At 32.4% G+C, this 62,381-nt stretch overlaps 2 protein-coding genes and 1 pseudogene across 7 annotated transcripts; 2 read left to right on the forward strand and 1 right to left on the reverse strand.

Moving 5' to 3' along the window:
* Positions 1–60: 60 nt before the first annotated feature.
* LOC114720868 (probable aldo-keto reductase 2) lies at positions 61–3,308 on the reverse strand. Its single transcript, XM_028906591.1, has 5 exons — positions 3,105–3,308; positions 2,808–3,008; positions 1,585–1,757; positions 1,357–1,459; positions 61–636 (listed from the first exon to the last, which is right to left on the reverse strand). The coding sequence occupies exons 1-5, from the start codon at positions 3,306–3,308 to the stop codon at positions 295–297; spliced, it is 1,023 nt and encodes a 340-aa protein (XP_028762424.1). The 3' UTR covers positions 61–294.
* A 7,157-nt stretch (positions 3,309–10,465) lies between these two features.
* On the forward strand, positions 10,466–44,152 carry LOC114720869 (probable aldo-keto reductase 2; annotated as a pseudogene).
* Positions 44,153–47,673: 3,521 nt separating this feature from the next.
* Positions 47,674–53,221, forward strand: LOC114720861 (protein TRIGALACTOSYLDIACYLGLYCEROL 1, chloroplastic-like). 6 transcript variants are annotated; one of them, XM_028906580.1, is made up of 5 exons: positions 47,674–48,080; positions 51,045–51,119; positions 51,570–51,616; positions 51,882–51,982; positions 52,078–53,221. In XM_028906580.1, the coding sequence occupies exons 4-5, from the start codon at positions 51,936–51,938 to the stop codon at positions 53,096–53,098; spliced, it is 1,068 nt and encodes a 355-aa protein (XP_028762413.1). In that variant the 5' UTR covers positions 47,674–48,080; positions 51,045–51,119; positions 51,570–51,616; positions 51,882–51,935; the 3' UTR covers positions 53,099–53,221. The 6 variants fall into 6 exon arrangements, with proteins under 6 accessions (XP_028762413.1, XP_028762417.1, XP_028762414.1 ...); XM_028906584.1 differs by lacking the exon at positions 51,570–51,616 and having other exon boundaries at positions 51,045–51,161; XM_028906581.1 differs by lacking the exon at positions 51,570–51,616.
* The last annotated feature ends 9,160 nt before the right edge of the window (positions 53,222–62,381 follow it).

The raw sequence follows: 62,381 nt of genomic DNA on the forward strand, positions 1-62,381 counted from the left end.
AAATATTAACTTCACAATCAAAGTAACTTCCTCAAATTAAAACCAAAGTTTTAAGGGTGCTTTTTATTAAAATATTAATACTTTAATATGTTAAATTCAAAACATCATAGATTTACATGAATGCATACATAGATGCTTATAAATTACCCACCAATAAAATTCATACACTGACAATGAGATCAAAACCACACCATCATTGGGCATGGGCCAAATTCTCATTAAATCGGCCAACTTCTATTCCCAAATCTTTAGTTTATTCCTATGATACATAATAGATGGTACAAGGAACATAATTCATTTTGCAGCTAGCCAAGAAGAAAGTTGGGGAGTGTCAGAGTGCTGCCATGGAGCTGATCCAACAGCAGCTCTATCTCCTTTAATGGCATCAGCAGCAACAAAAGACTCAAGCTCTGCCAATTCTTGTGGAGTGAGTTTAATTGACAAAGCCCCAATATTTTGATTGAAGTTCTCAATTTTAGTAGTTCCAGGAATAGGGCACACATCGTTTCCCTGATGATGAAGCCAGGCCAATGCTAACTGGGAATTACTGCATCCCTTTCTTTTAGCCATTTCACTGACCCTCTCAAATACAATATTATTGTGCTCCAGGTTTCCAGGTTGGAATCTAGGGAGACGCTGCAATGAAGTCAAAATATATGCATAAAAGAAAATTGGATTACAATCCGACACAGAAGTGAATATATATGGTGAACTTAGAAAGAGATCGAGAGAGAACAGATTATGAGCATAAAGATGCAAGTTTCATGCATTTCATATCCCCAAAATGTTTGAATACAGAATTCAATAAAATTACATCTAGATTTCAATCAATCAATAATGGACATTGCTAATTATGGGCAAAATATGATATTTAACTAGTCAGAGGTGCATACGTTTATCGTTGTTCTTCAAGATTATTTTGCCAACTCAAAGATTTCTTTATAGCAACAATCCTCTGGGAGAATGATTTTGCCATATCACAAGTCAAAAGTAATCCAAACGTGAGAAGTAGAATGATTTTGGCATGTTAAAAAGGAGAAGAATCTGAGGGTAGTCAGGAGGAGAGGGGAAAACCACTACATAAAGTTTATTGAATTGATGATACACACACGCACACATTTAATTTAGATAATCAACTAATTTCGCGATGGCATTCATTTATCATTCAGTCACTGTAATTGTAAGTTTCTACGTAAAAATCAGGGTCAGAAATAGCTAACTCTATGGTTGACTCTCACATTCAGAGACCTTGAAATTTCAGACAATGATTGATTAAAAAATGAAGGAATTACCGGTAGAAGCTAGGCTAGTTTATTATAACAAATGCAACTATATTGCATAAGAATAAACACAAACCTTTCGAAAATCATTTTCTGAAAAGCTTTCAACCACCTTCGCTCCTGATGTAAAGAATCCTCGCCCAAGAGGACTGTATGCTACAATTCCAATGCCTAGCTCCCTAAGAACATCATATATGCAAAATTAGAGGTCACAAAATTATATGATAACTGATAATCAAAAGCTCCAATAGAGAGGAAAATATGAATATTATAAAATAGAATTGTCGTCCGTTTCAAATTTCACCTGCAAGTTGGAACTATATCTTCCTCCACATCTCTTGCCCATAAGGACCACTCCAATTGCACAGCTGTTATAGGATGAACAGAATGTGCTCTTCTAATTGTTGAAGCTGAGGCCTCAGACAAACCAATATATTTAACTTTTCCCTCCTCAACAAGTTTCTTGAGTTCCCCAATCTTAGAGTAAACAATGCAGAAATAAGTTAATAATTTTAGATCATACAGATAAGCAAAGATATGCTGTCAAGGAGAAAACAAAAACTTTCAAAACTATTGACAAATTCTCAAAACTGTCGACAATCGGTGTTCTACATTGACAACATGATAACTTCATAAAACATAAAGGACTACATTGATAAAATAAAACTTGAGGGACTCCTGACCTTAAATTAAAAAAAAAAAAAAAAAAAAAAGCCTTGAGGGACCAAATCGATAACTAAGCCACACATGAATAGCCAAAAGTTCCATTGCCCCATTCTGCAAATAACAAATTTCTAGCACCATGATGCCAAAGTAAACATACTTCTAGGACCAAATATCACGCCTTCATATTCAGAACTCAGGTAAGGTGAAGAGAGATTAGTAGTTATAAGCACATAGCTAAATATCAAAGTGACATTTCAAAGAAACCATTAAGACCCTGTTTTCTTACACTTACGGCATTAAATTGGTTTTCCACCTGAAGTCACCAAAAATCTAAACATTAAAAATTATCAAACTGCATCACATCTTTCAGCCGAAACAACTGCTGAATAGTCAAAATATCCAAAACATGAGTGAAAAACAGAGGTGAGTAATTGTGAGAAAAGTGTTCAAGAAGGTGGAAGCCTTGTAAGAAAAGTAATATCACAATAAAACAGAGGTGAGTAATTGTGAGAAAAGTGTTCAAGAAGGTGGAAGCCTTGTAAGAAAAGTAATATCACAATATCATTCTTCATAACTAACAAATTATCGAAAGCTAGAACCAAGAACCATTATTGTAAAGCTTCCACAATCCCAAACAATGCTTAACAATTTGGTCCAAATCAGTATATGAAAGCTGCAATGATAAAAAAGTTTAATTTTAACACACACTATTTAAATCAAATGTCTATGTTAATCCGACAATTCCCCAGGAACAAAGCAACAAGTTCAAATTGTAAGTAAAATGCTTAGATAACACAAACCGGACGGGAAAACTGTAAGTTACCCAGAGAAAAGAATATCAAAAGCAAAAAAAGGACGGACCGTGACTTCAATAGGCACACGATTATCAACACGATGCTGGTAATAGAGGTCAACGCAACTGACGTCCAGTCTCTTCAAGCTGGCCTCACAAGCCGCTCTAACGTATGCAGGATCGCCATGGATATCAAGCTTGCCATTGGCAAAGGTGAGTCCGAATTTGGAGGCCAATTCAACTTTCTCCCTCACGTCTCCCTTCAACGCCTGTCCGAAGAAATCCCCACACAGTTCGTCATAGAATCAGACCGAGCAAACACGAAGAAGCAACAGAATGAACTGTGAAGTTGGTATCGATCATACCTTTCCGAGAAAAATTTCATTAGCGTTACGGAAGTAAAAATCGGAGGTGTCGAGAAATGTGACACCGCTTTGGATGGCGTGGCGGATCAGAGCGACCATGTCGGGCTCGGGCTTGCCGGGAGCAGAGAGATCCCTGCACCCAAGTCCCTGGGCCGAAACCTCCAAGCCTTGTGACCCGAGCTTCATCCGACCCACTTTCGCCATCTCAGGACAGGGATGAGCTTCTTGTGTGCTTAAGTTACCCTGTGCCACTGACCTAGAAGCACCGGATTGGGAGGGAGGCAGTTATAGTGTATTATTCATTCGTTTTTGTCTTTTTTGTCTTTTTGGTTACACCAAGGGCTAAGCCCAAAATAAAGTTGCCAAACCAAGGGGAAGTTAATCCCCTACACGCTCTATCCTCTATCCACTATTGTCCTTAAGTGCAGCGGGCAGCCATACAAAATTGTAGACCTTGATAGCCCATATTTGGCTAAGGCATCAGTTAATTGATTCCTCTCACCTGGGACGTAGTGAAACTGTAACTCCCAAGGTTTTCTCAGGAGATTTTGAATTTGCAGAAAAACCAAGCTGCCATTTACTTCGTTTCTACTGCCTTCCAACAGCTCAATCAATGGGAGATTATCTGATTCTAGAATCATCCTATTGAATCCCAATTCTCAAGCAAATGAGAGACCCTTAAACACTGCCCACTCTTCAGCTTCATAGGCACCACAGACTCCTAGATGATGAGTAAACCCAGCTATCCAACAACCAGTGCTGTCTCTTAATACTCCTCCATATCCAGCTCTCATGTTTACAGATGTCATAGCACCATCTCCATTCAAATTGACCCATCCCGAGCTTGGTGGTTGCCACAACAAAGAATGATGGGGATTCTGCCTTGTGTTTGTAGAATTAAATTCTTTCACCTGCACATAATGTTTTTGTGAGTGCAGAATCATATTCACCAGTTCCGTAGGTTCTTGGGAATCACTATTGAAAGTCACACTGTTGCGCCATAACCATAACCTCCAGATGGTAATTCCCCACATAAGGTCCCAACTATCATCAGAGTATCTGCCCATATCCTTCTTCAGATTCAGAGCAAACCAATCCCTTCTATCAGCTGCAAAAAATTGAGGATGATACCAAATCCAACCAAACTTTTCCAGCATAAGAACAGTACCGTAAAATATGCATACCATCTTCTATCTCACAGTTACAATGCAAACATAAAGGCGAAGTGTTAGCCCAAGAACTCCTCCAAGCATTAGTAAGAAGTCTATTGTTAAAGGCTATCCACATAAACACTCTAACCCATTCCACCCTTCTCCACTCCCAAAAATCTTTAAATTGTCTTGGAATCTTCTATTTCTTTTCTGATTCCCATCACTCTCTTTCTTCTTGTTATACTCTTTTCAGGCACATGTGGAAGATTTGGTTGGGAAAGAGGCGATGAAGGAGTATGATGCAGCAAGAACAATTTTAGCCCAGCTTGCTTATGATTCAGAGAAAAGCCTTAAGGAAAGAGGAAGTGATAGTGCAAAACATACGAAGAAAACAACAAATAAGAAAACCCGTAAACAAAAGAGAAAAACAAAGGATTCGAAGGTAGGGTCATGAATGTCGGAATTTGTCCACTACTGTGCATAATGATGACCACGATTCCATTCCTTTTTCTACTATTACTGATGACTTGGAACACGTAGAAGAGGAAGAAGGGGGGAAAACTTGAAACTTTGGAGTCACAAGGACAGTTAGACGATGAAGACAAACAACTTGAAGAAGCTTTGGAGTTACAACGACGATTAGAAGAGGAAGCTAGACTTGAAGTTCAAGCAGAAGAAGACATGAAACAACTTCAAGAAGCTCTGGAGTTACAACAACGATTTGTAGAGGAAGCTAGACTTAAAAATTCTGTCAGAAGTGTTCGCAGCAGCACCTGCAAAATAAATAGTTAATCCGAGTCCTAAAGACACTGTCTTTAAAAGTTATTCTACAACCACCGGTAGATAAGGATGTGACACTCCTTGGGATTAAACGGATCATTCCTGTAAAACAGGATGAGCAGAACAGCAGAAGATAGTAGTAAACTCAGCAGGTAAGAGAACACACAAGAAAGGGAAGAGAGGAGCTTGAAAACTCTAGAGCTGTATGTAAAACCTAAGACTGAAACACCCTTTTATAGGCCTCATATTTTAAACGTTGGCAGCCTCCTTTTCACATTAAACCGCTAGTTTTATAAATTGAATGCATGCCATCAATTTTATGGACGTTGCAATATTATGGATATTGGAAGTAAATGGAGAATCCGTTCACTATTTCCAAAACATTATTTAATATATGATCGGTTAGTACATTGAAGATATTTGAATGGACCATACTGAGTTCAAATTGCTTCAACACGTTTAAATGTCTTGAAACCCGTTTGGCACTTTAAGTGCAATAAAAACCTACCGTTTTTATTTAGAACCTTCCACCGTTTGATATTTGAACTTTTCAACACATTAAAATAATAAATACCCATTAAGAATTTTCAAATACTCAATCTTTAAGACATTGAAAATCCATTTATGACATTAAAACTCTTTAATATTTGATTTTCCTATTCCTAATAATAATAGGAAAATCTGTCCATGATTAATGCTCAATTTATTTTCATCTTCCCACATTCCCAATTAATATAGGATGGCACACCCAAAAAATATTACAACAAGAAGAAGAGGAAAAACAACTTGAAGAAGCTTTGGAGTCACAACGATGATTAGAAGAGGAAGCGCCTAGACTTAAATTTCAGCAAGAGGAAGAACAATTGAAGAAGCTTCGAAGTTACGATTAGAAGATGATCAACAAAAAACAGAAAGTGCTTGCTGATCAACAAAAAGAATCCTCTTTGGAGAAGCTGGACGACAATGTTCTTGACCCCGGGCAGAAGGCTGTGCTTCAATGGTCTCTCGATCTGTATAGATATGAAAGTGATCCCAAACTCGCGGCCCACTTTGTACTGGTAGCTAATTAAAAGGTTCAATGACTCAGTGGAATCACGTCCTTCAAGACTCGGATCGAAGCTGTAGAATGAATAGGTTCTTCTGTAAATGAATTCACTCTTCCTTCTTTGTTTTTCTTCTTAGATCCATGGTCACACAGGTAGTTTTGCCTTTTCTACTACGACGTCGGCTTTCATGTAGCGAGAACGCAAGGCTGATTTGTGAGGGAAAAAAAATGAGCTTTTTAGAATTATTAAAGAAATAATCTATTCCGCCGAAAGAAAATTAAAATAATTAAAATATGATCCATATATCATAACTAAAGGCTAAAGGTAGTAATTTTAGTTTTGTGGAGATTTACGATTTGGAATTAAAAGACTTACGTGGCTTTCGTTTTATCCACGAGTTTCGATAATTAGTTTGCGTGACATTGTTGTTACTGTTAGATTTTGAGGGTTGGCAAAAGAAAAAAGGATTTTGAGGAATGGATGGGTCTTTTTAAGAGGAGAGGAAAAAAATAAAATGGGAGCAGAAAACATTTTTATTAAAACCAAACCAAACTAATAACAACTAATGACTAGTGCCATAACTGGTCAAAGAATTTTATAAAACTTATCGATTCAATATATATATATGTATTTATAGATATTAAATTTTTTAGTTGTAAGTAAAAAATGAGATTATTTTAAAATAATTTTTATATTATAATATTTTATAAAAGTTATTCTTGTCCATAATTATCAATAATTTGTCATTATTAATTTGTTGTTTACATATTATTCATCTAAATTTGCACTTTTTTCAATCAGCTGCGGTTTTCTCCTCTTGTTTTTTTTTTTTTTTTCCTTTTCCCGAATTGAATGCTTCTTTTGAATTTCAATATCTTATGAACGGTGACGAGGAAGTACTTCGTTGGCTCATTGTACAATGATTCTTGTCAAGAGAAATATTGTCATTTATGAAGAGAAGCTTACTCTCCTCAGCGATGTTATGAATGAGACTTGATAGTTCGACTTTTTTTCCTCAAAACTTACTAGTTTGACTTTTTTCTCAAAACTGGCTATTTTGACTATCTTCTCAAAACTTACTTTTGACAGTGCATCTTTTTAAGAATTCTGGTCTCTTTTTCTTATTAATTTCGAGTCAGTGCAGAATTTCAATAATACTACCTCTTATCTTTAATATAAGACCTCGTTTGACTTTTAATTTGATCCTAATTATAAGATCCCAATCTATTTTGTCTCTCATATTTATGTATTTTTTTTCAAGATAGTCTTTCTAATAATGATAGTTCTAGTCAATACACTTAATTAATAAGGATATTTTAGGAATGACAACACTTATTTATTACAAATAACTAACTTAACTTATTTCCTTAATCTCCTCAAACTAGTCAACTAAGTCTTATAATTAGGACCGGAGGTAGTACTTCTTTGGTTTTTAATACAAGACATATTTAATTAATTTGATTAAATTAAAAAAAGTTAGGTAAGTTAGTTAATTATAAGAAATATTATATGTTTTTTGCTAAAATACCGTGATCATCTTTCTTAATATCTTTTCCTCACTCATAATTAGTTGTGGTTAATGAAGTATCTATAAAGATAATTTAAAAAAATTTGATAAAAATAAAAAATAAGTCTTATATTTAGAACCAAAGTTAACTCAATAATTATGTACTATATTAAAAATCAGAACAGTACACGGGCAATTATTTTGGTCCAGTTGAAGTGTGGTTCTCAAAGATACTGTCATGGCGTAATTTGTTAGAATGAAACACCAAATTCAACAGTTGTTGTGGCAAAAGAAAATGGCCGTTCCCTCATACTTTTACTTGCAGTGTTTATGATCAGCTCTTCTTTAAATGCATTGTTCTTCATTTTCCACGGCTAATAATGAGCTGGATATCGATCATTTGCATTCAAAAACAATTCATTCCATCTAGAATCTCAATTATTATTCAAGATACTCCTCCAGTCCTTAATATAGGACCTAATTCTTAAGTTGGTTTTGGTCCTAAATATAAGACTCATTTATCATATTTATCAATTTTCTCTAAATTACCCCTAGAGATACTCCCTCAATCATAATCAAATAGAAGAGGGAGATGAGGTATTAAAAAAGATGATTATGGTGTTTTAGGAAAAATGTGTTAATTTTTTTATAATTAACTAACTTACCTAACTTCCTTAATCTAATCAAATTAGTTAAATGGGTCTTACATTAAGGACCGAAGGAGTATTTGTTATTGGTTTAGAGATTGTTTTCCTCGATTTCAGAATCTTCACTTTAGTGTTTTGTTCAAATATTTTTTTTTCGTTTACTTATGTTGTGCTCAAAATTCTTGTTTCTTTAATATATCATTTTGTCGCTTTATTAAATAAATGAATTTAAATGCTGCGCAGCACGTTTATTTAGAAAATTTGAAATCCAACAACCTAGAAATGCAGATTAGTTGTGCATCAGTCCCTTTCACTTGAAAGTAAATAAATTCAATATCTCTTCCAATGTTTTAGAAGCCCAATCAAACATTCAAGAAGGTCATTAAGTTTCGGTTTTCATGGTTTGACCGCAGATAGATGACAATCCAATAATGGATATAATAATTAAATAAAATTTTAACAAAAATAGTTAAGGTTAAGTTACAAATTTATCTTGAAATTTCTTTTAATTAAAAGGCCCGGTACTAAAAGCCTAAGGTTATAGGCAGGATCAGACCCACAATCTCACTTACAAAGGAGTGTCAATACTACTAGGTTACAAGGCCTTTGGCAAACTAGTGGCATTGGTACTATTAAAAATATTAATGTTTAATGTTATTATTTTAACTGTTAATACTAGTTTTTAAATGATAAAAGGTAAGATTGTTATGATTTTAAATTTTTAAAATAAATCTGCATCCCAAAAAACTTATCGACGCTCAATACTTTTAAGTGAAAACTTTTGAGATAAATTTGGATCTTAATCCAAATAGTTATATGCATGCATGTCTATAAACACACATGACATAAATCTATAATAAATTTAATTATGAAAATAATAACATCACGGTGTATATGAAATTTTCAATGAAATAACGCACTACAAAATTGTGCAAAAATATATTTGCTTATTCTTGAAAGGTTTAGTTTTTTTATTTTCTTTTTAGGGTCTTGTTTAAAATTTTTCTGCATTTTTCTCATGAGGTCCGAAGGTTTTCTTAAAATTATTTTGGTTCTCGATCTAATTTTAAGATTCGGCTTAATAGCAATTCTTTATTGATCCAATCTGACTCAACTATGAAAATGGTTTTTAAATCTATAAATCATTTCGTTAGCAAGTTTGATGGATGGTTGGTAGAAATGGAAAAAGATCAGATGATGCCAGGTTTTGGCCAAATGGGCCTAAGACTGCAATGGGAGTTTAAAGCCTGAGCTTAGGCCTAAGTTTGCATACAGGTTCCCCGCCCCTCTTTTAGGCTTAAGCTTGAGCCTTTGAAAGGCTTAGCAGGTTTAAAGCCTTTTTAATGATCTACTTACAATGTAAGCTTTTAAAAAAATCTCATATTTTAAACTTTAAAGGCTGTAAATAGGCTTTGAACCTATTGAAACTTACAAAAAAGCCTACATATTTTAATATATATTACTAAAATGAATTCTAAAAGTCTAATCACTCCAAGCCTGTAGGCTTTCAAGCCAAACTTTAAATTTAAAAGACTAATCTATTTACCTTAAAAGGCCTCTAAATAGGCTTTAAGTCTGGCCTATTTTCTAAACAAACCAGACCATATCAAGTCCCAATCAAGTTAGGTTGTGGGTCTGGCCTAACCTATTTTCATCTCAATGGTTGGACAATATGATCCTTTTAATTATTGATACTAGGTGCATGAGTGAATAAAGATAGCAACATTAAGAATTGGGAAAATTGCAGCCTTCTAAATTGGAGTTTCTTTACGTAAACATATAAAAAGAATTGAGTTTCTGACTTTCAGTTTTTCATTCAAACTGGTTTTAATAGATAGCACATACTACCTCCGGTCCTTAATATAAGACTTCATTTGACTTTTATTTTAGTTCTAATTATAAGACCCTAATCCACTTTGTCTCTCATATTTATAGATTTTTTTTCCTAAGATAGTCCTTCTAATAATAGTAATTCTACCCAATACACTTGATTAGTAAGGATATTTTAGGAAAGAAAACACCTATGTATTACAAATAACTAATTTAACTTATTTTCTTAATCTCTTCAAATTAATCAACTAGTTTTTATAATTAGAATTTTAATATTAGTACTTCCCCTATCAAATATTTAACACTGGTACTTCTCCTATTTTAAGGACCGGAGTTCCAATAGTTCAGGGTCACAAATCACACCAGTAAAAGCGGTAGAAGCTCATCCCTGTTCTGAGATATGGCGAAAGTGCGTCGAATCAAGCTCGGGTCACAAGGCTTCGATGTCTCGGCCTAGGGACTCGGGTGCAGGGACCTGTTTGCTCCGGGCAAACCCGAACCCGACATCATCTTTCTGGTCCACCATGGCCTCGAAAGCGATGTCACATTTCTCGACAACTCCGATTCTTGTGGCAATAACGCAAATGAAATTCTTCTCGGAAAGGTATGTGTGATTGATACGAACTTCTCAGTTCATTTGTTGCTTCTTCGCCTTTGTTCTCTCTAATTCTATGACGAACTGTGTGTGGATTTCTTCGGACGGACGTTGAAGGGAGATGTGAGGGAGAAAATCGAATTGGCCTCCAAATTCGGACTCATCTTTTCGGATGGCAAGGCTGATATCTGTGGTGATCCTGCGTACGTGAGAGCGGCTTGTGAGGCGAGCTTGAAGAGACTGGATGTTGGTCGCATTGATCTCTATTACCAGCATCGTGTTGATAATCGTGTGCCTATTGAAGTCACGGTCCGTCCTTTTCTTTGTCATCTTTCATATAATGATTTTGACCAAATTGTTGAGCATTCTGTGAGATTGCAGGAGCTTCAGAACAATGATTCTTGGTTCTGGCTTTCGAATGATTTATTGGTTATATAGAAGTATTGTTGACTCTCCGACTGTCTGTTGTTTTAATCTTGAGTGTAAATTTGATTAAACTTATGAGTTTACTCAAGTTTATCATTTTATGTTTCTAATTTATAAAATCATATCAACTTATGCTAAATTTTTGAATTCGGTTATTTTTATATATGAATTTTATAGAATTTTTTTTGTTTAATACGGTAAATTTTGAAAGTTAATGAATTTTATTTTAATTATTTGGATTCAAAATATATTTAAATAAAATTATTGTCAATTTTATATATTCTAGTTACTTAATTATATACTTTTAATGCCAATTTATTAATAGAAGTAAATTCTTACTAGTTTATGATTCCAGTTTACGATATTAAACTCGTGAGCTTGATAACTTTGTATGGAGTGCTAGAGATTCTGATATCATCTTTTTTCAGAAGACTTCCACCTTCTTGAACTGAAAAGATAGGAAGCATTATTTTAGTTGCATTGCATAAATTTTCCCATGAAAAATTGGTCAGAATTGGGAACATCTCTTTTACAATATGTAGCCTCAGTTCTTCTCTCGTGTTTGGGATATTTTAAATCTTTCTTCACGTAACTGAGTTCTGAAGGTGAGGAGGTGATATTTAATTTGGTTCAAGAAGTTTGTTTTTTGGGTGACATGGTACCAGAAGTTCTTTGTTTGCAAGAATTTAAGATGAATTTCTGAAGGGGAATAAAAGACCACTCAAGTTGTTAGACATATGCTGCATGATCTTATGGTTGTATCTTAGGGGTTGTTTTTTGAAAACAATTTTTTATTTTTAAAAACAACGAAGCAAAAAAACTTGTTTGATAATTTATTTTTACTTGATTGTTTGAAAAAACACAAAAATAGTAACATGTTTTTAAAAAACTAAAACAACTTTTACACGTTTTCTTGTTTTTATTTTTTGTTTTGAAAAATTAGAGAAATCTTCTTCTCTTCTCACTTACTACTCGCTACCTATCGCTACTCGTAACACCACATGTCAAAGAGTCATTTTTTATATATATTTTTCAAATGTGATTTTTTAAAAATTATTTTCCAAACAATTTTTTTTGTTTTTTGTTTCCAAAACTTGTTCTAAAAAACAATTTTATAAAAATTGTTTTGAGAATAAGAAAACAAAAAACAAAAAAAAAACAAGCCTTTAATCTTGATGGGAATGGAGTACTACCTTCGGTTGTAAATATAAGAGTTAGTTTATGATCTTAAATATAAGACCCTAATTCATTTTTTCCTTGCTTGGATATATGGGTAGAAAAGTTAGGACGAAAGAAAATGAGAGGGAAAAAAATGAAGAGAAGAGAAAACTCAAAAGAAAATATTATCACTCATCCTGTTTGGATGAGTGACAGAAAACAGGAAGGAAAGAAAATGTGAAATGTCATAATGACTAAAATACTTTTATTATAATCAATTGGTAAGAAAACTAAATAATTTAGAAAAAATTATTTATCTATTTAAAAAAATAAAAAGGAAATAATGTTCAACTTAAATAAAATAAATTATACATCATCTAATATTTTGATAAAATGATAAAAATCGAATGAAATTAAAGATTATAATAACATCAGAAATTGATATCATGAAAATGTCACTAATAATATGATTAAAATTAATCTTGATACTTATAGAATAAAACTAGAATTTGTCACCTATGCGATGCACGGGAAGCGTTACATTGCATATCATTATGCAACCTTTGTAAGTCATTTCCATATCAACCCAGTGACATTCCCATTACACCTAAGCTGCAAATTTTGAAGTGAAAAGTTCCATTTTCACCCATTCAAATGTGTGCCACACCGCACATTACTGAAAACATGATATCCACACTTTATGTATTGGAAAATACAATATGAATGAAAAGATGCTTGCATATTGCAATTGTATTATACATTCATGAACACTTCTTGATACACAACATTTCAGGTTGTGATTTGTGAGCTACTATCTGCATCACCAATGATTATATTTAAACCTTGCATGCTTTTGACTCTAAACATAGCAGCATATGATTGACCATGTATGAAAACTGGCTTGCATAAGTATAATCCAACATGTCGAAGAGATTGCCCTTGACTTTTGTTGATAGTCATATCAAATGATAACGCTATTGGGAACTGTCTTTGTTACATGCAAAATGGCCATCTATTTTTTGATGGGTTCATGTCCATCCTATGAATTAGAACCTTCTAGTTGGGATTAGTTCAATCTGATTGCCTTGATCACTATATTACCAAGCTTTATGAATGAAGGCGTGTGCCATTGCATAAACTGTAAGCTTGATCAATGTTCCTCAACAGCATGATCGGTACTCTAACTTTCAAGGTTAGTTTATGTGGAGGCAAATCTGAACATGTTATTGTGTTTAAGAATTCTATGGTGTAAAGGTTGTCAAAGGTATCACTTTCATCAGTAGTCTTACAAAATGAATCACAACTGTAGAACTCATATTCCTCGCCTGGCAATGACTTACACATGTGGTCATTGATGGTATTAACCATCTCTAGAGTAGGAGCAAGAATCGCTCTGTCATTGAAATAATCATTAGAATTCAAATTATCTAACAAAGCAGGATAGGTGGAAGAAACAATTATTTGGACAGGATTTCCTCCATAAGGCAAAAATAACTCTATTAGGATCTCAATATCTGCAACGCCATCTTGTGAGACATCTAACTTGCCATCCCCAACATCCAATAACCATTTAAACAAAAAAAAAGCCAATTTTTGTTGGTTAATATCTATGCGTGACGAAATCAACCGCATATTCTTGGTCAACTGGAAGATTGTGCATTGGTCCCATAAATGTGAAGAATTAATGTATGCATCAACAATACTTCCTCATGTGCCTTTAGGAATAACTGGTAGAATTTGGCGAAAGTCACCACCCATTAGAATACATTGCCCACCAAATGGTCTATCACATTATATGATGTCCTTAAGTGTCTTATCAAATAGAGCTGGGAATCAGAGCCGGCCCTTCAGGGCTGGCGGGCTTAAAAGGGCTGGCCCTCCAGGGTTGAAATTTTAAAAATACTCCAATTTGCTAGGCTCGGCCCTTAAGCTACAGGGCCAGGGCCAGCCCGTGGGCTTTTGACCCGTTTAAAAAAAATACTATTTTTTATATTTATCATTTTTTTTATAAAAATATAAAAATAAACCAATGAAATTATTAATAAAAGACATAAATATGAATAAAATTAAGTCACAAATATAAAATATCATCATATATAAATATTCATCAACATCTAAGAACATCTAAAACATTCATTAATAAGATAACAACATCTAAAAGTTTTATCTATAATGCAATTGTGCAATAAATAAACACTATCATTAATCTTTTTGAAACTTCATCATCACTATAATTAATTACTTTTCTTCATAAGTATGCTTTTCTTTCGTAACAAAAATATCAAGTTTTTCTTCTTTATAAGAATTTTATTTTTAAATTTTGCAATCTAACTATTATTTTACTTTAATGTGAGAAACATTGTTGTTAAAACTCATGAATTTCTAATTCAAATTATAGAATCACAAGTTATATAAGTATAAAAATATTCTATTATCAAATATATATAGTTTAAAAATATCAACGCATATAATATAAATCAAATCATTATTAAAGTCCAAATTAACCCATTTTTTAAAAATTTAATTGGATAAATTATTGTCTAAAAGTAAATTTAATTTTAAAATGATAATAATAACTAAATATTTGAAATATTATTAACAATGTAAAAAAATAATAATATTAATATTATATAAAAAATTTTAAAAGTAAAAAAAATTATAAAATGGTTTAAAAGGGCCGGCCCTTTTAAGCCCTCGGCCCTCCAGGGCTTATTTCTCATTTTAAGAGAAAAATATCAAGCCCGACCCTCATAATTTCAGAGCCTAAACGGGCTCGACTCGTTTTCCTGACTCTACTATCAAATGCCTCCATACAAAAACGCTGAAGCATGGGTGCTTCATCCTAAATGATTAATTTGGTAATTTTGAGCAAGTTCGCAAGGTTTGAGTTTTGTGTAATTGCACAAACAGAAGACTCATTGACTTGAATTGGGATTGCAAATCTAGAGTGGGCTATTCTACCTGATTGTAGCAAAGTTGCGGCAATACTACTCAATGCAACAGGAAGAACAATAACACCTTTGGCACGCAATGATGAAGTTAGGGCATTTTACAAGAATGTCTTCCCAGTTCTACCATAACCATATACAAAGAAGAAACCACCAAGACTCATTTGAATAGCAGATATGACTGTGTCATATATTTCTTTGTGCTCAGAATTAAGTGATGATACCAAATTAGTAGATATACCTTCCAAATTACTTCTGTCATAATTGAGCTCTTGCATAATAAGATGGTTGGTGACTTCAATGGGTTGTGAGTCATCAAGTGTCGGCATGGAAGGGTAGTCGGCTAAATTATTGCCATTCTAATGGAGGAAGTAATCAATCTCTTTAAGAGCAGCTTGTGACTTGTCATCGAGGGTAACTGTAACACCTACAATAGTAGCATATTCCATTAGAAATAGTAAAGATATTGATGGGGGATGATGTGAAATGTTAATTATAGTGTGATAATATGCGGAATGTAATTCACCAAAAAAAATATGCGTAATGTAATATAATGAATTAGTACGAAACTTACTTGAAGACGTTAGATCTTGGCAGGGAATATAAAGCATGTCATCTGAAAGGAGATCGGATGTCTACCTCCACATATAACTAGGATGTTCAATACTGCATGACAATAGCATACTGACAAATAGTTTCCATAAGGACAAACCAAATGCCTAAACAGAAGATTCCTTTATAGCTGAGATGTATTCATTGTCTTTGTCTAATAAACCATAGGCAAAACATGCTTCTTTGAACTTGTTGTAAATGACACCATCAACAATCTTTATTTCAGTGAGGGAAGATAGGCCCCTCAGTTTTGTTAGCAACACACATAAGTAGTACAATTCACCAGCAGAAAGGGGACACATGAGTCATCCGACCAACCACAAAACCTCTTGTCTTCCTTTTCCATTTCCTTTTGTTCTTTAGATAAACATAATAGTTAGGGAACTCAATGTAAGTCAATGTCCTAGCAAAACTATAAAGCTTGTTTGTTTTTATCCATGTAAGGAATTATGACTCACAAACTCTAGGCTTGTCCAACAACTCTGAAATATCATCAGAATTAGAATAGATGACATGTTGGTTTGGTAGATGAAAGCTTAACTTCTCAACATCAGGATTCCTATGGTGAATGTTGGAACTAAATATTCGCCATGATGCTTCACATGTAGAAATATATCTATAATTATAATATTGCTAGCTCTCATTGTTATTATTTGAGGAACTATCAAATATTGTTGCAACAACTATGTCACTACTTTTGCTGATGTATTTGAACAAATATTTTATTGCAATAGATTGGTTGCATTTCTCAATATTTATATGAGCATTGAACATATAGAGCAATGTTGGATTATAAGGGACCACATACCGATTGTCCAACAAAGTACCCTTTACTTTAATAGATCTACCATCATCTCAGCTTCTATAAGTTGGGTAACCATCCTCATCTATGGTTGTTTGTTGATTGAACTTCGTGGGAAAGTACTTAGTGCATTTTTTGTCCTTCATGCATAGAGACCTTGGATTGCTAGGACCACATGGACCATAGAGCATGTACTTCTTCACTAACTCATAAAAATCTGGTGATGACTCCTTATCTGGAATCTTTGTAGAGATGGCCTTATCAATTTCACTTGCATCCTTGATTTTATCTTCACGTGGCAAGAAGAGAAGTATATGAGCAAATGGGAGGCCTCTTTTCTAGAACTCAATAGTACATACCTCTATACACAACACAAATTATATGGTTATTGTCGAGATGATAATGTTGATATAATATGGAAAATATTTTATGTGAAAATAGTAGAAAGAAATTTATGGAAATCTTAGTTTGAAGTTATTACACCTTACTTCTAGAACAACTTAGAGTTCTATTGGAACTATTTTAGACCACATTGGATGGCTTTTGGGCTCAAAAATCTCATTTATGACGTTGAGGACACTACTTTTCGGATTTTTACTGTTTATTTAGTAAAAATCCAGTTTAAATTATAACTTAATAAAAAAAATCGAAATGGAGTGGTTCAAAATTCTATAGAAAGCTCTTTAAATGCTCTTTCAAGAAAAAATAATTTTGTGAACCAATTCCATTTGAAAAAGTGTCAGGTTTTTGTGAAAATTACCTCTGTCCTTTTGGTAAAAACTCTCTTTTCATATTCTGGACCTTAACTTTGAAAAATTATTAAAAATTGTATAGTTAGCTATTTTTAACGTGTTTTCTATTGATTTGAAACTCATGATGTGAACTTTAAGAAAACCAAATTTTGTGAAGAAGTTCATTTAGGAACTTAACAAAAACATGGCTCAAAATTGGCGTCCTGCTTAGGGTTACAGCATCAAGCATATATACTTGTACATAACCAAACATCATTGTTTCCTCATAGTTCATCACCATTTTTATCCTTGGATTTGTAGTCTCCTTTTGATGATTCAGCCCCTAAAATGTTAGGTTACATATGGGGGATGAGCTTTTAATGAAATCCTAGTAGCAAGATCAATCAACCAAAACATTAACATTCATCATTATAAAGCATTTCAACATTAGCTATCATAGGAGAACTAATCTTCTTATAAATAGACAGCCTCAACATGCAAGGCCATGGCAACAAATACAAGGAGCAACCATAATCCAATCATCATAGTTCAACCATACAATAGCAAACATTCATGCCATACATAACAATGCAAAGTTAAAATTAGTGGCTAATTAGATCCCACTACTTTAATCCAATGCTCTTTGATTCTTTGACCTTCTTTCTCTTCTCCACAATTAACAAACCCTAATCATGATAAATCAAAAAAAGGACAACAAGATTACCAATCATTGTACATAAAAATTAATAACATAGCTGAAGTAAGTCCTAAACCCCCTTAAAGCTTCCATCTTTGTTCTTAGAATTTTTAGAGTTTGTTTTCTTAACCCTAAAAATTCTTTCTTGATTCATTCCTACATGGTTTTTCATTTAGATTCCAAATATCTACTTGGATTTAAGAAAGTAAATCTCCTTCCTCAAGATTCAGTTTGGCCTAACATTAGGGCTTGGTTCTCAAAAATCAAATCTTTGATTTTAATGCTTCCAATACTTGTTCTTTAGGTTTATCCTATATCATTTTTCATTTTGAACACAATGGAAGCATCAAAATTTTAAAAATCTCATCCTAGGTTATAGCTTTCATCTTGGCCAAATAGTCCCTCTTGAAAACCAACCAGGAAATCTTTCAAAAACAACACCAAATCACTTGAAACTACCATGATTTAAAGTGTTCTAGTTAGTTTGAGCAACGAAATTTCCCTCCCTTCTCTATATTCATTTCGGCCAACACCTAGGGAAAGGATAAACAAAATTTTCCAACCATCAAAATCAAGAGAATCAACTACTAACCTTAACTCCAAGCTTACTTAATCCAAGATGGTTGTTTTCTCCTTGGTTGCACTTCAAGATCACTCTTTTCCTTTTCTTCTTCCTCTTGGCTGAAACTCAAATATGATTTTAGGGAAGGAAGAGCTTAATTTAATGTTTAAAATATCTCAACTACCAACATTAATAGATGCCAAGTGTCAAATGCCTACTCCTTCTTGAAATCTCTCTCTTAATTAAATAAATCTAAATGTAATTAGTTTCTAAAGTCAAAATCCTCTCCTCTTAAGGCTTGATACCTGGAATTAATCTCTAATAGGGGCTTGACAAGTGGCAACTTATAGGCCAAGTAAAGTGTAATACTGTAATTTATATTTTATTGGTGCACTTTTATTTCGGGTTTAATTTTTTTTGTATAATTATAGTACTTTGGCCTCTGTAATTATTTTCTATCAGATCCATAATTTATTCTTCTCTTTTTTCTCTTCCCAAGATGCCCTCTTTGTCTCCAAATCAATTTCTCAATAATTAAATAAAAAGAAAAACTAATTTCCTCCTCTTAAGTGATTTTTCCACTTTTCATAGGAATTAAGAAAAATCCTGGATATTTGAGGGTCTTTTTTTAATCTCATAATCTCTTATAATTCCTTGGAACATCATAGAAATTTTCTTGGGATTTTATTCTCCTTCCAAATATTTATTTGGAATTTTCCAAATAAAAGGCCTTAAATTAGGCTAAATCAACCTTGAATTCCTTTGTAATTTTTCTAAGGACAATTTGGTCATAAAAAAATTATATAACCTCATAATTCTCAAGGAACATTGTTCTTATTTTTTCTTAATTTTTTTAGGCTTGGAAATATTTTTTCGTAATTATTCTTGACCAATTTTCTTTAATTAGTCAAATTTTTCATAATTAACTTGGAAAATCATAATAAATATTTTCCACTAAAATTCTTCTATTTCTCCTTATCCTTTTTGGCCCATAAATGTTTAGGAATATCCTTATTCCTAAATACCAAATTACGGGACGTGACAGAAGCTATACCTGCATGAACTTGACCAAATATTTTCCTTTCCTTTAATGTCATCATGAAACACTTCAACTTCATCTTGAAGACTCTAGTCAAAATATTTGGACGATCTGAAGGCTTAAGGTATGTTGTTTATAAAATCATGCAATCTCTGGCCAAGTCAGATTGCACGTGAATGTTAAAAAGAAATCTGGGTACACAAATGATCTACATAATGCCATAGTATCTTGGTAATTATTGATCATATATCTAGCACCACCAATGAATGATGAAGGAAGAATAATCTGCTTACCAATGGAGGTAGCATTAGTTTCACCTTTAAGAACAATATCTGCTAACCCTTAGTATAGATCAACACGAAGTTCTTTCTGGTGAGTTCTAACCCATAGCAACCATTAGGACTCAATCATTGTATAACCATCAATGATGAATTGTTGCAACAATCAGCAACCATGCAAAATAGTGGATGACTCATTTGTTCTTGTCATTAATCAGTAACTAAAGAACTCATGTAAGTTGAGGCATTTTTTAATGATCATGGAATCCAATGTTTCTTCCCCATGGTCAATGTCATCCTTATAGCCATCCTCACCAAATAGAAAAAGAATTGGATATTGCAATGGTAAATAAGAAGTAGGCAACTCATTAATCCGTTGAGGACTACCAGAATGTTCACATACAATAATATCCCTAACATTGAATGACATATCTATATCACCAACAACCAAAGCAACTACTTCTGATGCAGTATGCAAATTATAAACATGACCATCTGTTTGTCTCATGCTTAACAGGAAAAGTTTAAGATTTGTGCACTTAAGGTTACTAAGCATAGCAGATGCACATAGATATTGTTGAACAAATTGGTTAACTTCATCAAGCTCCTGCTTTATGTCACTTACTATGATTGGATCTATGACACTGTCCTTCTGATGTTTGTTGAGCATGTACCATAAAACAAATGTTAGGGGATCAAGCTAAATTGGATAATATCTACATAATTAACAATTATAATTGACAAACCTGACTGCAGTAATCCTATTCGAGACTTCATTTTTTGTGTCATATATGTATAATTGTGAGAATATAGGGCGGCTACCATCTGGAGGTAATAGACTACCAGTATTATGATAATTTATGTCGGACATGATAAATGAGTACGGCCCACCACCATTGTTTTTGGAGGGGTTAATTTTTCCGTCTATTGATGTGAATGAGAACATATTATTATATTGTCTAATATTATGGTAGAAATTCTTTGATTCAGGTGATTGCTTATTAAAGAATAATTGTGCCAATGCTGGAGGCAATGGCTTCATAAAAGGAAGGACTACTTTTCCTTTTAGACAGCATAAGGAGAAAGTATCTACATGATTTTGGGTTCCGTCCTTCTTTACTCTTTTGTTGAACCAAAAGTTAGCCTCACAAAACTCACAGACATGGATAAGATCACCTTCATCGATGTATGCTATAAGAATGAGAAATATTGACGTATAAGTTTTACAATTCAAAATGTCGAATGGTTGACTATAATGGCCCAAAAATTCATAACATTTAACTTATTAGGATATCATAAGGGGATTGAAAATTACCTTCCATAGTTAGATGTATTGTGCATGGATGGGGAGGTAAATTATTATCATTCAATGCATCAGTATGGGATGCTGTATGAATTTTAATGACCAATGTCTTCAATCTCATGATTAACAGATAATTTTGGACAAAATTAATTGGAAAATATATAACCTTGTTCACTTAAGTCCAATTCATGTACATCATTTGATTCATTGTCATTGATTCCAAAGTCACACTCAAGGTTCCTATAATTGACAACTAATGAAGTAAAATTAAGAGAAAGTGGTTTACATTAATTAATGAATGGCATGACAATACTATATGGACATTCAAATAATAATATGGTATATGTAAAAGAAAATAGTGTAAATAGGATCAACAAACACAGTACAATAGTATTACACATCCTATATGATTACAGTGTGATTCAATAGAATGGACTTACATAATTAGCCCAATTAACATTATATTATATTACAGTAGCAATCATATAAATGGGCCAAATAGCCTAATCTGCCCAATTTAACAATAACGTGTATTCTAATCTTTCCCTTTTTAATGGCATAAAGACTATACAGTTATTGATCAATTAGAGTGATAGAATTTTTATATTAGTTCAATACCATATAATTAGATGAAAATAATATGATCTGACTTCATATTGTACAGTACCTGGTTGGACGTAAGAAGAATTTTAGCATTTGAGGTTCTTGCTATTGAGCTCAATGGTGGACCAACTATGGAAAAATAAATACAGAATATACTAAATGCTAAAAATATAGGTAAGAAATATGAAAACTTGTCAATGCATTCAAGTAAACATTATTATAAAGAATCTAATGCCTATTACATTGGTGGGTGAATTTATAAATATGGAGTTTTAACTTAATTTTTTCTTTATCGACATGAACGTATATTGTAAGAAAACAAATTGGAGTTATTTAAAAAGTCCAATCCAATATTACCTGGAAACACGGGTGTCACATTAGAATGGATATGCTAGCCGTCCTAGTCAATGGTAGGGAAAATGTTATTGGACACCATCAAAGGTTGTCTTGAAACTTGTCCTGAAAAAATGGTTTATGTAACAAACAAAAGTTAATGGTATATATCATCTACCCTTATTAAGAAATAATCATGGCAATATGATGCTGTGCAAATAAAGTTGGTAGTGATAGAACCTGACTAATTTATAGTAGCATATTATAGACCTGAATAGGCTTTTTTTTTGTGATCTCCTTCTTCGCCTCCATGGAATGGTATTGATATTCTCTAACCGTTGCATTCTTGCACTCTTGCGTTTGAATGGCAGTGAATATTGCAAAAAAGTTTCTTTTGCTCATGGTAAATATATAGAACAAATTAGATATCTATATATTAAGATATGAAATTATAGCAAATAATGGGGATAAATGTGTTAAACATATGGTAAAACACTACATTAACAGGAATAGAACCAATAATATACCTCCTTCAAATGTGTGGGTTAAATCATCGACCAAGTTAGTCAAATTGCCTAGAGGAGCAGACCTTGGACATGCGTTTTAGCGAATTTCTCTATCAAGCCGGCTAATTACCATATCAGGTTGTGTATTGTTAGTGGTTACATAGAGCGGAATGTTTGGAGTGACAAAACCAAGGATGAACTCTGTAAAAGTTCAATATATCAACATTTGTAAGTCAAATAGAATGAGGATATGATTATAAAGACTTATCATATATAGTATTCATTATGAATGTAATGATATACCATTGCTACTATCGATAGAGGTATATCATATTACTGTATCTGTACTCTAAAAATTTGAGTCCTCCTTTGAAGCACTTCAAATGACTTTGTTGGAATGCATGTTTCCCTTACAAATTGCTTTGAGAGGGGAAGTATGCTACCTCATATCACTTGAGGGCTTCACAATGGATGTTACAAATGGTTGGGTAAAATGGTTTGAAGTGTTTATACTTACCTACACAAACTCTGTAAAGTCATTTTAACTTGTAATTATATATACATCATTGATAGAGACACGATCACTTTACACATATACACACCTCATTGATAAAGACTATGATAGTTCTTTACTCGACTTTATGCTTCTCCTATGGCTTTTTCTTCTTATGTATTGAAAATTTATATTATTTGTTAGTTCATAAAAAGGACCAAGCTATCTGCCAATAATCAATGGATACTTTTTTCAAGATTGGTGGAGTCATCATTTTTTGTGTTAACACTCAATCCTGATAAGAATATTTTTTAAATAATTACATCATATGGCTTGTGTTAGAGCATGACACGTATGAGCAAAAAGGTTATTTGTAGAGAAAGAATAACTAACTTCACGTAAAGTTTAAGAATTGGTGTTGAAATTTTATATTAATATTAAAATGTGATGGAAAAAAACATGGTGATAAGTAAACTAATATATGTTAGATTTTTCACATAGTATCATAAAAGCCATGGTAGTGAAAGTGTATAAATGATAGCCCAAAAAAAAAAGATATGTTATCTATTTATAAAAATATAGCAAAATATTTGGTTTAAAACTCATCCCTTAATGTGGCAAAGTATTTGTAAATGATGAAACAATTACATGCTATGTAGTCAACATTGTATCATCTAAGTAATGATAATAAAAGAGTTGCTTATTTACTATGAAGGTAATTATAAATATCTAGATGTATATATTTACATAAAAAAATATTCATTGCTTCCTTCAGAAGGCACAAGGCTGTTAAGTAATGAGGAAAAAATAGAAAATAAACCTCGTATGTGTTGTTGACCATAAATAACTATGCTTAAGCTTCCTAAGACTGTTAAGTAATTAGGAAAAAAAAATAAGTTTTTCTTTCTTTAAATTAAGAAAAACTTGCCTTGGGTCTATAAATATGTCTTATACTTGAAAGTGAGAAATACGGTTGACAATTCAAATGAATTCTTATTAAAAAGAAATTTCACCAATTATTACTATTTAACTATTGATTTTTCAGAAAGCATAGTGCAATTTAAAAAATTAAAAAATATTAACATATATATCACTAATATTACACGTATATTGTTCAAATAATTTATGTATATATATACCCATACTCAAAAAATCAAATAAAATTAAAACTAATTTTAAGAAGTCATATCACTGAAAGAAATGATAATAAAAATTGTTTTTATTGTTCAAATAATTTATGTATGTATATACCCATACTCAAAAAATCAAATAAAATTAAAACTAATTTTAAGAAGTCATATCACTGAAAGAAATGATAATAAAAATTGTTTTATTGTTCAAATAATTTATGTATGTATATACCCATACTCAAAAAATCAAATAAAATTAAAACTAATTTTAAGAAGTCATATCACTGAAAGAAATGATAATAAAAATTGTTTTTCTAGAATAAAATTTAGTATAAATATAAACAGTTAAGTGTTTACAAGCTCAGTAAATGAAGGTAAGTATCAATATGTATATGTATATATTTACAAAAAAAAATATTGATTGCTTCCTTCAGAAGTCACAAGACTATTAAGTAATGTGGGAAAAAAATAGAAAATAAACCTCGTATGTGTTGTTGACCACAAATAACTATACTTAACCTGCTTAAGACTATTAAGTAATCAAGGGAAAATATAAGTTTTTCTTTCTTTAAATTAAGAAAAGCTTGCCTCGGGTCTATAAATATATCTTATATTTGAAAGTGGGAAATACGGTGGACAATTCAAATGAAATCTTATTAAAAAGAAACCAATTATTACTATTTGACTACTTATTTTCAAAAAGCAGTAGTCCAATTTAAAAAATTACAAAATGTTTAACATATATATCACTAATATTACACATATACTGTTCAAATAATTTATGTATATCTATAACCATACTCAAAAGAACAAATAAAATTAAAACTAATTTATAAGAAGCCACATCACTAAAAAAAATGATGGTAAAAATTATTTTGCTAAATGTACGGAAAAGCAGTTGAATACATTACATAAGTTAATGAACTAAAATGAAAATTATTACAAATCAGTTAACAAAAGTCCACATGTATATTGCTTATCATATTTTCCTTCTAACCCTTATGATAAAATTAATATATTGTGAATCTAGCTACCAAGTTTAATGGGCAAAACTTACATAGTATAATGAAGGGGAAAGGAACACTACATACTTATAATCGGTGATTAATGGAACATTTGCTCATAACATGCACTTCATACCAAATATTCGTACCACTCAAATGGATCACATAATTAATAAGAAACAATTGATCAGTTTATAATAAATAGTTTGATAAATAACAATTATCGTATGCAAGTCCTTAAATAATCCATTGGTATTTTTCTTTGAATATTTGGAGTTTATTTTTGTCTTCATCTTTTCTGGGGCTAAGTATGATTCTTAATTTAATCCTAGTTTGCATATATTTAAGATTAGTTGGCGCTACTTCACTTTTACATAATTAATTTGAAAATTATAGGATGGATATAATTTATCGTATCCTAAAATAATCTCATGATATTTAAACTAATAGCAAAAATATTGTATTTTAAAAATTATAGGGTTAAGGTGCAATTTTAACAAAAAAGTTTACCATAAGGAGCACTGGACACCATAAAGTTTATTTGGGTGCAAAAATATACATGAAGTTGTCAAAAGGGAGCATCTGGCACCATGCCGTTAACGTCCGTCAGTTTACCGTTAGAGGGGCCCAGAAAGTCAGTTTTAAGGTGCATTTTTAACAACAAAGTTTACATCAAGGGACATTAGGCACCATGAAATTTATTTTGGTGTAAAAATATAAATGAACTTTGTAAAAGGAAAAAAAATAACAAAATTCTTCAACTTCCACAAACATCCATTAATTTTATTCTTTTTGGTCTCACCAAATGCTATATTTTCTCTCTATAAATTTCCACTTCCAAGCCGATCCATCTTTCTCTCATCATAGTCAACACACACTCACACACTCTTTGTCATGTCGTTTTCTGAGCCTCCAAGCCTTTTATATGTATTTAAGCAAAACACATCTTTCCCTTCTAGGATATGAGGTTCATTACTTGCACCCGAGTACTACCTCCAGTCCTTAATATAAGATACAATGGACTAATTTCAGGAGATTAAAATAAATAAATAAATTACTTTAAATATTATATTATTTATTTATTTGACACAATAGCATATAGTACATGATCTCTCTAAAATATTTATATGCATCATAAATTATATATTAGTTTACAAGCCAAAAAAAATTAATTTGGAGAAAAAACAATAAATATAATATTTTAAAGTAATTTATTTATTTATTTTTAATCTCCTCAAATTAGTCCATTGCATCCTATATTAAGGACTGGAGGTAGTACTTGGATGCAAGCAATAAACCTCATATCCTAGAAGGGAAAGATGTGTTTTGCTTAAATACATATAAAAGGCTTGGAGGCTCAGAAAACGACATGACAAAGAGTGTGTGGGTGTGTGTTGACTATGATGAGAGAAAGATGGATTGGCTTGGAAGTGAAAATTTATAGAGAGAAAATATAGCATTTGGTGGGACCGAAAAGAATAAAATTAATGGATGTTTGTGGAAGTTGAAGAATTTTGTTTTTTTTTTTTCCTTTTACAAAGTTCATTTATATTTTTACACCAAAGTAAATTTCATAGTGCCTAATGCCCCTTGATGCAAACTTTGTTGTTAAAAATGCACCTTAAAACTGACTTTCTGGGCCCCTCTAATGGTAAACTGATGGACGTTAACGGCATGGTGCCAGATGCTCCCTTTTGACAACTTCATGTATATTTTTGCACCTAAATAAACTTTATGGTGCCCAGTGCTCCTTACGGTAAACTTTTTTATTAAAATTGCACCTTAACCCAAAATTATAATATTGGGTTTTCTACTGACTAAAAAGGTTTTCTAATCTATTAGCACTACACTCATATTTCATATTATTTTGAGATGTGTGTGATTTGATCTTAGAAATAAAGGATGTGATAGACATCAAGATAGGAAATTTTGAGATGCGTGTGATGAAAATCATTGGTGAATTGCATAAGTGGTAATAAATACACAATAATTAAATAGAGAACAAACTTAACATTAATTGAAGATAGAGTTTAAATGAACACGAGGTCCTACAAACTAGAAGTCCTATGCACTAGATAAACATGATAGGAAATTAAAGTTGGAAGGATTAAAATAAGACAACTAAAACATGCAATAAACAACTCTAGTCCTAGGATCCGTGGAATTGAAACTTAGCATGTGAATAACATGCTCAACGGATGCCCACGAATATATTCTGACACTACTTCTCTTGCTTTATGATTTTTAGGCACTTCTCTTTAGGAGTGTTCGATAGAGAAAGATGTGATGAGGCTTGAGGATCATCTTTTGTAACAACTCTCTTATTGTTAGTTCTTCTTTTCCCTTTAATAGGAGTTAGACAAGAGTGAGAAGAAAGATCACATATGGTCAACTCTTGCAGTACTTTGCTAACCCTCAAATAGTTCTACAATTAGCTCAATATCATGATAAACCTAGGAACCATCATGAACTTCTTCTGTCTCTCCCCTTGGTTCTGTCAATTCATATGGGACTATGTGTGAGAACACTTAAAGTAGACAGCTATCATTACACAAAACTAATGAGCATCTTAGAACATGTGTCTTTTACCTCATTGGTAACTTTATCAAATTGCTCAGTAAGATCTTCACAAAAAGTGAATTGGCTAACACTAATGCTTGATGAGCGGTGCTTCTTATTGTATTCATTTAGTTTTAGTTTCATTAGCAACTTCACCCACAGGTTTGTCTAAGGCATTAGGGAAGTCATAGTGATGGGTTGCCTATAATAATACATACTCAAGCATATCAAAAGGAAGACAAACTATACAAAGCCCAATGATAAATGAAATAACTGAGTACAATACCTGTGGTAGAGAATGACACATTTCAATTGTATTCTTCTCAAGCAATTGAATAGCTTGCTTATCCAAGAATATGACAGATGCATTACCTGTGGTGTCCTTAACAATGTAGTGGATCCTAAGCCTAAAAAAAGGTAGTGGCATTTAACAACCTCGAAGCTCCCATTATAGTAAGAATTATGTTATGAGTAGTAGGTCATACTTAGGTTCACCTAAATCTGGGGTCTTCTTACAGCTTGGGCAGATCATAATTACATTCTTTTTCCTTGGCTTGGATGAGCACTTAGAACAACCCTCATACATCTAGCCGTACCTTGTATCTACCTTCTGAACCTCACAACTTATGACAAAGTTCACACCCTATGATCAATTAATAAAAAAGTTATATATAAAACAAACCTATATTTACTAATGATGATAAGCATGAATGAGAAGAAATATAACATATGATTGTTTGTTCGTGAATCTATGAAATGTTGATCCTCAAGTGACTGTGCAAAGATGAGCTTGCACCTTGACTAACTGAGTACATGTGGACAATGATGGTGAATTCCAGTCCTTCACGCTTCATTAATAATTAATCATTGCCAAATTAAAGATAAGATATCAGATATTTATGGGACTTAATAGGTACATATGAACTGAACCATATCGGTCTAACTACATGGATCAAAATATTGATGCCTACCTTTGAATGAAGTCTGTGACCTCCTTTATAGTAGGATTAAATAATACCCTTGTGGCATTAAATGAACTGCAGACTGTTGGGCCACCTGCGATAACATCATAACATGATAATTATCATGATATAATTTAACATACAATATTGGTTTGCGGTTATTACAAAGACACAAATATAGTAAGTAAGATATCTAACTGTCCTCTGAGAAAACAATCCTAGCAAGGTTGAATAATGCCACAACAGGAGTATTAGTGTTTTGTAAATGGGCCACATAAGTTTTAGATGCACATCGATCACATAGAACACACTTGACATCATTTTCCCTTCATTGAATGATGGGAATATTAGTTAAGTATATCAATGACAGTACGGATATGGAAATAGTTTAGCATGATGCACTCAGCATTAGTTAATAACATCTGAAGCTTAGTCTTTGATTGGTCATCACGGTGAAACTCCTCAATTGGGCCCATAGACTTAACGAAGGCAAGCATGTCTGGATATTACAGCATGGTAGTAAGATAGTTAACTTACAAATTCATAGAGCATTTAATGTAGATGTGTTAATAATTTAAACATGTTTACTAATAAAATGGTCCACGTGGTGCTTAGTATTGGCCGCAAGAATCTCAATAAATGGGAAAAACTGGTAGCTGTAGCTAGGCATTGGAACAATATGATTTGTGATGTACGTACGAGGGGTGATAGTTATCTTACATGGGTGGTTGATAGCCCTATATTGATTGACATTAGGGAACATAACAAAATTAGCAAGGAAGTATGTTTTCCCTTCATAGATAGTGTTTTTGATTCTGTCATGTATACTCTTATTGAGCACAGTGACTTGTATCCTTGTACCTGACCATCAAAATGAATAACTGTTGAGCTTAAGATGAAAGAAAATTAAGATTACTAAACTAAAGGAAGAAGACAAAGTGGCAACCTCCTCATCAAATAGGAGAAAGGAGATATAAACACATCTCCATCAAATTGTGATTGAGAACTCTTCTGGTAAACATTCCATTTTCGGAAGGCTTTGGCAATAATGCTCTAGTGATTAGTCCTATCGTTTAAGTCCCTTATGAGAATCAAACGAACCATATTTGAGATTGCCAAGAAACATATAAACTTGTTAAACTAACCATTACTAATTGGTAAAAAAAGCACCAATATGCTTCAGTGATGAATGGAGAGCAACAACAGGGTAAAAAAAAAGAATGGTACAAACACATGTTTAACAGAATGATATGATGAAAAATAAATGGCATTGGTTCGTTATTGACATGATAAAGCAACCATAACTATTATAAAAGTAAGCATAACATGTAATAAATATAATGTAATAATAACCTTTATCAATTATTCATTGTTCACCAATTCACCAATGCACTATTTACTAATTTGATAATGCAATGAAACTGCACATGAAGAAAATACCTATAGAGATTCTAGAACAAATATAAAAGGATGTTGGAGAATAGTAGATGTGGAGTCCCTTATATTACAAGGGATAGGTAGTAACAAGCGGGAAGAATTTGAATTTAGTTAACACAATTAGTGCCTTAAGTCATTGGATGGCTGTAGAGAGGTAAATTAGCCTACCCATAAATAGAGGATGATAAGAACAACAGTAAAATGAGGTTACACAAGTGCATGCTTACAAAATACAAACATATCTGGGAGTGTCCTTAGTAAGCACGACTTCTATGCATACATGGGAAGGTTATATTATAGAAGAATGAAAATGAATAAGACACGTTATAAATGATTTGTCATTGTCTAGAATGATTGACCAAAGTTTAGAATACCAATTCCTGTGTAGTTATTAAAACATTGTCAAATTTGCTGACCTCATGACAAAAGACTACTTTAATATTACATGGAAATGTAGTAACCACTAAATATGGGCAGGCTAGAGGTAGACGTGTTTCTGCAAGTCAAAAATCGTCCCATGCAAAAAATGTATACAACATGATCCTACTAATCTACTTATAAACCTGACATTTACTTTTCAATCTTATATGAGAATGGCATAAGTATGAGTGTTTGGTGTAGCAATAGATGGTCAATGCTAGACAAGTCTGTTTGAGAATAAGACTTAATTGAGAACTTTGGGCAATGGAAATAAACCTCTACTGGGTTAAACCTTCCTGTATGATGAGGTACATATTTAATATTGAATGAGACAACACAAGATCCTAATAAATGGTTAGGATGACCTATAATAACATATTTGGTTTTAATGCTAACCAAAATAGAAAAGCATATTGATGTGGAGCAGAAGATATGATCTGCCTGACTTATTCAGTAGGTAGGCAACATGTGAATCTCAAATTTAGTATGAACAAAAGAAGCCTTTACACCTTGTCAGGATAATCTTAGTTGAGAACTGATCGATATGGGTAATTTCTAATGTTGTACATATGGACAATCACGACAACCTATATTTATTTTAATTATTGTTATCTAGTATTCACCAATACGTGGTCCATGATAACACAAAAGCTATTTTTTTTAATCATTAATACTGCGTGCATGAAATATGAATGGGTGGATGGTAGAGTTATAGTCGGATCAATTTATTGGGCAAATATTATTAACTTGATTGCCTTTTCAACCGAATATCAAAATAAATGGCAAGTATGTGGATAAAAGTAAGTAGTGAGAAAAATCAAGTATTAACAATAAAATGAATATATGGACTCCATATACATTGTGTCAGCTAAGAGTAGACTACGATAAGTAAAATAGTTATGTTCCACAAATGCAATAGAAAAGTAACCATTTGACTACCCACCCCCAATATTTAATATTTAATAGGCAAAATTAGACGGTAAACCTATTTGGATAATAAGAGGTTCAGTGGTCATCGCAAGGTCAATGTCCATTGCTAGGAGATATAAGCAAGCATTAGATACACATTAATTAGTTATCTATAATTTTATACACAAGTATATGCTATACATATCCATCACCTTTAACTCTAAGCCTCATCCAGATATCATTTCTTCTTAATTGGTGCTGACATGTGAATATTTGATCTGAATGACCAAGAATCACAGCTACAATCCATTATGAGTAGGTAGGAAACATAACTATCATATTACTAAAAAAAGATATAAATTGAAAGTATATTTGAAAGTGTGCTAAGGATAAACTAAATAGTTCAAGTGGTTAATGACATATGCATTCTATTATCCAAGGGACAAAGTACATATCATGATATTGAAGTTAAATAAAAATAGAACTATTAAGTAATAAAAAAAATTAGATCGGAGAATGTGTGCAATAGTAACTTGAAAAGATAAAATAAAGAGTAGTAGAAGTAAAAGATAGATCATGCTATAACCCAAGGTACAAATTGCATAGCGTGATATTTTAATTAAAAAAAATAGAACTATTAATTTCACAAATGTCAGTTTCATTTATTAATTACATGTATATACATGGAGTACTTCAAATATGATCCCTAGTAAATGCAGAAATATTGTTAGCCCAATACATAATTCATGAAGACTTTGTTTATTTTTAATTAATGGCTCCATCCATAAATACGGATTGAAAGTATATTGGAAAGTGTGTCCAATAATAACTTAAATGGATAAACTAAATAGTTGAACAGTTAATGACAAATGCATTTTATTACCCAAAGTACAAAATGTGTCTCATGATATTGAAGTTAGATAAAAATGGGACTATTAAGCAATAAAGAACATTGGAGAATATGTACAATAGTAACTTGAAGAGATAAAATATAGAATAGTAGAGGTAAAAAGACAAATCATGCTATTACCCAAGGTACAATTTGCATACCATGATATTTTAGTTAAATAAAAATGGAACTATTAATTTCATGAATATAAGTTTCATTTCCTGAAGCCATGTATATATGTAGAGTACTTCAAATATGATCCCTTTGTAAATACAAAAATATTGTTTGCCAGCTATATGATTCATGAAAACTCTACTTATTTTTAATTAATGGCTCCATCCTACTTATTTTTAATTAATGGCTCCATCCACAAATACACATGAAATAAGTCATGTTTCAGAAATATATGAATTAGTGACATTTTCACTTATCTTAATGTAAACAGTTTTTCATAATGTTTTCATTTCCAACTTACATATAATTTTTTAGAGCGCTATAATAATTTTTTCCCTAAATTTAAGTATTTAACACACTATAATTATCTTGGATATTGAAACTCTAAGGCCACTGGATCTAATGGCATCCACCTTTTTTAAATTAACATAATAAATTCAAACATGTATTGCAAGTATATTTAAGTGACCCAAACATATGTATATTCTTCAACATCCACGTGTTCTTCTTACATAATGATGATCTTTTTGTTATGCTAGTTTTATCAACCAAAAGTTGGTCTACAGGCTTACTTTCAGAAAGAGAAGCCAACCTCCACCATATTGATAATAAATGGAACCATTTTTTCTCCAAGGTGATTAACTGATTTTGTCAAAATACAATAAACGTCCATGTCAGAGATTTATTCAAAATCCAATGCATGTGTAATATATGTACTATATCATCCCATTACCTCCGCTTCGAACAGCATTAGACACAATAATAACACTTCCTTAACCTAACTAAAAGCATCCATCCCCCAAATTAGGAAGATGAGTTTCAACGATTTCATAGATTTTGAGTTCTTCGGCTCGCTAAGTCATTGGAGAGGGATTGGAGTCGCCCATCTTTGCATAACTTGTGGTCCATTAGTTGTCCTATACACTAAAGATCAATCAACTTCAAAAAGAGTAGTATACACCAATGCCATTAGCTAGGTCAGAGTGGGATCAACTGAATGGTATGAGCAGAGATATGGAGTTGCAAAGTCCATTTATGGACTAATGAGGAATGAAGGTTTGTGTTGTCCCATGTGAGAACATGCAGATATATACTCTTTTGGGTGCAATGATTTCTACAGAAACCTCATATCTTCTTTTAAACCATTCATTCAAGTTAAAATGAGTTGTCCAGACTATGACAAGCTCACTATCCAGGACCTGTATGGGGAGGCATACATAAGAGTCATTCCTATTACCATAAGAAGGAGAAGGAATAAGCATGACTTGCAACAAGGTAGAGTCCTTCGATGGTGGCCTATATTGTGGCAAAATGATCCAGCACACTCAAGTTCATTCGATGGCATTTTCCATGATTACCATTTACCTAGTGCAAGCTCATTTGAATCGGAGTTAGGATTGGTTAGCAGTGAAGAAGATGACTAAGGGCTGGTTGACGTGACGTGTCAACATCCTTAATTAATTAATAATAAGTCTTTTTATAGTTGTGTTCCAATCATTACACATGTATTCTAGCCACTTTATTCTCTCCCTTATTATTTGTGTTTTAATCGTTTGTTAATGAAGAAATTTAGAATGGCCTCCATTCAGTTTGTCAATTGATACTTTATTTTTACCCAATCATATAATTTAATTTGCAATCATTAATATGCAAATTCACTTTCTCATCATTACCTTTAGTTTGGTCATGCTAAAAAGTTTTCCCCATGTCATAATTAATGACATGAATAATGGCGATAACTGTTCCTCATAAACTAAAAGATTAACACCTCATTAAGTTGACAATGAAAGATACATCATTAAGTTGACAACAAATCTTAACCCTACACAGTAACATGATGCTCATATTAGGCACCAAAATTTAAAAACATACATAAACCATATGAGATCAAATTTAAATCATCACTTCATCATAAAACCTGACATCACTGTTTCTCTTCAAATTAATAGCTCCTTCAACCTCAGGACCTCTAGGTAAGATGGGCTAAAATTGACCTCCGTAGGATCATAGTGTGAATACTTTGTAGGATATTTTGTGATAATAAATCATGTCACATATAATTTATAAATCTCATATTAAACACACATGATAGACAATCATTCATAACATTATTAGTTGGGTGGCAATTGTGGACATGTTCCACTACGACGAACACATCCTTCTTGCTCTTTAAAGAGTCATACTTCTTCCTCACATCCTCGACCTAACTCCCATGCAACATCACCTTTACTTGATCCGTTGCCTTGCAAATATGATCATTATTGATGTGTGCTATTGTTTGGTCACCAGAGGCTTCAGGACATTAAAATCGACAACCATATCATGGACAACTCTTACGTCGAGTCTCCAAAATGAACACCAGCTCCTTCTTAAAGAAGCCTCTACACTTACTCATACCAACTTTTAATATACACTTGAGATATACACACAAGTCTGTATCACGTGAATGACGAAAGTTATCAATGTACAAATAGATAGACATAACACTCAGGCAACTTGATAGTATGCTTACCAACAATGCCATCCCGTTCAATAAGACCCCAAGCAACTTCAAACACTGGCTTTATGACTAAAGATTGTCTTGGTAATTGAAGAATTGAATCATGCATAATAGTAGTTGTCAAAAACTTCAAATGATAAAGGTTATGAAAACCCTCTCCACCAAATGTTACATGAAATGCAGATGTGTCATAGGTTTCACCTTGAAATAGTCTCAAGCTGAAATGCTCTATTATCTCATAATTCTTCAAAGTGCCAAGTATATGAATTCCCTGTATAATATTTGGACTGATATTTCAATGAGAGTGGAGTTTTGAATAATATGGTGGAGAAAGAGATTTGACAACCTTTGTATTAAACACTATGTATTCGATGGCAATAACTTTCTTCATGACACAATCATCTCAGCCAATGCATCAGGTAACCTCCCTTTGAAACACTCTGTCAACTTTCACAAGGATCTTCTTACAGGTTATTCCTACTCTAAGTTTAGAAAGAAAAGATCTCTGCTTGAACTCCATCTGCATAACAAAATTGAAACCAAACGATTAAATATATGACCATCTATCAAACATATTGTACAACAATATAGGCATAAAAAAATTGGTAGAATTTGGGCAAAAATGTATCTAAACTACATGTCTCTCAATCTTCTTTTGTATTTGCCATCGAAAGGCCGAGAACAACCCACAAAGGGAATGCTTCTATTATTATGTGGAGCAAAATAAATGATATAGCATAATATTTATACAGATATGACATCACATATTAATTATTAACAAAAAGAAAATTCCTGAATAATAATATAGATAAACTCATTTAAAGCTGAAAAACCAAATAAAACGGCTTCTACAAAGCCTAATGTAATTGCGTTAGATGTCATGAATGTACTGTCCTTGATGTCATCAGGTTATGAACAGTGAAATTGGGTCAGGCGTGTGAATAAGCTGGAACAATGAATGGCTTATTGTAAAAGATATTATCAATATATAGATGACTTACGACATGATCATGGAATATTACAAATAAAAAGATGGACATGCCATTTACATCATAAGCATCATAATAAAAGGTTTATGTTCCCTAAACAAAAAATGGCCAACATGTCACTATACATTAGAAACATCATGACAAAAAGTATACATTTCCTAAATAAAAGAGGCCAACATGTCACCATATCACAAAAGATCTATGAAACAAAAAAGTCTAACACCATATTCATACTTTTTTCAATAATTCCCAACATCTGTCATCAACTTGAGCAATGTCTGTAATCGCAAATAAGGTAGAACCCCAAAAAAATTTAGCTTATGCATTTCTTCTTTCCATAAGAAGAAGTTATATTGTAGTTTCTACTCTTTAGGTATTCCAATTTCCTCAATTGTAGCCCATACTTCCCCATCATTATAATGGCGAGGCCTACTCTTTTCAAGTATTGAAAGACCCTCTTTAGTAGCTTGTTTCTCAGCAATTTGAGCTTACCACTTAGCACCTTGAGCATGCTTCTTAACAAATTGAGCCTGCTTCTCTCCAACTTGAACCTATCTCTCAACAACTATATTACCCTCACACATGGCATCAACCAATTCCTTTATTCCTGCAGTCATTTTTTTGCACCTTTCTTTGATGGATTCAATCATTGAAGCCTTACACTTTTGCCCTCAATTGATGTAGTTTACACAGATGTCCCATTTAATGAGCTATCCTTTTAGATTACCTTATGAGTTTGGTGACTCATATTGAAAATTACATTTACTTTCAACATTAGTTCCCTGATATTAGAGTTCTATTGTGCAACCCTTTCCTTGCCACCTTTGGAGTATTTTCTTGTTGCCCTATTTGCACTAAACAATTCATATAACTTATCATAATATGGCATAGGTGCATTCTTCTACTTTCTTGCATTTTGCTTTCTCTGCGAAAATACTATATAAACCAACCTATCATATACAGTCTTAAAATTCTACAAATTACTCACCTCAATCAAATCATTTCAAACTTGATTATCAATTTCAAACAATTTTGTAATAAGACTTCACGAGAACCCACTCAATCCATGAAATAAATCGTAAAGCTCTACAAATCATTGCGATAAAATCTTCTTCCTATTTTTTAAATGTTGCCTTGTAATGTGAGTACCAAAGTTGTTTGTAAGAGTTTGCACTATATTATCATATGCATATGTTGAAAATGTTCCATATAAACAATTCCCTTTCATCGTCTCTTCCAACAAGGCATCAATAAGACATTTGTCCATCTTAGGAGTCTAATGCAAATTGTCCTTCATTGGTTCCTTCTTCTTTTGTGTCATTGTTCAATCTACACAAAAATTTATTAACAAATTATAGCCATACAACTTAAATAAATAGTGTACGTAAGCTAAAACTAAGAAACACATACTTTCAATTAAAAATAATATGTAAACTAATATAAAAAAACACATACTTTCAATTAGAAATAGTATATAAACTAATATGAGGAAACATATACTTTCAAACAATATAAAACAATAACAATTTCACAACTATACAACTTAATTAAACAGTTCAGATCATAATCAATGTGACATATGGGCTGAGTAATTATGCCACATATGAGCTGCTACGTGATCGCTTAAAATTGATCCTTGTTTATAGTCTTTCTCTTGATTGGTTGCAAATTGACCATCTATACTAGGATTGTGTGATAGTTCACGATCAACCTCTGATATTAGGGCCTCATCAGGGTCAACACCTATCAAGAAATTGTGTAATATGCAACAAGCTATCACAATATCAACCATTGTCTCAATTGAAAAATAAAGCTCAGTACCACTGCCAATTATGGGCAATCTTTTTTCCAAAACACCAAATGTTCTTTCTATCACATTTCAGAAGGAAGCATGTCAATGATTGAAAATTTCTTTTGCATTTTGTGGTTCTCTTGTTGAATATTCCTTTAAGTGATAATGAACTCCTCAGTAAGGTGTTATAACACTACTCTTAAGTGGGAAGCCAGCATCCCTAAGATAAAATTTTCCTAAACAATATAAAGTAGTCCATAAGCAGAAATAAACATTCATAAAAAATAAAATAATCATTTATAGTTTCTTACTAACCTTGGGGAATTATAATTTTATCTTCTCTCGATAAAGTATTTTTAAGCATTCTTGAATTTGAGGCAGTTCCTTCCCAACCAGCTAACACATGTGAATTTCATGTCAAACGAACACATAGCAAAAACATTTTGAGTTGGATAATCTTTACATCCTTGAAAACAGGTAGCTTCTTCTTTAGGTACTTTTGCTTGAACATGAGTTCCATCTATTACTCCAATGCAATCCTATTATAAACTTTGGTTACACATAACATATATACTAGACAATTACAAAAGCATGCACAAATATAAAAACATACCATAAAATATGGGTAGAATATTTCATTATTAATGATTTCTGGAGAAAACTCTGAGCCAGAAGGTTGCACAAGAAATTCGGCATCAAGAGAAACAATAGCTTGTAATACATTATGAAAATAATGACTAATAGTTTTCCTAGACTGATTAAAGTAAAAAGCCATTGTTCTGCTTCTTACATATGTGCTAATGTATGAAGAAATTTTGCCACTTGCTCTTTGACTGTAACATTTTTTGAATCTTTAACTCTACCATTGTTTTGAAATTTAGCACATAATTGTATAAATGCTTGTGGTCCCATGCAAATAATATCACAACCATTTTTTGTTTCTTCTAATTGTTTCATGAATGTTCTCCTCAAGCTTTCTCTTTTAACATTACCATAACTAATAGGCCTATTAACTGGTGTTGATATCTCTTTCAACAAATATAGTGTATGTACAATATAATAAACAAGTTATATAATACACATTTGCTACAACATTCCCAATCTTGTAACACATGTTTCAAGTTGAGAATAAGTTAAAGTTGAAGTTGAAATTGAACTTGAAATCAAGACCTATAGTTGCCACTTCAAAATTTGTGAACCTTTTAACTTTAGACTCAATCTAATATTTCTTCCTCAAGATCATTGATCATTCCTTGTTTATTATGGTTGCTCATCTATAGAAAAATCTAAAACCACACAACCACATACACAATGTTGCAATGAATGACTGTGAAGAAATTTGTTGACACCTGATTTAGCCTTTGCTGGGAGAGTATAGTTTATCATGTCATACAAAGTTGATATAAGACAATAAGAAAAGGTGATGATTCGTATTTAGATTTCATTACTTTTATATGAAGTATTAACTCTAAGGAGAATGAATCAAAGGCCACGGATGTATACTACTAAGATAAAAAATATTTTCATCACAAGTACAACAATAGTAATATATACCATTAACATAATCCACCAAGTGTGATGATATTATTTGTGTCTGCATTCTTTCAATAAGGAACTGCAAATATATGCTTTTTAAGACACTAGAAAATATAATAATCAAATATGAGTCTATATACAGCTTACAATATGGTAGTTTGAAGTCCTCTTATCAATATATAGGAAATAATTTTTTATTTGTCAGTAAAAAAAATGAAATATATAACCTTTATTATAAATTTGTTTTTGTTTAATAGTGATAATTGTTATTTGTGCATCTCCTAGAGAAGTAGACCATAAAATGACATCTAGCTCATTATTTGGCAACATAGCTGACACATTTATAAATTTTAGATGCCTTACACTTTGTATCATATGCCATGTAAAATCTTTGAATTCCATTATGTCTTTTCCAATAACTTGGGCAAGTATATAATAGAACAACTAATGCAAAATGTTTAAAAGAGAACTAATCTGTTATGGAATAACTAATATGCTAGTTTAATAAAATGTTTGAAAGAGAAAATTTGTTGTGGAATAATTAATGCAATTCTAATAAATCTATAAAATAGAACAAAGGCAAACAGAGTTGACTTGACAAAAGCACTGATAAAAATGAAAGAAAAGAAAGCATGATTAACAGAGATAATAGAGAGCATAGAAGTATGTAACAGTTCACATCTTCAATTCGAAAGGAAATATAGACAGACAAGCTAGGTTTGTTAGACTTGAGCTTCCATCTATGAATTGTATATGTTTTAGGATCCCTACAAAAGGAGTCTAAAATGAGTGTTGTGATTTGTGCATGAGAGGTGTTGTAAAGAGATGAGAAGTAAGCATGTTACCAGTTTCAGAGGAATCAAGGGAGAGTGTGAGATTAGGGCTCAACAATAGGGTAAGGAGAACAAGAATAGAACAACAAAATAGAGAGGATGAGATGCAAATGACTAGACAAACAACAACCACCAGACCAACGACAGTCGAAGTGTTTTGGCATGGGAAAATTTGAGGACTGATGAGAGCTTGGCATGGAAGAGGGCGGTGACGGGAATAAATTTTTTCCTGTGAAAATCTCTCCATTTGTGGAGAGAAACTTTGGGTGGAAAATAGGGTATGGGACCCACTCTATTTCCCCCCCCCACTTTTCCTTTCTCTCCTATTTTCTTTCCCATCCAAGTAGGAAAAAACTCCATTTCTCTCTCATTTTCCACTCCACTTTTTCTTCCTCTCCCTTTTTTTGTTAATCTAAGCAGAGCATTTATCTTTGTGTTCTCAAAAATATCCCTATTAATTATAAGGTATTTTCATCCAAGTGTAGTTTCAATGTACATCATTAAATAAGAGTGATTTAAGGAAGTCAACACACATTTGTTATAAATAACTAACTTAACTAATTTTCTTAATCTCCATAAATTGTTATCTAGCTTTTATATTAAGGATAGGAGATAGTATTATATTTGACTAACTAACTTAACTAATTTTCTTAATATGCACAAATTAGTTATCTAGTTCTTATATTAAGGATAAGAGATAGTATTATATTTGACTTTCTTAAACTCATCATCATTTTGATCATGCTAGTTGGAATAAGAGGGTAAATAACACTTCTCTTTTCCCTATAACCGGTGAAATCAAAAAGTCCTCTCTTTTTGTATTAAAATCCAAGTGTATGGTCTATGACTATTAACATATTCCTGTATTGTTTATTGTAATATTAGGGAACTTAAGAAACTTGTTGAGGAGGGAAAAATTAGATATATTGATTTGTCTGAGGCCTCAGCTTCAACAATTAGAAGAGCAAATACTGTTAATCCTATTATAGCTATACAGTTGGAGTGGTCCTTATGATCAAGAGATGTGGAGGAAGATATAGTCCCTACTTGCGGATGAAGTTTGAATTGTGCAAAAATTCTAAGTACCATGATGAAGCCTTGTCATAGGGGCTCTTCAAAGAAAAACCAAATCAAGCTAAAATATAATATAGTAGCCTAACATAGGTCAATTCACAAAGGAGCCTTTTGATGTTTTAGTTCCTAGCTAATCCAATGGACCACAATTTAACAAATTAATGAAGAATGAAAGAATTGGTTAATTGATTTTTTGATTTAATAACCTAACTCTACTTGTTTTTAAGTTTTGGTTTTTAATTTGCAGAATGATATGAACTGAAGAAGAAAAGAGTGATAACAGTGATGAATCAAACAGTGAAGCAACAGTATTCCCCTAGAGATAACCTTTGCCTTCCTAGTCCAATTCACATTTGGGATTTAAGAAACCGAAGCAAAAGCGTTGACTAGCAACTCGCTAGCTCTCTTAACCATCAAAACCTGCTACCGTAGAATCTAATAGCAAGCAAATAGTTCTTCGACCTAAGAGAAGAAGCTTAAATATAATTCCTTCCACTGACAGCCACAACTGTGCACTATCTCAAAAAATATTGTAATGATTATGAACACTAAATCAACTCGATTCAAGATTCATAATGCAAAACAATAGAAGAAATAGAAGGAGCAATCTTAACTTGAGCTTACGAATGATGAATAAGTCCTCTAAACTTAGTTAGATTCACAAGTTTGCACAACATACAACTCAATGTCAGGTCTGAAGCTACAAAATGAGTTAATCAACTCGACTACTCACATTACAGAATCAAAATAGAACAAATGAATCAAAGAAACTCCCTTTCAATCAAATCAAGGACTCAGGCATCGGCTCATCCCTAGGTGAACACAGACTGATTAGCCAGCCATGCTTCGATTGAGCTTTGCGACTCTTCTCAAGAGCACAACGTCTATGGATGAAATGAATCTGGCGGAGAGTATGATATGAGGAGGGATGGAGATGAAGATGGAGCGAATCAGGATTTGGTGGATGGAGAGATGGCTTAGATTTCTTGAGTGTCTTCGTGTGAGTGAGGAGGCCAAGATCAAGATAAGATGATGATCAGATGAGGTCGTGTGAATCTGCAATCAAAATCCCCTCCTCTGATGCTCCAGATGATGCGTTTTTGCCCTTTGTTCATGTACTGTCTAAATTACCCTCCAATGCTTCCTTTATTGTTCTTTAGTCCTTAACCTGAAAATGGAATTTTAAATGGAAAGTATTAACAATTTCTATAGTAAAATTTTGGAAAATATAAGCATATTAAGGTAATTTATCTACAAATTCCAGAAATTATTTTCCTTTCTAATTCCACTCAAAATATTCAATTAATTCATAATAATAATGATAAAACCCCCCAAAAAATAGTATGAAAATCTATAGTGAAATAAGAGTTTATCATACTACTTTCGGTTCTTAATATAAAAGTTAGTTAACTCATTTGAGTAGATTAAGAAAATTAGTTGAATTAGTTATTTGTAATAAATAGGTATTGTCTTTCCTAAAGTACAATTGCTTAGCAAGTGTCATTCAATAAAATCTTTCACATGTATGACTACTATAAGAACTGTCTTAGAAAAAATAAATAAATATGAGAGACAAAATGGATAAAGTCTTATACTTAGGATCAAATTGAAAGTCGAATTAATTCTTATATTAAGGACTGGAGGTAGTATAATATTTATGTTGTCCTCTCTATTAGAGCTTTTGATAATTAAATTATTTTTCTAGTTTTCTGGCCTCTAATTTTGTATTTGTGATGTCTCAGGGAGCTGGCATTAGAATTGTAGCATATTGTCCTATTGGACGAGGATTCTTTACATCAAGAGCAAAGGTGGTTGAAAGCTTTTCAGAAAATGACCCTCAGAAGGTTTGCATTGATTCTTGTTACTATATCTCTATATATATGGATCATGCAATATGGTTTGCATTTTTCATTATAAACAGTCTAACTTATGACAATATGATTTCAAGGCCCTTGAATGTTAGAATCAATTCCTGCTAGCTATTTCTTACCCTATTTGTCCTCAGCGTTATAGTTCACTATTAAAGATTAAATTATAACTAAATGTCATTGTGAAATAAGTTGATTATCTTAATTAATCAAATTAATTCTTGTAATCCCCAAATGATTATGAGTCTAATATATTTTGAGTTTTATCATCAATTCAAGCAACTATAATGTTTTCCTCTCTTTTCCACTACCCTTAGATCTTTCTCCTCTTTGAGATGGCAAAATCATTCTCTCTCTCTCTCCTTTCTTTTGGATTATTTTTTATATGACAAAGTCATTCTCCTCCACAATTCACAATAATCTTGGGTGTAGCAAAATATTCTTTAAGAACAACGTAAACATACAACCCTAAATAATTAAATATCACATTTTGCATTCAAGTAGAAATGTCCATTATTGATTTATTAATTGAAATCTTGATGTCATTTTTTTGAATTTTGCATTCATACTTTCTTTTTGGGGGGGGTGTTGAGATTTGAATCCAATTTTATTTATATATTTGACTTCATTGCAGTGTCTACCTAGATTCCAACCTAAAAACCTGGAGCACAATAATAATATATTCGAGAGGGTTAGTGAAATGGTTAAAAGAACTGGTAGAGCTAACATTCCTGGAACTACCAAAATTGAAAACTTCAATCAAAATATTGGGGCTTTGTCAGTTAAACTTACTCCACAAGAATTGGTAGAGCTTGATTCTTTGGTTGCTGCTGATGCCATCAAAGGTGATATAACTGCTATTGGATCAGTCACATGGCAAGAATCTGACACTCCCCAACTTTCTTCTTGGCTACCTGCAAAATGAAGTATTTTCCTTGTATGATATATACACGGGGCGACCCAACATACAAGGCTCCTATTAGATGGAATTTGAGGAGGGATAGATGTACATAGCCTTATTCTTGTGAACAGATAGTCTGTTTTCAGAATGTTCCTTATGTGATGCATTATAAGAATAAATTTGCCAACAAAGAGTGTGTCGTAAGTCTTGTTGTGGATGGAACAAGTTGGAGTGCAATTTGGTGCATCGATCTAATCTTTGCATTTCAGAAGTTGGTTTATGGGGAACTAATGAGAATCCATTCTGTTTAACCAAAGTTATATGATTAAAATCAAATCATGTGGATGTGAAATAATAAGTTGAAAGAACTTCTCCTAATTTTAGATGTTAGATAATTGTTTGAAAATTGTTTTATTTTGAAACCAATTGGCACAAATTGTCACAATAAAAATTATTGCAAATAGCGAATAAGCAGGGAGCTTGAGTTAGAGTAATCACTTGCAAGTGATATGAAATGATGACTATACTTGTTGGTGTTTTGCATGATTGGGTTCTTGATCCACGCACACCATAGTTTAATTTGGAATGTAATCTCATTTCCTTTATAGATGAGCAAGTAAAATAATAAAGAAGAGAACCATAAATAATAAGGCGCAGTAGCTGCAAAAAGGTTGGTTTCAATAGTTTCTTTAAAGTTTAAACTCCTCTTCTAAAATAAAAATCAAATAATGCACAAATCTTCATGCAAGATCATACTCTTTACGTAATGATGACCTATGAAATTGATGGACGGCACTTATTAGTCAGCAATTTAGTCCATTTTTACCATTGAGCTGGAAATCTTTTCTTGCTATAGATTTATACTACTTCTGGTTTTTAATATAAGATATAAATAACTAATTTGTGAACATTAAAAAAATTAATTAAGTTAATTATTGGTGACAAATATGTCTTAATTTTTCTAAACTAATATTTCTAATCATGTGTATTGAAATTACCTTTTACTTGGGACCCTCTTAATATGTGCAATTAATATGAGTATTTTAGATGAAAAATTATAAACTTGTGAAGCAAAATGGATCAAAATATTATATTTATGATCAAAATTAGCTTCTTATTTAGCTTCTATATTTAAGAGTAGAAGTAGTAATTAAAATATTATTTTTTATAGTAACATTGAACACACACATTGATTTGTAAATTATAAGCTTTGCAAAGAAGTTAATTTACCTTAAAGCTAATGCTGTAATTTGGTTAAATTAAAAAATTAGTTAAATTTGTTATTTGTAATAAGTAGGTGTTATCTTTTTCAAAATATATTTATTAATCATGTATATTAGCTAGAACTATTATGTAATGAAACTTTTAACATGTATTACTATTATAAGAACTACCTTAAAAAATAGATAAATATAAAAGACAAAATAGATACTGATTTTATATTTAGAATTGAATTCAAAATTACACTAAATCTTATATTAATAATTTGAGGTAGTAATTAAATAAAACTATAACTTATTTAACTAAAAAAAATTATTTATGCATAGGGTAAGTGAGAGAGAATGGAAAAAGAATAAATGAAAAAAATTACTCCTCTAACCCTTAATATATGACCTAATTGTTGAGTTGATTTTGGTTCTAAATATAAGATTTATTTCTCATATTTATCACTTTTTTAAAAAATTATTCCCATAGATACTCCCTCAACCATAATCAAGTAAAAGAGAGAGAGAAGATATTAATGAAGATGAGTATGGTATTTTAGAAAAAGCATGCCATATTTTTTACAATTAATTAACTTACCTAACTTCTTTAATCTAATCAAATTACTTAAACATGTCTTATATTAAAAACCGGAGAAGTAATTAGGAATAAAAATATAAATTTTAATATACTCCTCCGGTCCTTAATATAGGACCCAATTCTTGAGTTGATTTTGATCCTAAATATAAGACCCATTTCTCATATTTATCAATTTTCTCTAAATTACCCCTATGAATACTTCCTCAACCATAATCAAGTAAAAGAAGAAGATGGAGTATTAAGAAAGATAATTATGGTGTTTTAGGAAAAATGTGTCACTTTTCTTATAATTAACTAACTTACCTAACTTCCTTAATCTAATCAAATTAGTTAAATGGATCTTACATTAAGGACAGGAGGAGTATGAAATTTTAATTTTCAGGTAGGACCTGTTTGGTTTGAGGGGAGGGAGGGGTAGGGGAGGGAAGGGGAGGTTTCATCCTCCCCTTGTTTGGTTTGATTAAAAAGGAGGGGAGGGGAGGGATAGTAATAATCAATTTACCATTTTACCCTTACATATTAGTTTATGTTTTTTATTGATATATTATATAAATTAATTTACATCTTAATTTAAATTATATAATTTAATAAAAATTCAATCTTATCATGTTAATATGTGTATTAAAAAATTAGTATAGTAATTTTTTATTCTAATTAATATAATAATATATTTAAAATAATCAAATTAACAAATTTTATATGCTATAAGAAAAATGAAATTTTATTTTCTTTAGGCTATCTTTTTTTCCAGCTTTAAAATATATTTAATAAATAATATATTTATAAAAAAAATTAATTTTATAATATTATATTTTTTATTTAAATATTTTTTATTTTTAAATAATTTTTATAATATATTTTTAATTATAATAATGTATATATTTTTTATTTTTTTACTTAGGATAATATATTTTTTTTGATTTGAAATAAATATTATAATAGTATATTTTATGGGTAGAAGTGGAATATTAAAAAAGACATAAGGGTATAATGGTCCAAAATTTTGACTCCCCTCTAAAAACCCCCAATTTAAAGGGGAGCCAAAATGGGGGGAGAGAGGAAAGGGGACATATGCTCCCCTCCCCTCCAAAATTTTTAATCAAATAAGAGGAGCCCCTCCAACCAAACACACCCGTCAAAGGTTGAAGAATAATAAGAAGAGACACGGGGACTTGCCAAGGCATGAAACAAAAAACCAGGGAGACGTGGGATTGTTTGTTCGCCCCATTCCCGTAGAGCTCAGGCATTAGCAGGGAGAAGGTTTAGGAACATTTTCGCTCTCACTCGAAAAGTCCCCACTGCCCTTCCCCTTTCCCTTCTTGCTGGTGGTGCGTATGTGCAGGATTTCGGTTCAAAGCCGCTCTTCGTTCTTCAATCCTCCGTCCTCCTCCTTCCTTCTTCAGTGCGCCTTCGGTGTGTGTATTAGCTTCTTCCTCTGTTCGCAACGCTGCCGTGGTGAAGGTGGGTGAGCAGTCCGCTTCTTGCTTCTTCTTCCCTTTGCCGCGTCTGATGGTACGATTACGATTGAAGCTTGCTTTGCCGTGTGTGCGTTTCAATCTTCTTGATTCTTCGGCGTCGGAATCATCTCTGTCTCTTTGCTCTGTTGGTGCGAGTGAGATTTAGGGGTTCAACCACTCATTTCCTCGTTCCTTCATCGGCTTTTATGCCAGTGATAAGCTCGAATCTTTTTTGCCCCCGTGGTGGTTGCAGCTGATTGAAACTATTGGATTAAAAATTTTTATTGGCAAGGAGGAAGGGCTTGATATTAACTTTGTTGAGAATTTGATGGTGCAGCGAGTAACGGAGACTTGCTCTCATCAATGGAGGTTCGTCTGATGGGCGTGTGCCCTTTTTTAATGGACGGTTAAGATTCAATGATAATGTACGGCTGTGATGCTTTTTGAATAATTAAACGATGCGCATCGTTGTCCTGCTAGCAATTCCTCAGGCTTGGAGGAACCAATCGCTATTTTCCATCGTCTAGTCAGGCGAAGAGAGTGCGCAGGAAACAGAAGTATCTCTTTGTTCTTCTTTTTCTGACCTTCTTTTGTGTATGTCCCACTACTCCTTTCATCAATTCATGGTCAATACTGTGGAGGTCGAGGATAACTTGTAAGCTCTCATTAATCTCCGTGATATGCCTCTTCAGGTAACGCATCTATCCGAAGGCGAATCCCTCACTGTTTTCTCTAATTCACTCAAAATATTACTTTTGAGTTTGCAATTTGATTGGTTCTTGATAGAACACTTGGTAAAGTTTTTTTAAGACAATATAATTTTGACTTGTATCACCGCTTTAGTGTAGAAATCGAAGTTCGCATATTAGGGACTTGCTAATTTGAATTATTAAAATGCCCATGAATTTAATTTCCCTTCTGGCCCTTGTCTTGTGCTCTTTTCTTCTTTTCGCTGATGATTTTGTTTGATTAAGCTTGCTAAGTCATATGTTTGTTTGCAATTTACGGTTAGGTTACTGTTCAGCTCAGGGAGTTACGGGTTTGTTCGGCGTTCCCAAAGTTTACGTTTTTATGGGTTTTGGGGGGATTCCATGAGCTTCTACTTTTTCTTTCTTTGTTTTTCTTTTTGCTTATCCTACGTTTCAAATCAGATGTTGTTGCAGTTATCAGTCATAGTATTTTTCATCATTTGATGAAGATTTGGAGTTTTGACAGTATTTTCATTTGTGATGGATGGGATTAAGGAAATTAAAAAGGGTTCTAGGTCTATGACTTTATGTTGTCTTTTGACAGACTGATGAATCTTTTCATTACTTATTTATTTTTCATTTTTTTAATTCAGCTAACTCACATAGTACCTCAGCTATTGCATTAAATTTGAATATTATAATTGCTTCCAGGTACTCCTTTGAACATAATATAATAGTATTTCGATGTATAGATACTTTGCTTGAATTTTCTTCCCCAAAGAATTTGTATCTCTTTCCTGGAGAAACAAACTAATTATGGAAGTGTAATTCACCTTATGGCAGATTTTCTCTTCAACGAAATTGTTATGATACAAACTGTATAACAAGAAAGGGGGTGTATGGGTTGGTAGTTTGTTAGGCTGTTGATTAGGCTAGGAGCTGTTAGAGCACCTATTACTGCCCATTGCCCATAATTCTTATGTAAGCACCGGGAAGTGAATCATGGAGTGAATTCTATAGAAGTCTGCACAAAAAGTTCCCTGATTTTGGCGTGTTTCCGTGCAAAAATTTTCTTCTGTATTTTATTTAACTTTTGCCATGTTATTTATATAATAATGGAGAGCTGTGGTTGAGAGGTCATAAAAGGAAACAGAGGTATAGATTTTAAGGTATGGAACTACCAACTGGAAGATAACCATGTATTAGAAGCTTCTTGGCTGTACTTAGTTGTATTAGTCTGATAGAACGAGCAAGGCAGTGAGGATAACCTTGTAGTGTTGAGCGAGTGATCTTCTCTTTGAAATGGTAATAGATGTACAAACTGCTGTGTTCAGTGTGTGGACCCGTAACTATAATTACCCCTGGGTTGCCTAGATTTGGGACTTGATGGTGTTCATTACATGTTTCCATATTTCTGAGCATTAGGAAATAAGATGTTATTTAATTCATTCAATGGAATATAGGATATCGGATTCTATGGCACAACTTGACCATTAAAATAAAACATTTCGATTTGGTTTTACGTGTTTTTATGTTTTGTTTTATAAAATGTTTGATAAGATTATTTGCTGGTTCAGTTGGTTTTGAAGGACTTGCTATCATGATCATAATTTCATAAGCATCATTGATCAAAGTCATTGAATTTCAAATTTAATCGTCATACTTCCTGCCTTCAATATTTAGGTCAGTCGACAGCATGTTCTGTCAAGATAAACTGAAAGGCAGAGAGAAAAGATGGTTAGAAAATAATAATATTGAGGAATTACTGGTGGAATATGGACATGTATCCAATAAAAGTTGTAAAATAACCATCTTTGAGGAGTTATCGTGGGATCTTGAAATAGTTTGGCTTTGAGTCATCAATTTCTCATGTTTCATGTGACGGCTACAATGGACATTTAATATCAGGTCGCAAGTTTAATTGAGATTATTTCTAAATTCAATTGAACAAACAACAACAATAACAAAGTACTATCTTATGAGATAGAGTCGGCTACATGAATTGTACAATGCCATTGTGCTCTACCAACTGCTAAGTCTCTGGGTAGGTTATTAATTGAAAGATCTTACTCAATAACTTCACTGAGTGTTTTCTTTGGCTTTCTTCTACCCCTCATAGGATCTTTGAATGTGACTAAACCATCTCAAATGATTCTCTACTATTTTCTCTTCAATAGAAGTCACTGCAACTTTTCTGCATATATGTTCGTTATGATTTTTTTTTTTTTTTTGTATGACTACACATCCACCTCAACATCATCATCTTGGCTATCCTTACTTTATGCTCATGTTGTCCCTTTAAAGCCCAGCATTCACTACTACATAGCATTGCTGGTCTTATAGCAATTCAATAAAACTTCCCTTGCACCTAATTAGGAACTTTCCAATCACAAATAATTCCAGTATCTTTTCTCCTTTTGAACCACTCAACTTGAATTCTATATTTAACATCTCCGTCAATTTTTCCGTCTTTTTGGATAATTGATCATAAATATTTAAACTTTGTCACTTGTGGAATGACTTGATCTCCTAATATCACCTCCATATCACTTTTAACTTGTTTTTTAATCAAAACTGCAATGTATATATTCTGTCTTACTTTTACTGACTCTAGTGTCTTTCTCCACAACTCAAGTTTAGAGTTAGTCTTTTCTTTCAACTCAGCCAATAGAACTATGTTATTGGCAAAAAGCATGTACTTACGGATGTCTTATTTGATAAGCTTAGTTAAAATGTCTAGAACTAAGTTAACAAACAAGGGCTCAAAGATGATCCCTGATGCAGGCTAATCCTTATAGGAAGTCCTATATTTGGCATGTTTGATTCGTTTTTATAGACTCATCATTGAAATTCTGGTTAAGGGTTTCAGACCAACTGGCATTTTTTTATTGCATTGTTTAGTGGCTTGAATATAGTTTGCAGATTATTTTGTATTAGAGGTGATATGTGTCATGTGTGTTTGTTCAGACACTTGCAAGGACTTTCTGGTGATAGGTTTTTGCAATGGGCTGGAGTAGCCAAGATGATAAAATTTTCATGAAGGTGGCTAATAATAGCAATTGAATGCTAGTATTTGGAACCACAGTATTGTCCCTTATTTGATGTAAAATAAGACAATTTATTTGCTTTATTTGGCTTCTCTTCCAGTTCAGCCTTTTTCCTTTTGGTTTTATTTATTCATTCGTTTGTCTGTTTTTTCCCCTTCTCAATGGATAGGACTATTGGTAGATAGTATGTTTTCATTTATGTTCCTCTATCTGTGTTTTCTTTCTTAGATTTCCATGTGAGGGCTTGTCGCTCTCCTTTTTCTACTATTTTCTGTTTTTAATGAGAAAAATGAAACAGAAAGCTTGTCAGAATAAATCCTGTATGAAAGTTTATTCATGAAAAGTTTTCCATTTCCCATGAAAACTGACATGCCTTAGTTTATATCTATACAAAGAAGACAATATCAAAACCTGTCACATGATTTATGTTTTCAAGTGTTTGTAGGATGCAAAGCATTGCGAAGTATCAAGATATGATACTTACTTTCATAGGTCAGATTTTATTCTGCCTATCGCATGCTTTTGCATGCACATTTTGCTTGCTTTGATTGTATAAAATTAGTTTATCAAAAATCATTGGAACCAACCTTAAATTGCTACTGCTGGTCAAAAAAACCTTAAATTGCTACTGCTTTTTTTTTTTTTTTGGTCTCTTCATTCTGACTTTACGTGATTATCAATATTTCGTAAAATATCTCCTACAGAATATAGACTTCTGATCCTGTCAGTGGGTTTTTCATTCATTTCTCCAATGCAGGAAATGGGATTATCCTCCAAATTCAATTAGAGTCTGTAAATCAAGAATCCAACCATGCAAACAGCTTCATATAGTCATCCTTTATTCTATATTGCTTGCAGGTGTTTACTCTCATTCCTTGGTTTTTTGCTATTTGGAATGCTGATTGTTTTATTACAATTTATGTTAACTGGCTTACATATGGATCATATTGCAGAAACTTCATCTCAAATGTGAAGTCTAGTTCAGTGAGCTTTCATGCATCAAATCACTCTCAACTTGTTCCCAACTGTGCATTCAATAAGGGACTCCCGAAGAAAATTTTTTCCATCCCCTTGAAACAAAGCAGGCTATTAGTGCTTCCGAACACAGGTGATGGCCATCCATCTGCTTCTGCAGCAGACAGTGAAATAAACACCAACCATGCTCCTAACGGAAGATCAGAAACAATCCTCAGCAATTGGTCTCCTCCAAGGTACCTGTGGAGGGGATTATCAGTTCCTATCGTTGCTGGACAGGTAATCATGAAGATTCTGAAGGGAAAGATTCATTGGAGGAATACGCTTCAACAATTGGAGAGGGTTGGTCCAAAATCAGTTGGGGTCTGTCTTTTAACTGCTGCCTTTGTTGGCATGGCCTTTGCAGTACAATTTGTAAGAGAATTCACTAGGTTAGGATTAAACAGATCAGTTGGTGGGGTTTTAGCTCTGGCTTTCTCAAGGGAGCTCAGTCCAGTAATTACATCAATCGTGGTTGCCGGGAGGATTGGAAGTGCATTTGCAGCAGAATTAGGAACTATGCAGGTTTCTGAACAAACTGACACATTGAGAGTTCTTGGTTCTGACCCTGTCGATTACCTAATAACCCCAAGAGTGGTTGCCACGTGTATTGCCCTACCTCTTTTGACTCTACTATGCTTTACATTAGGAATGGCATCTAGTTGCCTCCTTGCTGAAGGTGTTTATGGTGTGAGCATTAACATTATCATGGATTCCGCTCGGCGAGCTCTCAGATCATGGGATATCATTAGCGCAATGATCAAGTCACAAGTTTTTGGTGCTATCATATCTATAGTGAGCTGTGCATGGGGGGTCACCACTTTAGGCGGTGCTAAAGGTGTTGGAGAATCAACAACATCAGCTGTGGTTATCTCTCTTGTTGGTATATTTATTGCTGATTTTGCTCTTTCTTGTTTCTTCTTCCAAGGGGTAGGAGATCAGCTAAAGAATTGCATATGAATTGCTATTGCTTCTGCAGCTTTGCATTTTTATTTTGTTTTTGTTCTGATGAAACTTTGCTCATTTATACAAAGTGAATATTCTATTTAATTCATCTGCTATCCTGTATTGGTTCTTGTCTTCTGTCTGAAGCTCCCCTGAAAGCTATAATGTGGCTTCATGAATGATATTCTATTCTGTAAGCAATTAAGATCATTTCAATCCCCCGTCCCCCAAAGTGGCGTTCTATTACGGTTTCTAATGTTGATTTTTTACTCTGAAACGTATTATTACAGACTGTTTAGGTTGTTATTGAAATTTTTAAGTAATTATTTTCCTTATTATAAGTTTCCCATGGTAAATGTGTTTTGTTAATTTTTTTTTCCTCAGTAATAAAGTGTAAATGGGCAATAAATTCAAACCCTTCCTGCATGATCAAATTTTTTATTTACCTGCCCCACAGTTGCTGGATTGCTGGCGCATATTAGTGAATGCACCCATGCATGGTTTTAAAAGGGTTCATGCTTACATAGTCACACTGATTTTTTTTTTTTTTGGGGGGGGGGGGGGATTTTTCAACTAATAATAGAAGATGGAGAACTCAATAACAAAGTGAGAGATGATTGGGAGTCGTCACATGAAACTATTAAATGTGGTAATTATTTGGCTACAGAAACCTATAATTTAAATGAAGACTTGTTATTTTTTCAAGATCTTTACCCCTTGCTATTTAGTTCAAACTAAATTTTATATTAAGGATTGGAAATAGTATTTCTTGCCTTGTTTAATCTGTTGTATTTTGAGGTTGCCTGTTTTGGGACTATGAAGTTCTAAATTGTCTTTTGTATTGGTGGGGGGGGGGGAAGCTTTAAGGCAGCAAGAAATTTTGAAAGAGGTGATATCTTCAAGTATAAATTTGGTTCTATTTGCATGATACTTAGAGAGAGATAAACATTGATTCCATGCTTATATTTTTTTATGTTAAAAAGCTAATGGATAGATGAATTTTCTACATAAATAAAATTAAAACTTTTTCAGAGCATAACGTCACTCTTACATTTATAAATTTTTACCCATATATGTTATTTTCATACAATTTATACTTCTAATTTCATTTGGCAGGATAAGGTTGTGGTGATTGAGGCCTTTTTTTTTTTTTTTTAAAGCACTCCATGCTTTTCTTGCTGAGAAAGCACTTCTAAGTTATAATTTAAAGGGTGTTTGGATAGAAATCAAATCATAGTTTTAAAAGTAATTTTACAGTATACGAAGTAAATATGTGAATAAGTTTAGATAAAAAGCACTTTTGAATATAAACGTGTTTTTATGATGCATTATGAGCAATGTTAGATATTATTGCCATGTATTCCAATCATATTACTTGGTTGGTTTAGATTTTAGTATTTATTCTTTTCTATAAATCTTTGAAAGAAATTGTGGGTCAAATAAATTTATGTGAATTCTAAAATATCTTCGCCATTTTCAATAACAGCATACGTATAGTAGATCTCTATATTTTTAACCCAATTATAACTGTAGTCTTTAAACTTTCATCTATTGCAACTAGATCCCTATAGTTTAACCACTCAAAATATTAGTAACTATATTTGAGTTACAATCAAGTGAAAACTGGGATCAAAAGATTAAAAAGTCATAGTAGCCTACGACCCCTTCTTTCTACCGCTCTTGAGATCTTTGAGCCATTTCCTTCTCCTGTAATTTTTGAAGAACTGAATCACATTTTGTTTGCGTCTGATCAATATGAAAAACTTGCGAAAACCTTCATTCCACAATATGAATGTTGCTGCATCAGCTTCCATGTTGGAAGGCAGCCTGAGTTTGGCCAATCTTCCCCATGCAACACAACTACCTGGAAGGTTGTTGCCTATGGTTTTCTTCCTCTTGGGAGGGAGAGTTATTCTCTGGCGGCAAGATGAAGAGCTCATCTGGAATCAAAATAAATGGGGAAAGTTCAAAAGAAGAGCATCATGAATCTTTCAAAAAAGAAGAGATTAGGAATTTGAAAGTGACGTCAAGAGGAATGTTTAAGCGTTTGTGCTTATCATCCTCAAGAGCCCAGCTCCAAGACCTCTTTAACTTTTGGGCTGGTGGTGACATAGTAGTTGGATTATCTCTTGGATAATAGCTTCTGAAAAAAAACAATGGTAAAGTGATTATAGAGAATAGATCTTTTTTTTAGTAGAATAGATAAAATGAGAATATTGGTATGGTTGTTATTGAATTCACCTTTTTCATGTTAAAATTATTAAAAAAAAATACTCCTCCGATCCTTAATATAAAACATATTTAACTAATTTGCTTAATTTAAAAAAGTTAGGTAAGTTATAAGAAATATGGTTAAGAGAATGTCAATAGGAGTAATTTAAAAAAATTGATAAATATGATAAATAAGTCTCATATTTAAGACCAAAGTCAACTCAACAATTATGTCTTATATTAAAGACCGGAGGAGTATGAATTATATATTTATATGTATAAGTCATTTTAACTAATTTATTAAAACCTAAAAAATGACAGTTAGCTGCCTATTTCAAATTGAAATTTTTTTCAACTTTACTCATATTAAATAAAGTTGTAAAGAAGAGGAAAAATATAAAGAGTTATATTTAAGCATTACTTGTGAGGATAGAATTAACAAATAAGCATTAATTATTTTTCAAGTGACTTATATTTTAGACCAAGTCATTCCTCTAAAAACAACTTATATTATGGACCAAACAAAAGATCTATATATTGATAAACCGATGGTTTTCTACCCAAAAACATAGAAAAAATTGATTTCATGAAAAACAATGCTTTGGTTTTGGTATGTGGGTTTTTTTTTCTCAAAATCATAGTTTTCTCTCCAAAGCCATCATTTTAAAAAGTTTTCAAACACCCCCTAAACATGTCAGTTTCATTGTTCACAATGATGAGCATCATGGTGATCATCGCTGTAGTGCATGGTATTAAAAACCGGACTAGACCAGGCTGGTTGACCCGAAAACTGATGACCCAATCACTTGTCTAGTCCGGTCACGCTGCTAACTTGGGAAAGAAGTGACTTGAAATAACCCAGTCGTAAGCAGGTAACTCGGCCATAACCTGGGAGACTCGTTGGGTTGGGCAGGTTGCTGAGTCACTCTTAAAAAAGAATTGTCTAGAGAACACAGAGGCTCAGATCCTCTAAGAAAGAAGAGGCAAGTTCATTGTCGATTAGGAAAAAGAAGAAGAAAGGAGAGAAAGAAGAGAATGCAAAATAGAAAAAAACTTAGTATAGAAGAGAATAAGGGAAGAAGTTTTTAGTGTAAAAATCATAGAAAAAAGAAGAGAATGATTCTTGAGCAGTAAGAGCTCTTGCTATTTGAGAGTACTGTGTAATGAGAAGAACACCATGTGTGTGAGGAAGAGCGCAACCAGAAAAACAAAAGAAGCACTTCTAGACCATTGGAGAAGACACATTGCTCAAAGAGTGTGAGAGAGGCAAAGAGCAAGAAAGAAGAAGACAAAAGAAGCAGTAGAGCACCGTGTAGAGTCAAATTGAAAAGAAAAACAAAGGGGAAAAAAAAGGAAAAGGTCGGTTATAATGATAGCCTTAAGCCGTTCTCTAACATGCATAGCATGTTGGAGTGGTTTTTCCTCCTTTATTTTTCAAAGCCCGCCCATCCTCCCACATCAACAATGCATCAGTCTATACAAATTATTATTAATTACATATATAACTAAAATAAGAAGGGGCAAATGGAAATTCATACAATTCTTTTATTTTTACTAAATTATATACCATATGATATCGTTTTTGTTATTTGATAGGATATTTTCAAATTTTATTATTAAAATATTTTTATAATTAAATATAAATATTTTGTGTATATTTTATATAAATTATATATTTTTAATTATTACCAGTCTGACTTCAAGTCAACTCCAGTCTAACTCATTAACTCTTGACCCACTAACTTGACCGGTCTAGTTTTCAGTACCTTGTTGCAGTGAGATTTACACCATTTAAATATAATTTCATTGATCTAGATTTAACATGTTCAACTAATTAGTTTTAAATGGAAAAATTATCTTTTCAAAAAAATGACAGTTAAGATATTGTCTTTATTTTAAAATCTGTACACATTAAAATAAATTTTTTCAAGGAATATGAAAAGCAAAAGAAAAATAAATCTAAAACATTCAAATTAAATTTGGATGGTCTAGATTTAAATGCTCATCAAAGATGATGACTGAAACCAAATCCAAACGTGAGTCTCCTACAATGTAGCACCAAAAGCATTAGACTTCATGTGAATACCCAATTTTGTCCGGGCCCCACAAAAAAAATGTAAATGAAATAAATGAAAATAAATAAAATAATAATAAATGATTAATATCCTTCTTAATTTTTTCTTGGAAGTTAAGTTTGAGAAATCCACCCTGTAGCAAATAAAAAAAAATAAATAAATAAAAATATTCCTCTTACAATAAATGTCAATAAAATAAAAGATAAGAATTAAAAGCCAATTGACCTCTAAATTAGAAAATACAGGTGGAGTCTTTTAAAAAAATAATAGGAAAATTCAAAAATAAAAATAAAAAATCCTCATTTAATATTATTGACTCTTCAATTTAGAAATATCTTTTGGAGTCATAATTATGAAAATTTAAGAAAATCAAAATCAAAATAAAAAAATCACAATTTGAAGATGATTTAGTACTTAAATAGGAAATTGTATTATGAGTCATAATTGAGAGAAATTAAAAAAATGAAAATTAGAGAAAAATTGAAAAACCCTAGGTGGAGCCTATAAATAAGAGAGTAAGGGTTAGAAGAGGAGGATACTAAGAATTTTCCGGTGAAAAATGAGGCAATGTAAAGAGCTTTTCTATCATCTTATTTCATGACAATGAATTTGGGTTGGGGAAAGAGAGAGGAGGCCTCACTAGAGAAAAGTCTATTGTTCATCTTCTTCTTTCTTCTACCCAAGGACAGCCTATGCAATTATTATCATATTTGTGAGCTTGAACAGTGATGGCTAGAGGGTTGAATCAAACATGATTTCAGTTAGTTCTCACTACTCCCCTTCTCTTTGATTTGTTCGAAATATGCCATTATCTATTATCTTCCATATGTACGCACTTTGATATCTACTTTCTTCTTTTTTTTAATTTTATTTTTGTCCATGTCATTTTGCTAATATGTGTACATAGTTTTTTTATTGGCTTATTATATAATGTATTCTTTTTTTTCAGCCAATTGATAAGCGGAGCATCAATTATGAATTTTCATTCCTATCTATTATGCTTAACTTGAGTTTTATGTTGAATTACTTTTGAGTGTTCTTTCTTTTTGTTTTCGAAAGCACTTCTCTTTTTAAAATATATATTGTATGAGGTTTTCAGAACTTCTGCAAGTATCTAGATTTATTGGTAAACCGTGAGATTATGGGAGCGTTCGCAAGAATACCAATGTGGTTGTGTAAATTTTCTTTTTGAAATAAAAAGAAAAAAAAATTTTGGCCCCATGTTTATGAATAAATAATAAAATAGAAAGTCTTTTTAAAACTATGTATATATAATCTCAAAATATTTTTCAGAGGCCTGTGAGGCTTTTAGAACCTTGGCTAACTCAAACGATTATTCTCCCATGTGAGGTTATAGGAGCCTCCGCAGGGAGGGTAGTCCAAAATTGCTTTTCAAAAATATATTTTCTAAATAAAAATACAAAAATTGTTTTCATATGTTAAAAAAATACCAACACACAAAGAACATTTTTTCTAATTGAATAAATATCTTCTAAAAAGATACCAACCAAGTGATATGCACTTTTACCCCCAAATTACGTTAGCTTTGATCCCTCTAAAAGGTACGTAAGTCTTAGGTTCTTATCCTAGGTCAAGTCCAACTTTATAAATAATTTATTTTTTTCCTTTTTGTAAATAAAAATTTTCCTTGTTTCTATCTTTTTTTTTTAGGGTAATTAAAACATAATAAAAAAGTCATATCAATTTTGAATAGTTGACTTAGGGTAACCGTTCTCTTAAACGGGTATTGTGGGGTGCCTAACATCTTCCCTACACACAATCGACTCATGAATCCTATCTGGTTTCTGTATACCACATTTTTTTAGATTTCCAAAATTAACCTTTTAAAATTTTGGTGACAACTCCTCTTTCTTTCTTTTTTACGGGATGACCAGAATTCAGGCATGACACTTCATAATGATTAGACAAAACATCAGTTAATTCAGCTGCTTTTGGCCAGCATTGGAGAGAAAAAAAAAAACACAGCAACCAACGAATAGAGGAATCTCAGCAACATTTGACAAAACAAATTCAGACAGCTTGTTTATCAGACATAATTAGGGGGAGTCTCTCTCTAATGCTCACCTTAAACTAGACTTGCTTGTTGCTCTAGCGTTTTATAAAATAATGTAGTGCTTTTGTCATCCATTATGTTACTCCCTCTCTTGGTTTTTCTTATTTAATTTAGATAGTGCATTTCAAATGACTGGTAGGGCTGGTAATACGGGCCAACCGCGAGTTGCGGGTTGGCCCGTGGCGGGTTGAACCCATGGCGGGTCAGGTTGAAAAGGCTCGTTTGAAGGCGGGTTGGCTTTTAGCCAACCCTAACCCGCCAAGGTGGGTTGGTGGGTTAGCCCGCCAACATTTATTTATTTATTTTTTGAAATATTTTTTTTTACTTTTTAATATTTTTTTCTTATATAATATTTAAAAATAATAATAAACTTTTTGTTTTTTCTTGAAATATTTGATTAAAAGTACCAAATAAATTATATAGGTATTTTTTAATATTTTTTTAGATAGGATATACTATATAATAATATAATTATAATAATTAAAACTTTTAAAAAAATAAAAAAAATAAATGCGGGTTAGCCCGTGGGTTGGCGGGCTAACCCGCAGCGGGTTGCGGGCCTGGCGGTGCGGGTTAAAAATGCTCGTTTATTGGTGGGTTGGTTTTTGGCCAACCCTAACACGCCATTTTTGGCGGGTTGGCGGATTGAACCCGCGGGTTCAACCCATATTACCAGCTTTAATGACTGGGCTAGGTTTACCTTTTTAAAGAATTCATGGAAAGAAGGGAAACTTTAGTATTTTACAATTGCTATCTACTAGAGCCAGTAATACGGGCCAACCTATTGGTTATAAGTTGGCCCGTGACAGGCTCAAAGACTTAGGGGTTAGTCCTAAAAAGACCGATTTCTGATAGACTGATATTTTACCAACATAGTCCGATAGGGTGGGTTGATAGGTTAGGCCCGCCAACCCACCGCTTTTTTTTTAAAAATTCTTGTGTGCCTTTTGTTTTCTTTTAATAAAATCTGTTACAAATCTTAAACACTTAAAATAAAATATACAAATAAAAATTATCATAAATAAAATATGAAATCCAAAGTTTTAAACACCCAAATTATTAAGCATATATGATACATTATCCTAAATGATTAAACATACATCCCAAATTAAAACATAACAAATCTAAATCAACAATAACACAAACACAATATTACAAATCACTATCAAGTGCTCAACCATGAGCCACCATTCAATGTTAATATAGTTCAAAGAATGATATAAAGATGTAAAATTATTTGGTTGAACTTGATAAGTAGAACCACTTTCTTGTTGCTTAACTAACTTTGCCACAAATAAAATTCATAATGCAAAGTGAAAGATATATTACATTATGGTAATTTTAAATAATGAGAATAAGATAAAGGTCGAAAGGAGTAAACATAATTATATTTGAAGGGAGGAAAAAGTTTAAAATAAAATAAAATGGGTTGGCCTGCCAACCCTAGAGGTTAGCCAGCCACAGGTTCGGTTTTGGTGGTTACGAGCTCAAAAGATCTATTTTAAAACGAAGTTGATTTTTATCAATCCAACCCACCCGATCACTTCTTAGTAAGTTAGCAGGTTGAGCCCGCATATTACCGACTCTACCATCCACCACCTTGAATATCTTAAAATATCCCCCCCCCCCCCCAGCAAATACCCTAAAATATCAAGCTACCTTTAGCTTCTCAAAAGTGCGGTAAAAAGTATACACAAATATCTCAAGACGTTGAATCTGAAAGTCATTTAATTTTATATGGCATCTTATCCTTCATATCTTTAGATGAATGTGCAACAAAAAGAATATGCAAATATCTCAAAACTTCTAATTTCCAATTTAATTCAAGGTTTCGCCTCAATTCTGATCCAACTTAGTTCAACCATAAAAATGGTTTTTTACTCCAAATCCAGATATTAACAAGTCTGGTCAACAGATTAGTTAGACCATCCGATCCGATGCTTTAATTATTAGTAGCATGTGATTATGGCCAACGGCGTACGATGTGATTGGTGGTGAAGGTCTGGGGTAGGTGGCTATAGAGGATAGTTAATGGTAAACAAAGGTGGTCGTAGACAACATGGAAGGAGGAAGGAGAAGGGAAAAACAACACTTTAGTTTCTGGGTAAGGGTTACAACAATGTAATCAACTTCATTTCAGATGCAAACTAAAGAGGATTACAAGATTTGATATAGTTCAGAACGAGAAACATATCCTGATCCACATGATCTTTTAGCACAAAACTTTCCACATGCTTTAGTTCTTGGTCTTTTTCTCCATTCCACATATCTTCACAAATCACAACCATCATTTTCAAGTAATTTCCCATTACTTTCTATAAAGAAATTCATTGTTTTTGGACGGAGTATATCAGTTTGTTTGAGACAATGATCTACTACAAATACCAAAAAAAAAATCATAAGAAAAGGTCCTCAACAAACAAGAGTCTAAAATGTTCCTACCAAATGCCTAAATACCATATTTTAGGTGAGTTATGTTTTAAAGACCTATTAAAGGAGTATTTGGATAAAACCAAACCGTGGTTTAAAAAATAGCTTCTAAGAAAAAAAATTATTTTTGAGAATAGATTTTGTGAAAAAATAATTCTAATAAAGTGAAAGTATTTAGATAATTGTCACCAGAAATACTTTTTATGTGTAAATTATTAAAAAGGATATAAGTTAATATGATAGTTATATAAAGATATATTTTATAATATATTTTTATTTGAAGTGATAAATTTGTTAATAATATATTTTTTGCCAACATAATAATATATAAAAAAAGTAATTAACAAATAATTAACATGTGTATATATATTTATAAAATATAAGATTAAAAATGTTTCTCTAGGCTAGCGAAAGCAGAATGAATTTTCAGAGAAGGAAGCTTGTAATTGAATATGAAGGTGTTATTTGTCATATACCATTAGGTGTCTTCTAGAGGGTATGATGATGA

Source organism: Neltuma alba, unplaced genomic scaffold (assembly GCF_004799145.2).
Source record: "Neltuma alba isolate B1F8T4 unplaced genomic scaffold, ASM479914v2 tig00012002_pilon, whole genome shotgun sequence".
In the NCBI taxonomy this organism is placed as follows: Eukaryota; Viridiplantae; Streptophyta; class Magnoliopsida; order Fabales; family Fabaceae; genus Neltuma; species Neltuma alba.

Excerpts from the sequence above, each read along its gene's own strand:
- LOC114720868 (XM_028906591.1), bottom strand. The coding sequence starts at position 3,308 with ATGGCGAAAGTGGGTCGGATGAAGCTCGGGTCACAAGGCTTGGAGGTT. Across the intron at positions 3,009-3,104 it reads ATGAAATTTTTCTCGGAAAG|GCGTTGAAGGGAGACGTGAG; the intron begins GTATGATCGATA and ends TTCTTCGGACAG. Across the intron at positions 1,758-2,807 it reads GTGTGCCTATTGAAGTCACG|ATTGGGGAACTCAAGAAACT; the intron begins GTCCGTCCTTTT and ends GTTTACTCTAAG.
- LOC114720861 (XM_028906584.1), top strand. The coding sequence starts at position 51,936 with ATGCAAACAGCTTCATATAGTCATCCTTTATTCTATATTGCTTGCAG. Across the intron at positions 51,983-52,077 it reads TTATTCTATATTGCTTGCAG|AAACTTCATCTCAAATGTGA; the intron begins GTGTTTACTCTC and ends ATCATATTGCAG.